Below are 60,948 nucleotides of genomic sequence, written 5' to 3' on the forward strand. Positions count from 1 at the left end.
AATGAGAGGCCTCGGGGCGGATCTCTGCCCTCCCGTCAACACCGACTGCGAGCGGTCCAGGAGGTAGGAGGAGAACCACTGTAAAACGGTGCCTCCCACTCCCAACCCCCTGAGACGCCGCAGCAGGATACCATGGTCGATGGTATCGAAAGCCGCTGAGAGATCTAATAGGACCAGGACAGAGGAGCAACCCCTGTCCCTAGCCCTCCAGAGATCATTCACCAGGGCGACCAATGCCGTCTCCTTGCTGTGTCCGGGTCTGAAACCCGATTGGTACGGGTCCAGATAATCAGTTTCCTCCAGGAACAGAGGAAGCTGATGCGCCACCACACTCTCAACAACCTTCGCCAAAAAGCGAAGGTTGGAGACTGGACGATAGTTATTTAAAACAGCCGGGTCCAAAGCAGGCTTCTTGAGGAGGGGTCTCACCACCGCCTCCTTCAAGGCGGCAGGGAAGACACCCTCCTTCAAAGAAGCAGTTATTACTGCATGGAACCAGCCTCGTGTCCCCTCCCGGGCCGCATAAGCTAGCCAGGAGGGGCACGGATCCAACAAACAGGTGGTGGTGCTCAGTCTCCCCATGATCCTGTCCACATCATCAGGGGAAACAGGGTCGAACTCAGTCCAGATAACGTGCTCAAGACCGCCCGATTCCTCCACATCAAACTCTGCCCAGTCAGAGTCCAGACCGGTCCGGATCTGAGCGATTTTGTCCCTCAGGTTGCAGCCTCCGATGTGTAATCAAAATATAATATTTTTGAGGAATGTGGTGAAGGGAGAGGTATGTAAAGCTCACATAATGTAGAGATTTTTTTTAATGTAAGTAGATTTACATTTTTGCATTAGCTTGACAGACAATAACCTGAGATAGTGTGTCTCTTTTTCTATGAAGTCTGCCTACACACTGATGATTTAATTTTCATGGCAAAATAAAACACTTTCAGATAATTTCTTGGGATATCTTTATAGCCAGGGTCACCTATCCTTCCAAATAATTAAAATTTGCACATAACTGTATTCAAATAGTCTTTGTTGTTTTGGTAGCTGTGCTATGGAGGCTGTGGTGGAATAAGAGGGTAAAGGTGGGGATCCTGTGGCCCTCCAGATGTTGCAAATCTAAATCCCTCAAAATACTAGCCAGCATGGTTGATGGTGAGAGAGTTGAGATATGCTGCTCAACAATATCTGGAGGGTCTCATTTTACTCATTCCTGATCTATAGAATATTTCTATATCCTGAGCGTTGCCTGGGGGAAAAAATGGAACAGTTGAAGACATTTGCAACCTGTTTGGAAGCATCCAGTTTCAGGTCCTTTCTCCAATCTGAGGGCATGATTTCCAGAGAACACCATTTTGATTGCACTCAACTCTGTCCTGAGTGAAATACCTTTGTCTGTCAGCATAGTTTTTAAAATGGCCTTTTCCTCCTTAAGCCAATGCTAAGTAGGCCCCAAGGGACATGGTGGCTCAGTGGGTTAGGACGCTGAGCTTGTCGATCAGATGGTCTGCAGTTTGGCGGGTCGAATCCAGATTGCCACTTAACAGAGTGAGCACCTGTTACTCTTCCCAGCTTCTGCCAACCTAGCAGTTCGAAAGCATGTAAAAATACAAGTAGAAAAATAGGGACCACTACGGTGGGAAGGTAACAGCGTTACGTGTGCCTTTGGCATCTAGTCATGCCGGCCACATAACCACGGAGACGTCCTCGGACAAGCGCTGGCTCTTCAGCTTTGAAACGAAGATGAGCACCGGCCCCTAGAGTTGGAAACAACTAGCACGCATGTGTGGGGGAACCTTCAACTTTACCTAAGTAGGCCCCAGACTTAAGGCCCTTTCTTCTTCTGGGATTTAACACATCTTCTCAGTAACTGTACCCACCTTGCAGAACAGCATACCCCCTTGATATCTGTGTGCACCAACCCTCCTTGTTAAATCCTGCTCCCACAACCCTGCTCTTTACCCATGACTTGTCAGCAGTTACTTCTGAACACAAATTTAGTATTCTTCTGAATGGGGTACATGTTGAAGCAGAATTTTATTTTAATAAAAGCTTCAGATTTTGTAAATGTCTTTAAGAAAGCCTATGATGTTGAACAGTGGTGATAGCAATAGCATTTAGACCTATATATTACTTCACAAAGGGACGTAGTGGCTCAGTGGGTTAGGATGCTGAGCTTGTCGATCAGAAGGTCAGCAGTTTGGCAGGTCGAATCCCGAGTGCCGCGTAGCAGAGTGAGCGCCTGTTACTCATCCCAGCTTCTGCCAACCTAGCAGTTCGAAAGCACATAAAAATGCAAGTAGAAAAATAGGGACCACTACGGTGGGAAGGTAACAGCGTTCTGTGCGCCTTTGGCGTCTAGTCATGCCGGCCATGACCACGGAGACGTCCTCGGACAAGCGCTGGCTCTTCAGCTTTGAAACGGAGATGAGCACCGGCCCCTAGAGTCGGAAACGACTAGCACGCATGTGCGGGGGAACCTTTACCTTTTTATTACTTCACAGTGCTTTTACAGCCTTCTCTAAGTGGTTTGCACAGTCAGCACATTGCCCCCAACCATCTGGGTCCTCATTTTACCAACTTCAGAAGGATGGAAGTCTGAGTCAACCTTGAGCTGGTGAGAATCAAACTGCTGGCAGCTGGCAGAATTAGCCTGCAATACTGCATTCTAACCACTGGCAGAACCAAGCTCTTTTTCCTGGTTTAAATCAACCTTCCGTACAGCACAAGACTTGTACTCTTTGAAGAGTCCTAATCCTGATTTTTAAATAGATGTCTCAATCTTAGTGCTAAACCTGTGTGTAAAAATCAAAAGTAGCATTCTTTCAAAAAAGCATTATATTTGTGTTTATAATGAATCCTTGGAAAACAATCTGACAGGTGCTTTGGAAAGAGCTGATCAAACTTTGCAAAGGGAGACTTCTTTATGGAAAGCCAGATAGATGTCCCATCTTGATGCCATGGAAGGAGAAGCAGCATGCTCAGAAAAGTTTATAGTGATAAATAGGAAGCGGTGTGTGTGTGTGTGTCTGTGTGTGTGTAAATCCCAATCTCTGACCAAGTCAGCAACCACATGGTCAGTGAACCATGTCAGATTGCACCCAAGGCCAACAGTGTGACAGGAAAAGAAAAGAAAAACGACTCAGGATGACTTTAAGCTGCCTCAGATACCAGCAGGGGATTAGATTAGTCAAAGCCAATGTTATGAGGCCAAGGAAGACAAAATGTTACTAAGGGAGGTTTGTTCTCCAGTTAAGGGAGAATTGAAGGATGAACACGTGGAGCTCGAATGCCTTATTAATTCGACATTTCTGACCTGCCACAGAGGCCAGCCATGCACTAAAACGCAGGATTACAATTCTAGAAAGATGGTCGGGCTCTTCTGCACAGCTGACCCGTGTATTTCTGGATTTTGGGGAGCCGTGGGGAGATTGCACGAGCTAGCTGGTCTGCAGGGCTGCTGGAAGACGTGGCTCGACATTTTTCAAATAATAAGTGACTCTCCACGATATTTTAATTTCCAAACGAGGGAAGTAGGGGGAGGGGGAGGCGGGAAAGAGATGAAGACCTTGAGCAACCCTTAACATTAACATTTTTTTTAAAAAAAGTTCATGCACCACGAAACAATCAGGGTGGTTTTGAATCAGCTGCGGCACCGAAGCCTGCTCTCGCCGCCTAGGGGCGTTTGCCTTCTGACGAGGAATTGAACAACACTCCCCGACCCGCTGCGTTTTCGCTTCTTCACGTTGGCGGGCCGAAGCGTGCTGACGAGGATCCTGACAATTGCGCGAACCCAGGAACGGAAACGCCGCCGCCGCCACTCACACGCTCCGAGATCCGACAAGCGCTCGCCTCGAGCTCTCGCCTCGCCGAAAAAAAACCAAAAAAAAAAAACCAAGGCGTCTGACGTCCCCGCCCGTACCTGCTCGCCTCTTTTTGCAGAAGCCACGCCCGGGGCAAGGAAGGTGCCCAATGGGAGACGGCGTTTTGAGAGGGACGGGGCGGGACTCTAAGCGAAATTGGGGAGGGTGGGTGGCGGCGGCGGCAGCGGCGTTAGCCAGTCCGGCAGGGCGTCGCGTGAAGGGAGGGAGGGAGAGAGGGAAGGCTGAGTTCAATGGACGGAGGGAGGATGCAGCGGCTCCCGACGCTGCTTCCCTTGTCCGCGGTTCCGAAGGCGCCCCGAGCCCGCTCCTCTCGCCGGCTATAGCCTCCGTCTCCCCGCCACGCCACGCCTCGCCTCGCCTCGCCTCAGCCGGTCTGTCGGGTAAGCAGAAACCCCAGTGGGAGCGTGGCTGAGGTTGGGTCGGGCGAGTTCGCGAACGCCTGACTGTCAAACGCGCCCCCCTCCTCCTCCCCCTCCCCCCTCCGCGGCTCTTTTCAGCGGCGCGCGGCTTCTCGGGCTCCCGAGTCGGGCGTCCGTCGCTTCTCGGATCGGGCGGGCGGGGGATCCGCTCTTGGAGAATCCTCCGTCTCTGGATTTCGGGGTTGTTTTTTTTTTTTTTTAACAATCCTCCCCCCCCCACACACACACACACAACGCCTTTTCCCGTGTTGAGGAAAGGGGGCGTATTCCCAGTTCCCTCTTTTCCGCTCCCCTCCCCTCTTGCCTGTTAAAACTACCTGATAACTTTCTTGCTCTTTCCCCTCCCCTCCTCTCCCCTCCCCCTGCCTGGCTTGTAGCCCCAGCGTCCCCTTTCGGTGGTATTTTAAATCCCTGAGCTTGAACCGCAGTGGGAGGAGAGGAAACGTGCCATTTGGCAGCTGACTTGCACTTGCACAGGCCGGGGAAGGGAGCCCTGGCTAGACGGCCCGCGGCGCCTGGGAAAAGGAAGAAAAAAAAAAAAGAAAGGGTGGGGGTGGGAGAGAATTGCGGAGAGCGTGTGTGTGTGTGTGTGTGTGTGTGTGTGTGTGTGTGCGCGCCCGTCCGTCCGCCCCGCGAGGAATGCCAGCTATTTCTTTGAAGGGGCGGGTGTAGCCAGGCGCCTCCTCCCTCGCTCGAACCGGGAGGTTTACTCCTCGTCCCTGCGTGTTATTTGTCAACACTTCTTTGGCCAGGTACTTTTAACTTGCCTGCCTCTCTTGCCCTTGGTAGTAATAATAATAATAATAATAATAATAATAATAATAATAATAATAATAATAATAATAATAATAATAATAATAGTAATAATAGTAATAATAGTAATAATAATAGTAATAATAATAGTAATAATAATAATAGTAATAATAATAATAATAATAATAATAATAATAATAATAATAATAATAATAATAATAATAATAATAATAATAATAATTTAAAAAAACAACAACCCCGGTGTCCGATTCTCCCCTCCTTGTCCCTTGTACGGAGCGGGCTGGTTGGTTTTTTTTTTTTTTTAGAAACCGCGTTTCCTTCGGCGATCTGCCGCAACTTCTGCTTTTCTCCAAAGTTACTGCGATTACGGGAATCGGGAAGTTAGCTTGTCGGGTTAAGATCTGTATGGCGAAGAGTCGTCCCATTGGGAGGACGCGAATTCGAAGCGAACGTACAGGATGGTGGGGGTCCTGTTAATTTGAGAAGACCTTATGTTGCTTTGGGAGGAATGGAGGCTTTCTTTCCCCCCCTCCCCCGAGGCAGTAGTTGCGTTTCCGGATGATGAAATATAAGTGGGATTCTCCCCCCCCCCCCATATACAGTACAGATTAGTGCCTAGGGCTAGGGGTAGGCAACCTCGGCTCTTTTATGACTCATGGACTTCAACTCCCAGAATTCCTGAGCCAGCTTGGCTGGCTCAGGAATTCTGGGAGGTGAAGTCCATGAGTCATAAAAGAGCCGAGGTTGCCTACCCCTGGCCTAGGGCCTTAAAAAGCTAAGGGAAGGGTTTATATTGTAAAAATAAAATTGTACTTTACTGTAGTTACTGTCCTTGCTTGGATAATTATGGAAAAGTTATCTAATATTATTAATGTGTAATGTAGGTATCAGCTGGACAGGAGATTCCAAGGCATGGCTTTTTTTGTGTGTGTATCTTGAAAGTTGTCTTTTATGATGTGAGTTGAGAGCACGTTCCAATTAAAGAGTGTGAGAGGAAGCATTTTAAATATTTTAACGTGAGCAGGATTCTAAATATGACCTGCGTATTTAGGATACAAAGCCACAGGAGCTGTCTGTGTGTAGCAAGTTTTGCTTGTCTCGCTAGTAGTCATTATGTTTTAAAAGAGGGAAATAGTTAAGTGGAAGGATAAGATTGCAGAATATTATTCTGGCTAGGAAGTTAAGAAATTTGCAGAGTTTTTGCACAATATAGTTTAAAGAAAGTTTCTCTCTACCATCATCTTTCTGTAAAGTTCAGTGCATCAGGATATGATGTTGACATGGCATTTTTTCATATATTAAGGTATATGCATATGATTAAGATTAAGTGCAAAAGACTTGACATTAAAAGGTTCTGGGGAATTTTTCTTTTTTTCAGATAATGCAAATACACATATTCAAGTATTAGCTGGAAAGTACTTGAAATTTCTATTTAAGCCTCTTTTTCTATATTATATATCACCTAAATATTTTAACTGAATTGTAATTTAAAATACTGCCTTCTTAAAATTGAGAGAGTGGCATATTGCATCATTATACTTACATTTAATATATTACTTTTTATAACCCAAACTGAATGCCTTCAAGTAAAATAAAATTTGTAAATAGTAAAAACAAAAAAATATTATTATAATGTGTCTTAAATTCTATTTATACACTTGAAGGTGTTCATAGGAGTGAATTGACTTGAATCACATTGGGAATGGGAGAAATCATGGTTTAAATATAACTTTCTCTTTCATGAAATCTACAATGTTGGGTTTTTGCAGGTGCTTCAAGTTACCACTTGACTGAGAATTTCTTAAACTTTGAGATATATTTTTTAAAATTGTAATTTTAGAAATATTTAAGCGTAGAGGTGAAAGCAAGTTTTAAATGACTTTATAAGAGTGTAGGTTGGATACCAACAATTTTGTCAAAATTTTAAATGGCACTGCTCCATTGTCTTAAACTGAAAAATATTTTAATATGAAAAGTTTACCAATAATCTAGCCTTTAATGTTCAAAATTGTTTTATTTGTATTTTGATTTTTCTAGCTGACGCAAGTTTCTTTCTGTTTTTTTTTTCTTCTCAGGTCTCTGTTGCTTGGCAGATGGACCCTAAGTACCACTGAATGTTAGCTCTGGAGATTTCAAAAGCTCTGCAGTGGCTGGGATGTTGCGCCAGAACGGTGGCAGCAACAAGCGTGGTTTAGGATTAACTAAACTGTCTACCTCCAATTTCTTCCCCATCTCTAATACAGGAACCTGGGGGATGGGGCGCAATACCAAAAGTAGTTCTCTGAGCAGCATTAGCTCAAACTCTGATGGCTATGGCAGCATTATTGTGGACCCAGAATATATCATGCAGCTGGTGAACGATGTCAGAAAATTTGCGGATGTTCTACTTGGTTTGAAAGAAGCCATTCTTTCAGAAGGTGTGTCAGATGCTTCTTGATAACTTTCTCATTTGATATGTGTACTTGTAGCGAATTATTTAGTAAAATATGACTCTAGGAATGTTAAGGTGGAACAGTGGTAAACTTCTCTTGGGTATGTTTTGTCATTTGCAGGAAATTGTGGCTTTTACTTTGCTGACTTCCTGTGTGAAACATTGCATAGGAACTGAAAGTCAGCAATGAAGGTTTTGATTTAAATGGATTTCTCATTGCTTCTTTAGCTTAGTAATACTTTCATGTATGAATGGCTTTCCCTTGTTATCAGAGTTTTGACAGTTTACTTGAACTTTCTTTCTTAAAATGAACTACCTTTTCAAATCAAAAATTGGGTGAGACATTTTTGCCACTTACTGCCAGCATATGGAAACAGCAAATGGCTTTCAGTTGTGTCTTCTTCTTAGGGGGAAGTAGCTTATTATTTTGCTAAGCAGAAAGGAAGGATTTCACATAACGCTAAGCTGTACTTTAGTAGTATTTACAGACTGTACTGTTAGGAAGATATCTTTTTTTAAAATTTTGAACAATATAAAATATTTATCACCAGTTATTTCTGTTCCACTTAGTCTTATGTAAGCTGTAATAATTTAGGTGTTAATGCATCTGTGGGATCTGAGATAAAACAGTAGTTTTCCTATCAAATGAGTGTAAGAAAGGTGGTTAGTTAAATTCAATCTTTATATGAAAAGATCAAAACAAGCTATTTAGGAATAAATCTGTCTCTCTTGCAATAGGTAAGGCTTCCAGATTGAAATACCTTATATTCTTTGCACAGTAGTTAATGAATCTTTTAAACTGAGCTGTAAGTATTTACTAAGAATATAACCACTTTGTGCAGCATGACCTAATAGGGTGGTTGTGGGAAAAATAGAGGCAAGATAATTAGGTCTGTTTGCTGCCTTGTGTTATATATAACAAGGTCAGATAAAAATATAATAGACCGTCTGTAGTTTTGAAAGAAAGAACTGTCAGTGACCTGTAGATTTCTTTTGAGCTCTTACAATTAAATCAACTATTGATACAATTGTCAATGGACCAATAGAAATACAGTCTCAAAATACAGATTAAGTTATAACCAGTAGCTTTTAAACCTCAGTGGATGAGTTCAAAGTAAAATCCACATTATGGCTTCAAATGACATGTGATTCGTATCACAGCATTTGATATAAATTCCATATTATAGTTCTTGCCTATTACACTGGATAAAGATTGATTACTTTTAAGTTAACATTTTAATTTGTACACCTTAAGCAACTTGATGACACTGCTTAAAATATTGCAGAGATTGTATATTAGTGAAACAATGGCCTCACTGAATACAGAATAATTACTATCAAAAGTTCTAATAAATTTTAACTATGCCTTATTTCTGTTTGGGCTTGTAACTGATAAGACACCTTGCAATTTGGGAAGCTGTTGTTTTTCAGAGTAAAAGTCTTCATGCTGAGGTGAGAATCATAAGTATGGATTTTCCCTAGAGAAAATTAAGAGCCTTTGGGGCAGGGGCCTTCAAACTTGGCCCTTTATAACCTGTAGACTTCAACTCCCAGAATTCCTCAGCCAAGCACGCTGGCTGAGGAATTCTGGGAGTTGAAGTCCACAAGTCACAAAAGGGCCAAGTTTGAAGACCATTTCTTTGGGCAAATCTGAATATTGCATAAATATTATGCAATATTTATGCTTATGTATTACTTTCCACGAAAGTTTGGATTTTGAGTAGTTTGATTATGATCTTATATACTCAGATCAATACAAATCTCTCCAAAAGATATATTACTATAAAAGGAATTATCTTCTGGGTCTACTAATGGTAAAAAGTCAATAATATAATGATACATAAAATAATTTGAAGTATATAAAAGGGCATTTTGTGCTAAAACTGATATAGTAAGATGAGATTCAGTTGCAATTAGCTATTTCTCCTTCATATTATGTAACTGCAAAAATAATTCAAATGATTCAGTTTGAATACTATTGAAAAATGACTATTGGAAATCTTGATATTTTGGTAGGCTTATTTCAGATAAACTACAATAAATATTAAGCATAATTTGGTGAGATGGATGCTATGAGACGTTATTAAGCAAAAATAGAAGCAAATGTTTCTGAGAATATAATGTTGAATAAGAAAATGGGAGTGTGCAAAGATAAGGAAAAGTGCCATCAAATTATTTTATAATTTAAAGATTTCTCCAGTTGGATCCCTCTGAATGTTTTAGACTACAGTACCATTGTTGTAGCCACCATGACAAATTTACTATAGTTGTAATAACAGTCTCTTTAACCTTATTCTGTAATGCCATTTTTTAAAATTAAAATGCAAAAATATTCCCTAAAAAGCTATGCTAAATATTCCCTAAAAAGCTATGAACTGAGAATTGCATTGTAAAATCCACTATTAATGAAAGTGTAGGAAAAACTACTTCGGTTGATTTACCTATTTTGTGCTTACATTCAAATATATATATGATGATACTAACATTTTATGTCTATTGTTTTGGTAACATCGTTTTGTTTGATGATGGCTGCCTTAAAAGTATAAAGACATTTAATGGAGCATTGAGTGCTTTTTAAATCACTAACCAACATGATAATATATTGAAATTAGAATTTACTATATAATGGAAAGGATTGCTTTTATAAAGCAAATAAAAAATGGTCAATTTGTGAAAGTGCTTTTTGGTGGGTTCATGAATAGTAGTATTTTTTCAGGCTCGAGAAAGTAATTTGGAATTTGGCTTTCCAGTTTTTTCTCAGGGAGCTCAAATAAGTTCTACAATTTGATGGTTTTATAAGGTATATTTAACATGGAATATAGTGACTTTATTTATCTGGGGCCACTTAGAAAAATTCATAAGTAAACTAAGAATTCAACATTGCTTTCATTTGTCCCAGTGGATACTTTGGGTGGTGCATATCAGGTTCGCATCCCACCAGGCTCAAGGTTGACTCAGCCTTCCATCCTTCCGAGGTAGGTAAAATGAGGACCCAGATTGTTGGGGGCAATTAAGCTGACTTTGTAATAATGCTGCTTGGGTGTGTGTGTGAAAGCCCTAATAAGCAGGCATATACATAGAATGAAGGCTACTGCTAAGCTTGTAAGCCGCCCTGAGTCTTCGGAGAAGGGCGGGATATAAATGGAATTTAAAAAAAATATATATCAGTGGTGCTGCATGTTAGGATCTTGATTGAGTTGATCAAATTTGATGCAGGTAGAAAAACAATGTTACAATGCCTTTAACTATTCAGTTTTAAATTAAAAAGCATCATTTTAATGTCACAAAATAAAATATTAGTATGCTTTTAATTTTAATACATGAAGCAAGTTAAAAATCTTAATCTTATACTGTATAAGCCGTTCAGATTGCCTCAAAGTATGAGATGAGTGACATATAAATTTTATAAATAATAAGTGATTTCTTGCCTATTACTGAACATACACAAATTAATCCAATGAATGTTTAGGATAACTAGCATATTTCTCCCAGTATTGTGTTTGTGTTTCGCTATATTAACCTCCTCTGCTAAAAAAGAAAAATATAAATGATATTTGATTTTTAATTTGGTTCAATATTACCATAATCAATTTTCATGGCACTAATGGATTTTGTTGGAGATGAGAATAGTTTAGGCTGGTGATAGCTGTGAGTAGGATTACTTTTCCCTACAATTCACTTACTCATGGAGAAGGGAAAAACATTCATCCCTCCATTAATCTGTTCTACAGATTGGAGGCTAAAGTACCGTAATCTGACATCTCTTGGAGAGATTATCACTATATGCTACCTTCTTCAGGAAACAAGCAGCCTTCTCAGCCTGCTGAATGGTAGACATACAGTAAATGTAACATTTGATGGCAGTTGCTGAGATGGCATCTTGAGTTCCACTCTATAGCCTGCAGTTTGCCCACCTGTATTGTAAGTAAAAAGTTTTCCAGCTTTTGGGGGCTACTAAGTACATTATTGTGAAATAAGCGATATGTGCATTTTCCCAAAATGCATTAAAATAACAAAAGGTACATACATACACAGCACATGCAGAAAATCTTTGCATACAATAATATCTCAACTATTGCTTTACAGCATGCCAAGTTTAAAGTCAAGTGAAGCAGGACATTAATTGGATGCCAAGAGGCAGGGCTTTTTTGTCATAGAACCCTCAGAATGGAGTTCCGGCACCTTTTTGGGATGGAACCTTGTAGGGCAGGCAAGGCGGGTTGTATGACATGTCTGAGTTCCAGCACCTTTTTCTTTTACAAAAAAAGCACTGGGCTTACCTATTAGCAATAATCTAAATGTGAATCCAGGGCCTTTTCTACAGTTGATCTTGACTGTCAGGAAATCTAAGACTAAGAAAACCTCAGTATATTAGCTTTTCTGTGTGTGTAATTCTGATTAGCGAGAATAAACAGCAAAGGAGTACTGATTCAAAATGGAATCAGTCTATATCTTGCAGTGGGATTCTGGTACTATAGTTTGAATCTCGTGATCATAAAATGTTGTCTCCTAACCCCAGCAAATTGTTTTGATTTTTGTGTGGGGTCTTATCTGTGCTATTACATTATTGCACAATTACATAAATCATTTTGTATAATCCATGTTCAGATATTTAAAAAACTATTACATAGTCTTATCACAAAATTGTAAAAAAAAACACCCTAATGTACAGTATTCCAGTGGGTCAGTAAATGTATATGAAAACAAAATCCTGTAAATTAAATGTAGTGTGTTTAATTTAGATAATAATCTGTACTTCTTTATGAAGTCTCCCAACTGATTTAAAATTATGACCACATCCCCTCCCCACCACATATTTTGCATTCCTTCAGAACAAATGTTCACTTGTTGCTATAGTGTCAAAGATCAACAGTTGGTTAGGGGTATGTTTCTTGAGCAAGTGAATAGAGCAGGGGTAGGCAACCTCGGCTTTTTTATTTTTATTTATTTTTTTATTTTTTTATTTTTATTCCATTTATATCCCGCCCTTCTCCGAAGACTCAGGGCGGCTTACAAGCTTAGCAGTAGCCTTCATTCTATGTATATGCCTGCTTATTAGGGCTTTCACACACCCCCAAGCGGCATTATTACAAAGTCAGCTTAATTGCCCCCAACAATCTGGGTCCTCATTTTACCTACCTCGGAAGGATGGAAGGCTGAGCCTGGTGGGATGCGAACCTGCACTAATTGCAGGCAGCTGGTGTTACTTAAGGAGGCATTAGCCCACTAATGCTGGCTCAGGAATTCTGGGAGTTGAAGTCCATGAGTCATAAAAGAGCCGAGGTTGCCTACCCCTGGTATAGAGACACTCAAATCAACTTCTGTGAAGGAACTTTAATTTTTGTTGAATTTGAAATAGTTTATCATAACAGTGCTTAGTTATTTTACTATGTTTTGATTCTTTGCCACAAATAGTGTTATCCTAATAGCCGCCTCTCTCTGGAGCACATGTTACAAACTGTCATCTTTCAGAAGTTTCTGAACTGCTAACAATCCCTTACCATTGGCTATGTTGGCTGGGCCTGCTAGAATACATTCAGCAATATTTTATTTATTTATATATCAAATTTGGAAATCACCCACCTCACTAACAGAGTGACTCTGGGTGGTATACAATTAAAACATAAAATTGAAGTTGTAGGAGGTAGATATAGCCTTCCAAATGATTATTCTGTATTGTCGTCTTTAGAAAGTGAATAAGACTTTTGAGACTTTGGATATACTGTATTCATAATTGACTGTCATGAAGTTCCTTCAAAATAAATACTAATATTAGAATGACCCTAATGCTGTGCAGTACCATTTCTCAAAAGTGTATTCTATGGATCCCCTGAGAGTCCCTGAGATCTTTTCAGAGGCTCCCTGAGGTCAAAACTATTTCCATAACAATAATACTATGTTGTTTGGCCTTTTCATTCTTATTGTCTTAAGTGTACAGTTTTCCAAAGGTTACATGATATATAAAGGTGTCACAACTCTTACAGCTAATGGGGCATGTATTTTTTGTATTCTTATGTTTCCTGCAATTTTCTGTGGTGGTAAAAAAATTAGGTTATAGGTACATGTATTTTCAGAAATCAATTCAGTTTGTTCTCAGTATTCCTACTATGCACTTATTAGCTACCTTCAGTTATACCTGCTATAATCTGTGCAACTTCATTATCATCCCAAAAATGATTCTTTAGTAATCCTAAAGTTTTCCTTGCATCTGAGCGGAAAAGCAGCAGGAAGTAAATATACCTTGTTCTCTTATTTTGCAATAATATTTTTAAAAAATTTTTATCTAAAATTTTTATAATTTATAATTTAATGTTTTATTCTGTCAAAAATCAAATTTATAATATATTTTCTTGTAGTTAGAATGGATCATTGACTTAAAAAAACAAGATTGCAAGATTCACTGTCTTGTAATGACACTGCACTGTAGCTGCACTGTCTTCATCTGAAAATACTGAAAAAGATGAACCTGACATATCTCTGACTCATGGAAGGAAGGAAGGAAGGAAGGAAGGAATCTACTCCAAAGAAACTGGGCGAAGCTGTAAATAAGAAACTAGTATAATGAAACCTATCTTTCCCTCATATTTATAGCTGCTGTTAATTTACCTTACTGTATCAGGCAAAAGAACATTTTTGAATAGTCTTAAGATGGGGTTAAATTGTTGTGTCATTATGAGACCATTCAGAGCTTAAGGAAAAAACAATTCAAATGTTTTAAACATAGACATGATGAGCTCTTTAAAAGCCAAACAATTCAAACTAAAAATTAAAGAGGCAATTAACCCTTCTCACAAAGTTACCGTGTGAGAAGTTGTCTGGTATCTGCATAAACTAATAATCAAAGAAGATCTTTCATGTGAATGCTTGTAACAAGCAAAATGATGCTCAAGTATTCTAAGACTTGAATCACTTTTTGTATCTCATCATTTGTCCTGGAAAAACTCAAGGCAGTGGCCCCAAACTGTAGTAGTAGTCATTGTATTTTTCATCAGCACACACTTGCAGGGGGGAAAAAACCAGTTTCATTTTTAAAAGGCTTTGATGAAGCGGTAAAAATTATTAATTTTATTAAATCTTGACCCTTGAGTATGTGTTTTCTTTTTAATATTCTATGCAATGGAATGGAAAGTACGTACCGAGTGCTTCTGCTGCATACCAAAAGTACAGTGCTTACCCTGAAGAAAAGCACTTGTGCATTTGCCTTGTGAGTTGAACTGGCATGTTCTGTCTTCATGAAACATTTTTAATTGAAAGAACAACTGACAAACTCTGGTTATTCAGACTTGGTATTTGGCAAACATTTTCTCAAAAGGGGCGTGTTACTTGAAAGAAAACAATAGAATTTACAAAAGCTTGTATCGGCCACTATGACAGCTGCCCAACATTTTAAGACTTTTCTGACCATATCAGTGGTGGTACTAATGAATGTTAATTTTTCGGTATGATTTGATGAAACAGGCCAACATTTGGAAGATCTGCATAACTCAATGAACCAATGTTTTTCAGATGACCAATGAATGTTACAGAATTGTGCATCGATAAAAGATCCATTTAAAGCACATGATAAACCAGTGGATTTTAATGCAACAGACTATGAAAAGTTCATTAATATGAGTTCATATTCACATTACAACTAACCTTTAAGAAACTACTACTAGATGACTTTTAGTGTAGTACCAGAGAACAATATTCAGATACCTTAAAAGTATCCAGTTACCTGTTAAAATAATCTTTTTTCCAACTATATATCTTGTGTAAGACCAGATTTTTTTCATATATTTCAACCAAAAGAACATAACAGACTGAATACTGAAGATATGAGAATCCAGCTGCTTTCTATTAAGCTAGACATTAAAGAGATTTGCAAAAATATAAAACAATGCCAGTCTTCTCACAATTTTGGGTGAAGAGTTATTTTGAATTAAAAATGATTTATGTTAACATGATTGAAATGATTGGTCCATTAGTGGGAGAAAGTGACAAGCAACAGGGAGAAAGCAGAACTACTTAACTTGTTTTTTGCATCTGTCTTTGCACAAAGGGAAAAACAGTCCAGCCTATCAAAAATATTACTGTAAAAAACAGATTAGAAACAAGAGTTAAGCAGGCAAGAAAATGGTAAATGAGCACCTGTCCACCTAGATGAGTTCAAATCACCAGGACCAGATGGTCTACATTCCAAAGTTCTGAAGGAACTGGCAGATGTGATCTCAGAATGCTGAACTATATCTTTTAAATATCCTGAAGCACTGAGGAACTATCAGAGGACTAGAAAAGAGCTGATGTAGTTCCCAAGAAAGGGGAAAAAATGGATCCTGGAAACTACAGACCTATCAGCCTGACCTCAATACCTGGGAAGATTCTAGAAAAGATAATCCAGCAACTAATCAGCAAACACCTAGAGGAAAACAAAATCATTACCAAAAGCGAACATGGGTTTGTCAAAAACAGATCATGCCAGGCAAATCTTATTGCATTCTTTGACCAGGTGACAAAATTAGTGGACCAGTGGAATGCTGTGGATATAATTTACTTGGACTTCAGTAAAGCATTTGATAAAGTAGACCACAACCTACTACTTGATAAGATAGAAAAATGTGGGTTAGACAGCATCACCACCAGATGGATTCGTGACCAGGCATACTCAGCGTTTGGTCCTCAATGGAACTGCATCTACATGGAGGGAAGTGTGCAGTGGGGTGCCCCAGGGCTCTCTAACATCTTCATCAATGACTTGGATGAGGGGATAGATGGGAGAACTCATTAAATTTGCAGATGACACCAAGCTGGCAGGAATAGCCAACACTCCACAAGATAGGCTTAAGGTACAGAAGGATCTTGACAGACTTGAACATTGGGCGCTATCTAACAAAATGAAATTCAGTGGTGAAAAAAGTAAGGTTCTACATTTAGGCAAGAAAAACCAAATGCACTTAGGTGGTACCTTGCTCAATAGCAGTAATTGTGAGAGGGATCTTGGAGTCCTAGCAGACAATCACTTAAATATGAGCCAGCAGTGTGCTGCATCTGCCAAAAAAACCAACACAGTGCTAGGCTGTATTAACAGAGGGATAGAATCAAGTTCACATGAAGTGTTAATACCACTTTACAATGCCTTGGTAAGGCCACACTTGGAATACTGCCTCCAGCTTTGGTCACCACGATGTAAAAAAGATGTTGAGACTCTAGAAAGAGTACAAAGAAGAGCAACAAAGATGATTAGGGGACTGGAGGCTAAAACATATAAGGAACAGTTGCTGGAATTGGGTATGGCTACTTTAATGAAGAGAAGGATGAGGGGTGACCTGATAGCAATGTTCCACAAAGAAGAGGGAGTCAAAGCACCTGAAGGCAGGAGAAGAAGGAACGGATGGAAACTAACCAAAGAGAAAAGCAACCTAGAACTAAGGAGAAATTTCCTGACAGAACAATTAAATCAGTGGAACAACCTGCCTCCAGAAGCTGTGAACGCTCCAACACTGGAAGTTTTTAAGGAGAGACTAAACAGTCATTTGTCTGAAATGGTATAGGGTTTCCTACCTGAGCAGGGGTTGGACTAGATGGTTTTCAAGGTCTCTTCCAACTTTATTATTGTTTGTTTTTTTTAATTCCATTTATATCCTGCCCTTCTCTGAAGACTCAGGGCGGCTTACAAGCTTAGCAGTAGCCTTCATTCTATGTATATGCCTGCTTATTAGGGCTTTCACACACACACCCAAGCGGCATTATTACAAAGTCAGCTTAATTGCCCCCAACAATCTGGGTCCTCATTTTACCTACCTCGGAAGGATGGAAGGCTGAGTCAACCTTGAGCCTGGTGGGACTCGAACCTGCACTAATTGCAGGCAGCTGGTGTTACTTGAGGCATTAGCCCACTGCTCCACCAAGGCTCATTGTTATATGCAATGAGTTAATTATTAATTTTAAATGAATAAATCTTGTAACAATTTCTCACTTTTGTTAGCCCCACTGTGCAGACTAGACCAAAAAAATCAACTCTGAGCCACTTTTGAATACCTTCTGCTTGTTTTAGACTTAAACCATGTTTCCCCCCCATTGTTTTGATTATGAAACTAGTATCTCTATCAAGGTCATCTTCCATACTCTCTATACATTTAATTTCTAATACAGTATATGGATAATGTATTCTATATGGATAGATGTAACCCACATAAAGATTATTTGCGCTCCTCAATAATTTGTAAGAACGTAAAGGGGCCCTGAGAGCAAAAAGTTTAAGAACCCCTGCTATATAATATTTCATTCAGGAACCAAAGTGAATCTTGCTTCATAAAGAACACTTTTGTGCTGTAATTCCTAACATAATAGTTGAAACACAATAATCAATTCCTGGTAATAGCGCTATTTTTAAATCTAGATTTTTAATGTCAAAACTGTGGATTATATTGCTCTCTTCCCAAATGTGGTTAGGCTGGATGAGATTGACTTGGGGAAAAATGATTGACATAATAAAGGATAGAGCTTGCTGATGTTTTCTTCTAATTTCTGGTAAAAAAATTGGCTAAAATGGGTTCATTTAACAATTGTCATGTTTGCTTAACAGCTGCCAGAAAAAAGGTCACCAAATTGTCATGGTCATGTAGTAACCTGCTTAATGACCACCATGACTTACAACCATAATTCTGGGCTCAATTATGGTAGTCATTTGAGGCTGGCCTGTTCTATTGTGGAGCTCCAAAGCTTTGCTCCAGATAATTTTTTCATTTTACTTTTTAATTTTATAGTTATGAAAAAGCAAAATCCCAGAGTCATCTTTCATTGGTATGCTTTTAGCAATGTAACAATTGCTTTTAGCGGTGTAACAATTTAAGTAATACATAAGACAAACATATTAAACAATTTATTACTGTTTCAACAAGTAATATCTTTAATGTTGTTTGTAAGCTTCCTTGAGTCTATCAGGCAACCCTATCAAACAAAACAAAAAATAATAATACAAAAAGGCCTGGAAATTTATATCATAGACAAAACAGCTAAAGGATATATGATTATATAGCATGGAAGTACTTTTCCTCACATTTTCGTGAAAGAAAGATTAATTCAAATCTTAAAAAAGAAACTATATCCACAATCCATTGTAAATCAAGTGTATTTTGTTATTTCTGTATTATATAATATTCTACTGATGCCCATTTCCTAAAAATCCATAATAGTGCGTGCTTGTTAAATTCTAACTAGTGAGATACAACTAAAATCTTTGAGAAAGATACGACTAAATTCATGTTAACTATATTTTACACCAAAAATATCATAGACAACTCAACACATGTCAGTTGATATTTTCCTAATTGTATCTCCTACAGCAAGGGTGTCAAACTGCTGGCCCACAGGCTGGATGCACGATCCGGAAGCCATATCCACCCCATTGCTGGCAATGGCAAAACAGTCCCGATACGTCTCACAACATAACGTGACGTCATGAGTTTGACATGTCTGTCCTACAGGATATTTTGAAAAGATCTTAAAATATTTAAAATAACAGTTTTGTAGTATTAACCATGTTTTGAGATCAGTTATCTCAGTTGATTGAAATAAATCAATTAACTGAGATAATCACAATTTCCAGAGGTTTTTAAACAGCTGAGTACTAGAAATAACAGTTTTGTTATTTCAAAGATATGCATTTTTGTAGCAGTTTAATTTGCTTCCTTCAAAATGGTATGAAGTTTCTTAGAAGTTAATTCTTTCTTAACAAATACAAGAATATCAGAAACAACACTGTAGAAGACAAAAGAACTTAGATAACAAGTGCTTAAACTGAGCTGTTCAGAAGCCTTTTTGAGGTAAATCCACAATCAATAACTATAGTTTGAAAGAAGGAAAACCTTTCTCATGCAGTGTACTTTAATTTGTCATCGTTTTCCATAGGAGGAATGCTTGCCTCACCAAAATTGATTTATTTTAAGCAAGAATTTTAAAAAGTTTGGCTACTAAACTTCATTACTACTGGCCTATATGCAAATGCTTACATGATTTCTGAAATATTCTTTTTCTTTGGAGAAATAAACATAGAATTTCTGGTCAGCTCCATTTCAAGTACCACATACAGTCTCTTGGATAGTTAATAGTATTTGATAGAGCAGGGGTCTTCAAACTTGGCCCTTTTATGACTTGTGGACTTCAACTCCCAGAATTCCTCACCAGCATGCCTGGCTGAGGAATTCTGGGAGTTGAAGTCCACAAGTCATAAAAGAGCCAAGTTTGAAGACCCCTATGATAGAGATACATAGCTAATTATTTCCTCCAGCTGAATGTACTAGTAGTATAGTTGAAAATATTAGCAATATTAGAATCATCTGCACCAGTGATATAACAGCAGAATATGAATAACCATTTTCATTATAAAATGTGTAAGGCTAAAAACGTTATTTTCATTCACTACTTAAGTAAATATTTCAGCAAACAACATTTAAAGCAAAGTAAAGGATTAGAGAAGCCAAGTTTCATAAACATTTCCTGCAAGATCAGTCCACTTCCTGAAGTTTTCTTTGTGACAATGACATGTTTGTTTAAGACTTAGGCTGTTGTGATGTTCTACACAATTGTGAAACAGTGCTTTCTCTCTCACTGTCTTTACAAATAGTGATTTAAGATGTCTCAGCAGATGGCAGCACTTGAGTGATCTTGTGTGGACAGTACTTGGATGGGAGACCACAAGTGAATCCAAGGGAGGATTGGGAGGTTGAAAAAGTCTCAGTATACAATACTTTTATATTATTGCCAACAAAATATATAGGTAACTTGCGACTGTAATGGAGCCTGCCCATTAGGATTGTAAGACATGACAATTGTAAAGCACTTCATGACACGACTGACTTGATTTTATGATCTTTTTTGGGGGGTTGTTAAGTGAATCTGTGGTCTTAACCAAAGTAAACTGCTTTTTCAGCAAAAATGGCATAAATTGAGTCACTTGAATGCAGGATGCTGCAAATGACTGTAAATGCAGGGTGGTTGCTAACTTTCTGAAATGTCATGTGACTTCAGGGGAGGGCAGCCATTGGAACTTTGGAAAGGTGTTGTAAGTCAGCAACCTATAGGACATATATAAAGTCACTAGGAGTTGAGCTTGATACATAGGTGCAGCTGGTGCAGAATGCAGCCGCGCGAGTCGTGATGGGGGTCTCCCGATACTCCCATGTAACACCTCTACTCCGCAAGCTGCATTGGCTTCCGGTTGCCCTTCGGGTGAGATTCAAGGTGCTGGTGATGACCTATAAAGCCCTAAATGGCGAGGGTCCGGGATATTTGAGGGAACACCTGCTGCCAGCATCAAGCTCCCTTCGTCCAGTGCGCTCCCACAGGGAGGGTCTTCTCAGGGTGCCGCCGGTTAAAGATTGCCGGTGGGTAACACCCAGGGGTAGGGCCTTCTCAGTGGGCGCGCCTGCCCTTTGGAACCAGCTGCCTGCGGAGCTTAGGACTGCCCCCGACCTCCGTTCATTCCGCCGGGGCCTGAAGACCTGGCTCTTCGAGCTCTCTGGCCCAGGCTGAGAATTTTTTAATTTTAACTGGGTTTTTATTTTTTCTCAGGGTTTCATTTAAACTTTTTTAATTTGTTTTAACTTTTGTATTGATTTTCTTTTAAATGCCCTGTAAACCGCCCTGAGTCCTTCGGGAAAGGGCGGTATATAAATCTAAATAAATAAATAAATAAATAAGTTTGCCTTACCAAATTAAGACTGTACATAATACAGAAGACTAAAGTTAAACCATCCCAGTATTTCATATTGTAAAGTTTAGTCATGAGTGTTCAGACTTCAGAATGCTTCCACAGAAAGTTTGGAAATTCAGCAACCTTTTGGAAATTTAGCAAATTTTCTAGAAATGGAGAACACAACCCTAAATTGTAATTGAAAGATTACTATGTGGAGCCGGCAGCAAAATGTTCACTCTGACAGTCCAGGTTTCAAAGCGATATGTTACAACTGGAAAAACTATATACTTAATAAATTCATAATACACATAATGTTTTTGTTCTTTGATATTTTGTCAAGTTTTGCTATAACCTTTTTTCCTAACTGGCAAGGATTTCTTTTCTTGGCTAATGTCACCAACATTTTGAGTCTAGAAAGGTAGAGTTAATTGCATCTCAAATTTGTATCTTTTACTGGGCTGATACTCAGTTTTATTTCAGGAAGAGGTTCCTTAAGTCTTCCTCATTTCCAGGGATCAAAGAGCTTATTGAAAATTCCCCCAGTGACCTTAATAAATTTCAAATAAAATTTTATTAATACAATAAAATTTCAATAGCACCAAAAATAGTAAAACGAAAAAATGTTTAGAAAAATTGGTCATTTAAAAAAGAGAAGACAAATTGGCTATATGAGTTTATAAGAACTGAGAATCCTTAAGAAATGATCATAAAATGGTTGCACATCTAAACAACATAATTGTTTCTTGCTTGCATTTACTTCGGTTCTTCCTCACATCTTGTTTACTTCTTAAGTTCCGTTCTTCATCCCGCTTCTGTTTTTCACTGATTTTTCTTCTTTCTTGAGCATTATAATTCCCTTTGGGTTATGTCTTTTCTCATTTTTTTCCAACATTTCTTTGTACATCTGGATATATTTCATACATTTCATTAGTCAGTACTTGCTCTTATACAGCATTTCCTTTGTTTTAAACACACACATTTGGCAACAGAAGGAGCAAGTGTGGGCTTAGATACCAAGTTATTACCAGAGCTTGTGACTAAACAGCTGAAATAATAAACATGAACATGATTTGTAACTATTTCTATATGTTATATATTAAATAATAACTAATATTTATCTAGTATTTTACAATATGGAAACAGTAGATTTAAATTACTTTTAGATTTTTATTTGAAGGAATTTTCTTAAAGTTTTTAATAAATAACTGATCTTGAAGCAATGGGAACAATTATTTTGTCTTTGGTCTTAGGAGCAGGATTTGTCCTTGAGGATAATAGAACCTGTAACTTTAGTGTAATTTCAGAAATGACTTAGTAAAATAATGAGATATTTCTCTCTACACTTCTGATATTTTTGTCTTTTTTCAACTCTTTCTTTTTTAACTATTCCATTTAATCTTTGTTGCAATTCTGGCTTTCTTCCTTAACCAGTTTATTGTGCTCACTGAATTTCTTCAGTTCTTAGATTGGTTTTGAAAGATGTTTCGTATATTACATTTTAATGTTCTAAATGCTCTTGTTTTATTACATAATTGTGTATACCTTCTTTTGAAGGTTAGAAATAAAGCAGAAGATAATACGCTTTGGAAATAGTAATGATTTTGATGTGTTGCAGTTTGTGTGTGTTGACCTGTCTAAGGCATTTTCATATTAGTATTTTTGAGCCTTTGCTTGATGCATTACATATTTAAAAATGGAAAAAGATTAATTTTTAAAACTGAAATTTGAACTGAAAAAAAGCATTTTACATAATTACATGCATTTTACATAAAATCTTATAGTATGTTTCAGGTGTGTGTCATGTATGTGTTTCACTTTGAGAGCGGGCAACTAAATTTCATTTTTGATGTCTGCCATTGTGCCCACAGTAAAAAAATGACAATAAAGATTATCTTATCTCTTATCTTCTTTTTTTTGCAACGTATCCTCTGTGTATAGGAGGGATGAAAAATGTCATTTGTAGCATTGGGATAAGCAGAAATGCAATATAATGAAATTGAGCACTGTAATAACAAATGAGGACTGATATAATTGTAGGCAAATTGAACTTTACTTTGCAGTAGACCAGGGGTTCCCAACCAGGGGTGTGAGAAACTTGTGTTTTTAAAATTATAGTGTGTATGCATAATTCGTTACTGTTATTTTGAACTTTTGTAAGGGCTGCGAAAATATATCAGAAGTATTCTAGGGGTGCGGGGTAAAGAAAAGGTTGGGAACCACTGCAGTAGATGAACACATCTGCTTATCCATGACTCATAGGAATGTTTTAATTTTGTGATGCTCATTAAATAATTTCAAAGCAAATAAGAATGTAGTGTACAGGTCATCGCTTGAGAAAGTAAGTCCTGGGCTGGAAATGTAAACAAAGGCCAGGTACTTACTACCATATATGGTGGGTATGCCCTAAAGCGAAAAAAGTTCTGGCTTAAGATACATACATGGTTGGAAAAGATGACTAAAATACAGATAGAATGTAGACCAGGACTGTTTTTGTTAGGAATATTAGGAGCGAAGTATGAGAAAGAGAATGAGTATCTAATATTGCATGTATTGACAGCAGCGAGAATAGTATTTGCCCAATCCTGGAAAAATGAAAACTTACCAACTGAAGAGATTTTAATCAAGAAAATTTTAGAGTGTGCAGAAATGGATAGATTAACCTTAGAGATTAAAGAGAAAGAGGATTCAATTTATTTTAAAACATGGGATAAATTTTACCAATGGTTAGGAAAACGAACTAGCGAGAAATGAATCTGATATATTATTTTGAATATATATTAGTAAGGAGAATGATATGTATTGACCAACTGATACCGTTTATAATTATTGTTTAGCATATATATTACATATATATTATTTACTGTTATACTAATTAGCGTTAACTGAACAGATGTACCTGGACAATAGTCTGTTTGCTAAAGCTTGAAAATGTTATTGGGGGGGCAACCCCAATGTTATTCCCAACCCCATCCCTACCCCAATCCCCATCCTAACCCCACCCTGAACCTTAATCCCTACCCTGGTTCTACCCCTTCCCCAACCCTATAAAACTCAATAAAAATTTTAATTAAAAAAAAGAAAGAAAGTCCTGGCATAAACATTTATGACATTGGAAACTTTTGATCTTCTATACTGTACACTTAATTTGGAATTTTATGGGAATTTTCCTTTTGATCTTGGCTTGAAATGATAAGCTCATGGCTTTTATTTGCTTCCATAATAATATTTTGAAAATGATAAGCTCATGGCTTATCATTTGCTTTCATAGTAATATTTTGCAATTATTCAGTTACGAATTTTGTTTCCCAAATAGCTAATTGTTGTAGTCCATTCTGATTTTTTTATATCTTCAAAATTTGAATGACTCAAAATACAATATGGATGAAGAGTAGAGTCAGTCAAATTCTGAATTAGAGTGAGTTTGTTTGTTTATTTGATTGCTTTAGACTGATTCTGTGGCTATATTAGATTAAGCAAGATACCTGTGAAATGATCCAATCTAAGTTCGTTATGAGTTTCCTTAAACAACTTGATGGGAATGAGTACTGCTACGATATAGCACTACTTTTTAATTTTGTTTCTTCAGTATGGGCAGAGAGAGGTCAGAGGCCATTCATTTTTAAACAGTCAGAAAGACTCATGCTTTCCAGCCTAATTCCAAATACCTGTATGTAATCTTTTATAATGTAATATATTTTTCACAAAAGGGTATTGTTGCACTGTCTGCAATTCTCATAACATTGATCGCTGAAAAACAGTAGGGAAGATTAATGAATCTTTTGAATCTTTTCAAAACTAAAACCAGTCACTACAAAACAGTGCTCCAGTCAATCGTGAGGCTGTATCACTCAATTTTGACTGAGGTTAGAACACCTTGCTCAAATTGCGGAATGGGATGCCTTAGAGGCTTAGTGTTTTAGCCTCAAAGTATTTTGTAATATATTTATCAATTCTTTGCGCTTGCTGTTGTGTTTCTGAGAAATTGCTAAGCTTGTAAGCCGCCCTGAGTCTTCAGAGAAGGGCGGGATATAAATGGAATTAAAATTAAAAAAAATTAGCATTCACAGTGAAAAATGAAGTAACCATGAAGCAACTGTTCAAAGCTGTTAAATGAAATTCCAATATACAGCATATTCAGATAGCATTAATGGGAGTAACATTTCTGGGAATTGTTGCATGGATTCTTGATAAGATAGATTTCAGTGTTGCAACTTGTTTGATACTGTTTAAAAATGGTTGGGAATTGAAAAAAAACTTCAGAATTTTTTTATATATATAAACAGTCTAAAATATAAACGACCTAGATGAGGCTCATAAACGACCTAGATGAGGGAATACAAGGGGAACTTAACAAATTTGTAGATGACACTAAGGTGGCTGGAATAGCCAACGCCCTAGATTATAGGCTCAAGATCCAGAGGGATCTTGACAGACCTGAACACTGGGCCCTGGCTAACAAAATGAAATTCAACACAGAGAAAAGTAAACTCTTAGGCAAGAAAACCCAAAAATACACATATAGATTGGGTGAAACCATGCTTAATAGCAGCAACTGTGAGAGTCTTAGTGGACAGTCAATTAAATATGAGCCAACAGTGTGCAGCAGCAGCCAAAAAAGCCAATGCAATCCTAAATTGCATTAACAGAGGGATTCAATCAAGATCACCACTCTATAAAGCCTTAGTAAGACCACACCTAGAATACTGGAACCAGTTTTGGTCCCCACACTATAAAAAAGATGTTGAGACTCCAGAAAAAGTACAGAGAAAAGCAACAAAGATGATTAGGGGACTGGAGGCCAAAACATATGAAGAACGGTTACAGGAACTGGGCATGGCTAATCTAGTGAAGAGAAGGACCAGGGGAGACATGATAGCAGTGTTCCAATATTTGAGGGGCTGTCACAGAGAGGAGGGGTCTCAACCTATTTTCCAAAGCACCTGAAGGCCAGATAAGAAATAATGGGTGGAAACTGATCAAGGAGAGATTCAAACTGGAAATAAGGAAAAATTTCCTGACAGAACAATCAACCAATGGAACAGACTGCCTTCAGATGTTGGTGCTTCCATTCAGAAATTATATGTTTAAAATTAAAAAATAGTTAAACTATGTTGTTCACAAAAAATAGAAGCAAAAGGAGAGCAAAGTCGACATTATGGAGGGAGCTAGAAAAAAATATTTCTTGACAGGTTTTTAATACAATCCACTGTCATTTGGTAATCCTTCTAAAATGAAGTTGAAATGTTTTCCTTCTAAAATACAGTTGAAAAGCCTTTAAATCAAAGATTGATACCTGAAACAATTCACTAAGACATGTGGTATTGATGACTGATCCTTTTAAATAGGAACAAATATGGTCTTTCAGAGTGGCATTATTATATCTGCCCTCCAGATTTATAGATAGTGTATCATTATGTCTATTGTGGAAAAACATATTTTTTGTGGAATAGACAGAAGATTAGTAAAGTAGCAGCCTAATATAAATAACCTTTTGAGAAGAGTATCCTTATAAAAGTATGGGCCAAAATTCTCTCTGCAGATTGGAATTGGGTGTATACTGCTTTATTCCAGTGATATTTTGTAGAATTAAACACGGAGCGAAAAACTATAGTAATTTAAAGCTTTCTCCGTGTTATTTTTGTCTGAGGACGTTAACTTGTCCACAAGCGGTAAGTATACAAGAAACATTTCCAGTATCTTAATTTATAAAGCCATATAGTGGCTCTATAAAAGGGAGGCCTGTTTTAAATTTGTGGAAATATTTAGAACACAAGTGAGGTAAAGCATCACTTACACAGTTTGTATGGGCAATGTCTAATGCTCTTAAGTCTTTATACAGACAGACTGGTGCACCATAAAGCATTAGGCTTAGGACCTTTGCCTTAAACAGTTTACTGGTGCAGGAGCTTGCAAATTAAGGTAATACGTTGGTGGATTTTGTATATACGTGATTTGTTAGTTTGTTTATTTACAGTCTCAGACCAATAATTAAAAATACATAAAACAGAACACACAAAAAACACCTTTAGAGAGAGTGTAAGTGAATGGGTCTGAAACAGTTATCGGAAGGGCCATTCAACAGTTTCTATTAGCTATTGATAAGACCAATTTTATGAAATAAAAATATCCATGAATAGGTAACACTCAAAATCTTTAAATGTGTTGGGTAATCCCCAAATATCACTAAACATTAAGAAAACCAAGATCATGGCATCCGGCCCTCTCAATTCCTGGCAAATAGATGAGGAAGAAATGGAGGTAGTGACAGATTTTATTTTCCTGGGCTCCAAGATCACCACAGTTGGGGACTGCAGCGAAGAAATTAAAAGATGCTTGCTCCTGGGGAGGAAAGCCATGGCAAATCTAGACAGCAGACTAAAAAGCAGAGACATCACCCTGTCAACAAAAGTGCTTATAGTCAAGGCTATGGTCTTCCCAGTTGCAATATATGGCAATGAAAGTTGGACCATAAGAAAGGCTGAGCGCCAAAGAATTGAGGCCTTTGAACTATGGTGCTGGAGAAGACTCCTGCGAGTCCCTTGGACTGCAAGGCGATCAAACCGGTCAGTCCTAGAGGAGATCAACCCTGACTGCTCTTTAGAAGGCCAGATCCTGAAGCTAAAACTCAAATACTTTGGCCACCTAATGAGAAGGAAGGACTCACTGGAGAAGAACCTAATGCTGGGAAAGGTTGAGGGCAAGAGAAGAAGGGGACGACAGAGAATGAGGTGGCTGGATGGAGTCACTGAAGCAGTAGGTGTGAGCCTAAATGGACTCCAGAAGATGGTAGAGGACAGGAAGGCCTGGAGGAACGTTGTCCATGGGGTCGTGATGGGTCGGACACAACATCGCAACTAACAACAACATAGCCAATGGCAAGGGATTAGAGGAGTTATATTTCAAAACATCTGGAAATAATGAGTTTCCTAGTTCTTAAAAGAGGCGTGCAATATGACTTGCTCCTAGCCTATTACACCAAAGAGGCTCAAAGAAACATGCATGTTCAGTGAAAGAAATCAGCCAATAAGAGAGGGTAAAACCTCTGCTTAACTGCAGAACTGCTACAAGTCATAATTTACAATACAGGTAGTCCTCGACTTATGACCACAATTGAACCCCAAAGTTCTGTTACTAAGTGAGACATTTAAGTGAATTTTGTCCCATTTTACGACCTTTCTTGCCACAGTTGTTAAGTGGATCATTACAGTTAAGTTAGAAACACAGTTGTTAAGTAAACCTAGCTTTCCCATTGACTTTGCTTGTCGCACATGACCTCAGGAGATTGCAACTGTCATAAATAGGAGTCAGTTGCCAAGCATCTGAATTTTGATCACGTGACCAAGGAGATGCTGCAATGGTCATAAGTTTGAAAAAATGTCCATAACTCATTTTTTCAGTTGTAATTTTGAACACTCATTAAATGAACTGTTGTAAGTTGAGGACTACCTGTACTAAGTTAGGCTAGGAGTCTCAGAATAAGGCAATATCAATGTCCCCATAAGATGAATAAAAAAGGAGTTAACGGTGGTTTATCACAAGTGTAAGGTTTGCTTGATAGCTCTTTTATGAATGAGGACACAGTTTCTTTAAGGAAAGCTGGTAGTACTGAAGAAATTGGTATTGGTTATAACTAAATTGGAACATAAATGTTGTAAGACTGTTACTCCAGTTGGTATTGCTGTGGTTCATAGTTCCTGTGAATTGACTTTTATAATTGATTGTTAACATTTGTTCTGGGGAATTATGATTAAAGCCTATAGCTTAATTAGTAATACTTTTTCCTCTTTAAAATCCCACAACACTTTAAAGCAGATTTTAAAGGAATTTAAAATACTCTGCATCAATTTTAATTGTTTGATGTGTTTATAATGCTGTTACTGGCTGTCATCCCATTCTGGTAAAAAAACAAAATCTTTGCTTTACTAGACAATGGAAGATTAAGTTCCCTTTTTTGAGACTGGGTTAGATAAGGCTACTTTAGAGTAGGTCAAGCTGGACTGGATCATTTAAAGAAATACAGTTCCTCCATGAAATAAATGATTGAGTAAAAAGTACTCAGTGATATTCCAGGAAAGATGGAAGTGTGTTAAAATAGGAAAAGATATCCATGAAATGAAGTGAGGATTAGGATATAGCATTAAACCAGGATTGCTACTGAAAATTTTTTGGTACCGGTTTGTACTGCTGCCGTGTCTTCAGATTAACACATAGGAGAGAGTTTAATTTGATAATTTCTGTAAAAACCCTTCAGTATTCAAGTGAACTGTTATTATATGAAATTAAGTACACATCTGTGTACTTAACTTTGCTTTACCCTATATGAAATTAAATAAACACATCTGAGCTCTTCCTGTTTAACATAGTGTGATCATCATTTTGATGCTACATTTTAGATATTTTGAATGTCTGTAAAATGTAGAAAACAATAAATGAGAATATATTTCAGCTTCTGCTACATTGATAGAAATAAAGTTTTAGTAAAACAGATCATGTCCTTTCCTGTCTTTTGTGACATATAAATTAGACACTGAATCACATTGGCTCCTGAGAAAAAAAATTTAGATACATAGTGGGGTTATATTCTGTCAGGATGTAGATTGTTTTATCTTTCATACATGGAGCTCTGATAAAGTTTAAATATTTTGTGACATAATATATGGACATAATTAAACAAACAAGATTTTAGTACTGAAAGATAACTTTCTGAAGTTACTTTTTCAGTGCTATGTATGTAGTTACATTCTCTGCACTATAAGAAATGGGTTAATATTTTATTCATTTTATGGGGACATTGATATTGCCTTATTCTGAGACTCCTAGCCTAACTTAGTACAGGTAGTCCTCAACTTACAACAGTTCATTTAGTGAGTGTTCAAAATTACAGCTGAAAAAAATGAGTTATGGCCATTTTTTCAAACTTATGACCATTGCAGCATCTCCTTGGTCACGTGATCAAAATTCAGATGCTTGGCAACTGACTCCTATTTATGACAGTTGTAGTGTGCTGAGGTCATGTGCGGCAAGCAAAGTCAATGGGAAAGCTAGGTTTACTTAACAACTGTGTTGTCTCCAGGGGGAGCGCATTCTCTGTGGGCGCGCCTGCCCTCTGGAATCAGCTCCCTGTTGAGCTCCGGATGGCTCCCGACCTTCGCTCTTTCCGCCGCGACCTGAAGACTTGGCTATTTGAACTTGCCGGCCTGGACTGAGGGACTGGGATTTTAAATTTTAAATTTTACATTTTAGAACGTGTTTTATTGTTTAGGGCTACTTGGTTTAATTTATTTTAATTTTTGTATTTTATGTGTTGTATATAGTGTTTTAATTGCCCTGTACACCGCCCCGAGTCCTTCGGGAGAGGGGCGGTATATAAATCCAAATAATAAATAATAATAATAATAATAAATAAATAACTGTAGCGATCCACTTAACAACTGTGGCAAGAAAGGTCGTAAAATGGGGCAAAATTCACTTAAATGTCTCAGTAACAAAACTTTTGGGTTCAATTGTGGTCATAAGTCGAGGACTATTTTAATCTGTATATTGTATTTCTTTTTTAATTTGCCCTGTAAACCGCCCTGAGTCCTTCGGGAAAAGGGCGGTATATAAATCAATCAATAAATATTGTAAATTATGACTTGTAGCAGTTCTGCAGTTAAGCAGAGGTTTTACCATCTCTTATTGGCTGATTTCTTTCACTGAAGATGCATAATGTTTCTTTGAGCCTCTTTGGTGTAATAGGCTAGGAGCAAGTCATATTGCATGCCTCTTCTAAGAACTAGCAAACTCATTATTTCCAGATGTTTTGAAATATAACTCCTCTAATCCCTTGCCATTGGCTATGCAGACTGTGATATTTGGGGATTACCCAAAACATTTAAAGATTTTGAGTGTTACCTATTCATGGATATTTTTATTTCATAAAATTGGTCTCTGAAATTGAATATAAAGTAGAATATTTGTGTCTATGATGATGTTTTAATAATTGGCTTCTGCCATTCTCATGGACAATTCTTGCTTGCCTGGAGTCATCTTGATATTTTGAATTTCATATAATTTTGCCCTTTGGCAATAATCCAGTTTTAATGTTTGCAAATGGATATATATCCATGTGCAAACACATTTCTTTAGTAAATACATGTACATTGTACTATAGGTGTAGAGTTGTAATAAAATCATGGGTGGACAACCCACAGACTGCATGTGATCCAAATTCTGTCCTTATTGCTTCTAAAGTAAGAAACAGTTTCATATGAAAATATTTGGAATACTATATAAGGTTTAATAAGCAAACTTTATAAATGTTTCAGAAAAATATGAAACTGACCTATTGTTAAATTGTACCATTTTCTTGTTAAATGTTCCACTTAATATTAAAGTAGTCCAAGCACTTAAATCAGGGGTGTCCTCAGTAAGCCACGCCCACCCCATTGCTGGCAATGGCAAAAAAGCTCTGATACGTTACGCAACGTCACGTGACGTTGCGAGTATGACATGTCTGACTAAATGAATTGTCCTGTATATTTCAATTTCAGAAAAAGCAAATTGGGCAATAGTTATATGAAAAGAGTAGTATTGTTTCTTCCCAGAGCTGTAAACCAGGCTTTAGGATCATTTAAAAGTACTTGATTGAACATTTCTGGAGAAAAAAATATTCTGCTTGTTCATACATTTATGTCATGAAATTTTAATTTATATTTTGGGTAGGGTGTTTTTATTGATTAACAGCTTGCTGATTTCTTTCTGGTCAAGCTCATATTTTGAGTGCAGCTTTTGGATCACAGAAGGTTGCCTATTGAAGAAATAAAGTAATCTAGGTGAAGAAATAGAAGTCTTTAATTCTCTTTGATTTAATGAGAATAAAATTGATTCCATTTGAATATCTTTTTTTGCCGAATGATTATAACTAAAAATGCCTTTAATTTGGAGAAGAGAGAAAATCCATAGTGGAACATGTGACATTTCCCAGAGTCTCAGTAACTATGACACACAGTGGATAGATAAGTAGTTTGAAGTTTTAACTACATCAAGATTAATATAGTTGGAAGGAATATTGTCTGCTCAAGGGGCAACATTTTAATGCTTCCATGGCTTCATCAGAATGCCTGTTTGTGCAGGCAATAGGCCTGTTCCATTGCCACATGGGGGCAAGGGTGGCTTTGTGAACATCCATTGCAAAGTACGGTCATGGTCTAATTATTTATTGATAGTTTTTCCTGGAAGTTTACTCTCAGTTATCGTAATACTTTCCTACCATACTTTCTTTGACAGTATGAACTAGTTTATACTCTTAAAATAGCTCCTGTAAGCCTTCCATGTGACTAAGCCCAGATAACAAGGGAAATCATATTTGCAGCACTTTATGTGGATACTGCTTATCTATTACACTATAAACTTATATATTATACTATAAAATGTTCTTTCCAGAAAACCAAGAATGTCTCCATCAAGTTGTCCATGAACGTTTGGGTGAGGTGCTTCGTGTATTAAAGGCAATAATTAACAAACACCCGAATCTTAATTCAGTTGATGTTCTAAGCGCTGCAGGTACAGTCATTGCAAAAGTCAAAGGTAAGAAAAATGATGCAATTATTTTATTGTGACTTTAAATTGGGATTGGAAAAGTTTCTTTTAAATATAGCATCAATTAACACACATTGAAATTCTTTTATCTATGTATCTTCCTCAATAGTTAAATGCTGATTTTTTAAAAAAATAATGGAATAATTTATTAACATTCTCTGTTGTGCACTTCTGAATTTATCAGATACTCATGTGGTTGTTTTCTTTCCACTTGATAATTCAGTAATTGGTGTATGTAGGGGTGGAAATAGCTAAAGTATTTAAGGTATAATATTTTTTCAGAAATTGAGTAACCATCCCATGACACAGAACAACATTATTTTCTATACTGCATATTTAAAACTGAAATTTAGGGAAAATAATCTTACAAAGATATATATTATAATATTCATATTTGAATTTACTTTTTAATCAGGATACCATAGCCATAGTTATCTGAGTGGGGGAGAGGGGAATGGCAGCTGATAAAGCCACCAGATTCTACAGATACCTTTCTTCGTGGCTCATGTTCTTAATTTTGTTGTAGTACTCCTGTATTATACTTGAATTGCAAAATACAGCTTGCTCAAGTTTTTGGGCAGCGGAGATTGCTGCCACTATTATTTGCGAAATTTATATCCTGTCTTTTTTCCCCCCCGTAAGCTCAAGGCAGCATATACAGCACTCCTTCTCAGATTTTCCCTTCACAGTAATAACACTATGGGATGAGAGATAATAGCTGACCCAAAATCACTGAATGAACTCTCGTGACTGAAAGTAGACTTGATGCTGAGTCTTAGTTCTGTTCCTGTATGTCAGGGGTTCCCAACCGGGGGTGCGAGATGATATTCCAGGGGGTGTGAAAACTTGGGTTTTCAAAATTATAGTGTATATGCATAATTTATTGCCGTTCTTTTAAACTTTTGTAAGGGGTGCGAGAATATATGGGACACGTTCTAGGGGAGCGGGGTATAGAGAAGGTTAAGAGCCGCTGCTGTATGTAATCATTATGCCATTGGAATAATTCTGGAGCTAAGTCTTTAATGGAACAACTAAACTTATGTTTTTCGCTACAATTTTTAATCAGCATTATATTAACTTGAAGTATGTCTTAACTGTATTTGATTCAATTGATATATTAGTAACTTAAATAATGATTTGAAGAATTAAATGAGAATTAAAAATTACAATTGCAACAATGCAAACTAAAAAAAAGAAGTAGGGTTCCATGGTTTAAGCAGGCAGTGGACATTTTCCATTGCTACATGTACAAGCTACTAAACTCTGATCTTTGTAATTCAGTACAATGCAGTCCTCACTTAACTATGGCAATTGGGACCAGAATTTCATTACTAAGTAATGATACCATGTGACTGTGCTGCTTAGTGATGGCAGTTCCAAGAGTCCCCAGTTACATTGTTGAATGAATTTTATTAAGTAAGAACCTTACATGACCGTGACTTCCTTCTGGCTTTCCCATTGACTTTGCTTGTGGGAAGCCAGCAGAGAAGTTCACAAATTGTGATCACAAGGGTACTGTAACAGCTGGAACTTTATGGATTTGTCCTTACCATTTGTTCGGTGCTGTCAAAAGTTTGAACAGTTGTTGTGTGAGTGGTTGTTAATCAAGAGCCATCTATATCAAATGCTTTACTATTTTTTATTTGCTCAAAACTTTAGTATACAGATTTTCCTCTCAACAAAGTCTTGACTCACCTTACTAAACTAAACTCCAGTCTTTTGGAGGCAAGCTTTCTGTTTATTACTTGTCTAATATATATTATAATAAACTGCTCAATATAGACTTCATTGCTTTCATATATTTCTCTGTGGCAGCAGAGAATCAATATATTCACAGATGAGCATTTGTTGTAGAGAACTATCCTTTTCATTTTATTTATTTATTACTACAAAATATATATGCCATTGCATTTCTAGTGACTGAGTAATTGTATTGGGTTTATTTATTAATATTTCTTTTAATTTTTATGTATTGTATTTTATTGTATTGCCCTGTACACCGCCCTGAGTCCTTCGGGAGAAGGGCGGTATAAAAATTAAATATTAATAATAATAATAATAATAATAATAATAATAATAATAATAATAATAATAATAATAATGTTATTATATTAATTATTATTAATTATATCAAATCAATCTTATGATCTTATAACATAAATTTGTGATAAAATGACTACATTGGGCATTTAATTTATCCCATATTTTCATTATTTTGCACTCCCTGCCATCATTAACATTTGCATGTATAAAATAGGTGAAGGAAAAAATAAATACCAGTAGATGACATGGAAGTGTTTCAGATTGGATTTCTAAGTGTACATTGGTATGCATGTTATTACTGCGTAAAATGGAGCATATCCTGGAAGAATTATTTAATGGTCAGGAACAAAAGTTTAATTCCTGAGAACATTTTCTTCCCATATTAGAAGGAAGTAAATATTTCGGCATTCTGGCATAAAATTTAAGGCTTAAAAAATCACAAAATTAAATTCCAGTGCCTTAACTTGAAGGCAAAGAGCCTTCAAGGAATAATATGAGGTTTGAGGTTTTAAAAACATATTCCTATATTCCTTTTTATTATTCTCTATCTCTGCCTGCTTTTTTCCCCAAACACATTGTGTTGTATGAATTTATTGGGGGAGACAGGAGGGAAAGTGTAATAATACCTAGAACTGCAAAATTTGCAGCTCTGAAAGTTGTAAAATAAGAGAAATAAGATGTAATAGTTAGCAGGTAGTAAAAATAAATCTTCAAAATATAAAATTTTAAATAAATATATATGTGTCATTCAAGTTACAATTATACTTTATTAGACTACTAATTTATGTTATTGTGAATCCAGGGATGATGGTTCCAGTTTTTAATAATAGTGCTTTTGGAACCAAATGTTTACATTAATTTTTCCCATCTCCATTATGTTGCATGCTGACTTGAAAGAGTAGCTGTATAGAAGCTGCCATTTCCAGACATGGAAACAGTATTACTAATTGTTGTCAGCGCTATTGTGTAGAGCCAGGATGTCCTGGGGAAAGACTGTTTAAAGCTGATGATAAGTAATATCAGTATGTAATGGTTGAAAGAAGGCTTTAGAGTTCTTGGGAAATAAGGTAGGAGAAATTAATTTATATTTAAATCACTTAAGTACTTATTTTCCAAATCATTACTATTTGGGCATAACAAGAAACAAAGACGTGCTTCTAAAACAGGAAAAGATTTTGTTTGGTATGGTTGATAGCATTTCCTTGGGGGAACATTCTTCAAAACAGTTCAAACTGTACATCTTTTTCCTGCTGCTATCTTTATTGTTTTCCTCCTTATTTCCTCTTTTAATTTCCAGTAATATCTTCAGTATACATATTAAAATATATATTTATGTTTTGCATGCTTAATTGACATTGTTACTATGTGCCATTAAATTGTTTTTCTCAAATTAACAGTACTGTCTCTTTTATGCCATACAGGATGACCTAACAGTTTGATTTAACTGAACTTTTAAACTACATAATAGTATCAACTTTTGCATTTCTAGTATTTTATTCTGGAAAGAAATTATATATGTAATTTATCTTACAAAACGTATTTAGTATGACTAAAATGCATTGTTAAATTTTAGAATATAGAATTGGTTTTAAATACTTCAACCATTTGTGAAGAGAGTTTTCAGAGCAGAGTGTATATGATGAAACTCCTAGCTTTACATTTAATTTACATCATGAGCAATGAAGTCTATATTGAGTAGTTTATTATTATATATATTATTAAATAGTTAATTTCTATCAGCCTACTAGAAACTTTCCTTGTCACAAAGGAAGTCTGATGGAATATCAGACTCAATTTATTGCTTTTGTTTAGATACTTGTCAATAAGATCACATGACATTCTTAATTTCTAAATGTAGCTGACTTCTAATTAAACTCATTTACATTTTTTGTAATTTGTTTTTTTTAAATGATTTAGGTTTCATTAGTTTCTTAATAAAATAATGTATTGTGTAAAAGATTTAAAAAGATTAAATGGAAGCTGTTTCTAAATACCTGTGAGATATGAAGATGGAGTAATGGGGAAGGCACTTTTGTGAAGGGAAATTATTGAAAGAGGCAATCTTTCAGTGACTGGAGCTGGTATAGCCTCCTGGTTTTCTAAATTTGTGAATATACTCTCCAAAGCTTTTCAGGAAAGAAAAATGGCATGACCTAATGCTAAGACTGCTGCAGTTAACTTCCTGCTGCTCTGATTGAAGAGGATTTAAATTTTTCTATTCTTCATTTTGCTTATCTTTTGCAGGTTCAGCTTTTCTACAATCCAAGATAACGTATGCCAATGTTTAGGTTAAAATGTAGTAAACGCTGTTTTCTGCTTATCCAAGAAACAAAAATTTTGGATTATATTACAAACTAATTCAGACAATAAAGAGCAATGATACCCCTGGGACTAGTTTTTACTCTTTTTGCCAGCGACCTAAGTCTGGTTTCCAGAATCCTGAGTACCAATAAAAGTTGGCAAAATGATTTTTCAAGGAGTCACTAAAAACCTATTGTTTCTCTTTCTGTCTAGTATGATCACTCTGAATGATCACATTAGACAGGGAAACATTAATTAAACTTAGCAAAAAATGCTTGTATAGATGCCAGTGAATAATCACTGTCATGAGCAAGATTTTTCTCAGGGAAGTTGCTAGCCTTCGCTTCTCAGACATCCCAAATTCCACATGCACATAGCATTATGTAAGATACCGTAGTTTTCTGGGGTCTGGGGAATAGGGAAGTGCTTAGCTTCCCTCCTTGTCAAAAATAAATATATATTAATATTTTCCCATGTGCCTATTTTTGATGTATTCATTCAATTACCATCTATATATATTTGTATACTATACCAAATTACATGAAATTACAGATCTGTGGATGAATTTCTTGGCTTTAAAAAAATCAACTCAGGACTTGCTTTCTTTGACTGAGGATTTAAATTTTTCTTTCACAAAAAATTATATACTTTTCCACTTCTAACTTCTAGGCAAAATTCTATCTGTAGGAGTTTATTACTTCATCAGGAAAATAGGACAAAAATTAATCTTCAGCACCAGATTCACACATATCCCAACACACACACACACACACTTCAAGATTTAAATATGCTGAAAAATTACTCACAAATTTTTATATTATATAATTTGGCCCTAATCAATTTGATATGCTTGGATGGCTTAGTCCTTCATATGGTTATAGGTTATTTTACTTTAAAAAAAAAGATTGTCTAGCATAAACTGAATGAAATACGCCCTAGCCCTATTTCTTTAGTTTAAATACAACATAGTGCTCGCTTTATGGCCTGATATGAGAGCATTACTTAACTATGAAACTTCAGTCTGCTAATTTATAGAGCCTCTTTGTTTTCTCTTTTAGCTGTGAACTTTAAGGAAGTTAATGAAGAAAACAAGCGAGAAGTATTAAGTGAAATATTCTCTTCTATTGACTTACTGGCATTCACTTTTGGCAACATGTAAGTTTTTAAAAGATATAATTGTGTTTTTCAGACTTTAGACTCTACGTATCTGAACCACTCATAATGTCTGTTTCTTCAACCATGTTGTTCATTTAGTTTGTAATTTTCCTTTCCTAATGCTACTTCTTTTTTACGTCTCCCTAACACAGCCAGCTTTCCTTGCAACTGAAAAGAAAGAGTAAATTTTTATACTCTCATACTTTGAAGGTCTTTGCTTCAGTGTTTGCAGTCTTTTCTTGCAGCTGTTCTCCATTAACATTTCTGATTTCTGAAGCAATCCTGGAGTTCTGCCTGTTTTCTCTAGCAATGCCTTCTGTGTCCTGCTTTCTAACAATTGAGAACGGAGCAGACTGTATCTAGGCTTCTACCCAAATTTTGAATTTACCTGATGTTCACCAATTTCATAGCAGTTTTCAGCAGTTAAACATTGTATATTTTTTTAAAATGCTACCTTTTATTTATTTATTTATTTATTTATTTATTTATTTATTTATTTATTTATTTATTTATTTTTGGGACTTATATGCCGTCCTATCTCCCGAAGGACTCAGGGCGACTATACTGCGACTATCTTAAAATAGATGCTGATTGTTGCCATATGATATTTGGACTGAATATTTGTTAGACATTTGCGCCTGTATGGTATGCCAAAGCATAATTTAATTTTTATTCTGACTCCCATGACAGAGTTTCAGACTTCCTTATGGGAGATGTGGACAGTGGCTCAGGACTGGGTCTTCACATATCTCGGCAAAGTCAAGTATGTTGAAAATGTTCTTGAAAGTTTTAGCTTTGTGCAGTGATTGATAACACAGATTTCCTTGCTTACTAAGAACAATCTAAAACTTAAAAACTGCCGAGGAACCTAACTTTTTGTAGAAACTATGGCAGTTAATTTATAAAAAGCTGGAACTAGTTAGTTCTAAAATATAAATATAAATGGGGGTTCTTTTGTTCTTTTTTTTGAGATATTGTATTCAACTACAGTAGTTAAGGTATTGGACTTCTAGTAAGAAGTTGCAATGAGTTGTCACATCAACTTTGTGATGGATAGAAATCTTTATAGAAAGATGAATGTTCACTTCCATCCATGTTCATCAAGTAGCATACAATGTGTTCAATTTTTTTAGCTGATATTAATAAGCTATATTTTTTGTATGGCAGTCTTTTGAAAATCTTTGTGCGGATTCTGGAATATCATTGAATGAAGGTGTTCAATCAACAGGTGAGCATTTTTAAATGTATGATGACTGTGTATCCCATTTTTTGTAGGTAAATCATAGTAGAGGCAGTAAAAAAAAGTTACAAACAGATCTTCTACATAAATAAGAATACTAATATAAACATTTAGAGGAAAATCATTGGTGTTTTAAAATACTCATTTAATTATGAATGAAATTCCCTCCCAAATTCAAATGGTTGTGAGCCTACTGGTATTTTGAAGGACTTTAAAAATCTGGCTCTTCACACAGGCCTTTGGAGAGGATGACTGATGCCCCTTTCTATCTTTCTTCTCCCCCACCACCACCCATGATTTTCATCATCATTGCTCTTTTTTTCTTGTGCTGTTTTGCATTTTTTCTATTGTTCCTTGTTTTTAAATGTTTTAACAATCATTCACAGATGAACATATTATTAGGATTGATTGCACTAAGTTTAGACCAGATTTGGCATTTTTATCCACCTATTGAGTCCTTCCCAAGGACCTGGGATAGACAGATGTTGTTTGATAGTGTTAAAGCTATCATCATAGGATGTAAGTTGTTCCAAGTAAAGCTGCCTTTTGCAGTGGACTGATTATTATTATATTTCTCATCCCAATCTTAAAAATGTTTGTTACTATTAGAATGAATCTAAGCTGCTCATATTATTTTTCTCCTGTTAGGCCATTACAAAGATTCCATAATTTTTGCTAAGATACAATTCTATGAACTTTTAATGTTTTCTAAAAGCTCTGTCAGATCCATTTAGGGCCAACTAGCATTAAAAAGGTTACAGCTGATTTACTGTTCACACCTAATGTCTCAAACGTGGTGTTTTGTATTTGATGCTTTATTTGCAGGGCACCTTAATGCTGAAGAGATTGATAGTGCTCTCCTAAGAAATGATAATGGAATCAAATCTGCTCTGTCCTATGCTAAAGCATGGTCAAAGTATGCAAAGGATGTTGTTGTATGGGTAGAGAAAAAGATTAATTTGGGTGAGTACTTTTTTCTGGCACCTGAAGACATTGAGAGTCAGGCAGCATGAACATTTTATATTGTCAGAATTTTGCTACCCATTGCCAGTATTTGTGACTTCTAAATTAATAACTGTTTGTTAAAATGAATGGAACAATTGCTTGTTCCTGTCCCTGGAATATTGTAATAAAATAGTATCTAAGATTACAGAAAAGTCTTTTTTAAAAATTATATCTCGTACTTCTTTCTACAGAAATGGAGTGTGCTAAAAACCTGGCAAAAATAGCAGAAACCACTAAGACTATTATTGTATCTCAGGTATGTATTCAGTTAAAAAAAGAATATTAAATGTATTATGTTAGTCATTATGGTACTGTTTTGATATTCAAAATTAATTGAATTACAATTTAACTTTATAAGTTCCTAATTATTTGGTAGTTTGTAACTTATCTTCTGTCTCAAAATTTGAATAATTTGTTATAATAAAGTATACCATAATTCAATTATGGTAATATACAGATATTTAAAGGTGCAGATATTTAAACAGTCATTTAAGCAGTATTTTTTTTAAAAAAATAAGCATTTTAAAACAAGTGTTAGGTAACAGTTTAATTTGACATTAAAGCTGTTTATACAACTTCATTTTTATAATTGGAAATCTAAATCTTAACACTAGTTTGAAAAAATACTGGTATTACATTATGTGTTTTTGCTTATAGGACTACATGCCATTCCAGTCAATATTCATAAATGCATTTCAAAATGATATAGAGAATAGTCTACTTTGGCAGCAGACAGCATTAGCCCTCCAAACTAATAAATTTTTACAGGTAAATAAAAGTTCTTCTGTAAGAAGTATTACTATATGAATAGTTCACTGTTATGTCAACTACTAAGACATAACTAGTACTTCTTTACTCAGTTCATTTTTCTTATTTAGCCACTGCTTGGAAGAAAAAACGAATTGGATAAACAAAGAAAGGAGATCAAGGAACTCTGGCAACGAGAACAGAAAAAAATGGTGGGTATCATTGTTTATGGTTTGAATTTCTGAATTTCCTTCTGAGCTTAAATTGTGACATCGTGTTAAAAAGAAAAGTCTCGTGCAGAGTCCCCATGGACATGTGATTGTGATTTGGGCACTTGGCAACTGTTGTGCATTTACAACAGTTGTTGTGTCCTTTGGTCATATGATCACCTTCCCAGCTGGCTTCCAACAAGCATAATCAATGAAGAAGCCAGGCAAGAAATGTTGCTAGTCGTGGTCAATTGATGTCTTGATTAATAATTAGTGTGATAATGCTTAAGGACCAATAAAGGTTGTAAAATTGGATGGGATTGTGTGATATGATTGGTGATGACCTATAAAGCCCTAAATGGCTTGGGTCCGGGATATTTGAGGGAACACCTGCTGCCAGCATCAAGCTCCCTTCGTCCAGTGCGCTCACACAGGGAGGGTCTTCTCATGGTGCCGCCGGTAAAAGATTGCCGGCGGATAACACCCAGGGGGAGGGCCTTCTCTGTGGGTGCGCCTGCCCTCTGGAACCAGCTGCCCGTGGAGCTGAGGACCGCCCCTGACCTTCGTTCATTCCGCCGGGACCTGAAGACCTGGCTCTTTGAGCTTTCCGGCCCAGGCTGAGAATTTTTTAACCGGGGTTTTTAGTTTAAGGGATAATTTAATCTTTTTTAATTGTTTTTTTAACTTTTGTATTTGTATTGCTGATTTTAAATACCCTGTAAACCGCCCTGAGTCCTTCGGGAAAGGGCGGTATATAAATCTAATAAAATTAAATTAAAATTAAAATATGGTTGCAAGACGAGGATTACAGTACCTGTAAGCAATTGCTTACACATCTCTTTTTCCCTTCACGATATAAGGATCGTATTTTCCTTTATCATAATCATTATGTTTTAATAAGTAGAAATGTGCTTGGAAATTACAAAATCATATTGATTTAACATATTAGTATTCTAGTATAAGATGTACTTCTTAGTGTAAAAGATATATATATATATATTTTGGAATGAACAGCAAGAACTGGAATCCAGTGTCAGAAAAGCAAAACTATTATATCTTCAACGGCAAGATGAGTATGAGAGAGCAAGATCAACCACTGTTCGTGCTGAGGAGGAGTATATGACCTTCAATGGGGGCATTACAAAAGATCCCAGCAAACTAGAAAAGAAACGTAAACTGGAAGAGGAAGCTCTCCAAAAAGTAAAGTATCTTCTTTAAATATGTCTTGTGCAAATATTTGACAAATAGGCTAACATTGGCTTTTATCTATTATTTGAATCACATGGCCTTTTTATTATGGGTTATTTATGGAAGGGGATTAGAGTTAACTGGATTTTTTCTCTCTCAGTTCTTATTTCTTTATCCTTCATTTGTTATAGGCTGAAGAAGCCAATGAACATTTCAAAGCCAGCATGGCTGAAGTTGAAGAAAAGAGAAATGATCTAGAAAATTTCAAAAGTGACGTTGTAACACAGCTACGGGAACAAATTTACCAATGTGATCTCACACTAAAAGCTGTAAGAATATATGATTTAATGTATCTTAAATCCGAAAACCTTTAGTGAATTTAAAAATGGCAACATTAGATACTTTGCCACAATGTGAAAATGATTTTACACTTTCCTTATTATTTTAATTATCATGAAACCCATTCGTATAAGACAATTATTGTGTTTTCAAATAGTTTTCCTGGTACAAAAAAATGGCATTTAGTTAAAATAGCAATAGCATTTAGACTTATATACCAGTTCACAGTGTTTTACAGCCCTCTCCAAGTGGTTTACAGAGTCAGCCTATTGCCTATTGACAATCTGGGTCCTCATTATATCAACCTTGGAAGGCTGAAAGGCTGAGTCAACCTTGAGCCAGTCAGAATTGAACTGTCAGTGGACAGAGTTAGCCTACAACATTACATTACAATACTTCATTCTAACTACTGCTCCACCACAGGTAAAATTTTAAAGTGTAAACTTCATATCTCCTCCTAGTATTTGAATAGGAAATACTGATTTCTGATGGTTGTTCTGTTTGTTGAACTCCAGATATCAAATGACAAAAAAGCACACGCTCATGAAATAATTAAATTCACAGTTAATTCAGTTAAACCAGTCATGTCCAACCTGCAGCCCATGGGCCACATGTGCTCCTGACAGCTAGTAATGTGGCCCCACAAGATTGTAATAAAAATATAAACAATAAAGGAAGTTAGTTATTTATATATTTTATATGCGGGCCCCATACAATTCCTTTTCACTTAGTACAACCCAAAAGATTGGCCACACCTGAGTTAAACTCAGACTTGAAACACCTGATTGAAGAGAAGTTGTACATCTTTCATTAGCTCAAAAGCCATACCATGCTTTCCATGGTAAGTTGAGAGCCCTACTAAATCTATGGGGGCTCTGAATGCTGCAAAAAGGGCGTTGGTGAGCTATATTTTTACGTTCCTTTTATAGAGAACATTCTGCAAATGAAAAAAGCTCCCAGTTCCAGAGCCTCATTTCCTGTAAGATTATATCAGATTATCTTTGCCATATTTACTTCTTTGTGTAATGGTGTAGCTTCTGTCATAATATTTGATGAGAGTGCCAATGCTTGGTTGTTTTGTTTTTTGTTTTTTTGTATACACTGGTACTAAGCAAAGGGTGCCATGTTTATCTTTCCTTTAAAACAACCTTGAGAATTTGAAGGTCAACAAGTGGGTGGGCGGGGTGGGTTTTTTAAAAAAAATTCTATACTGTGTTTTTATTGTTTGTAAACCACCTAGAGTCCCTGTGGAGTGAGTACGCGGTGATATACCGTAAATTTTCTAAATAGAAAAAAATATTAAAAGTGTGAAAAATGCAGCTGTGGTTTAAACTTTGGTTTAAAGCTGCTTTGTTTTTTTAATAGGTTAATTGTAAAGAGAATGTAAGCCTACTGTAGAGCTATTTCTAGAGTTTGGATTTTACTTTAATTAAAATACATGTATCTAACATTTTGTAGTTTCTTTGTATTTTGCTGTTTCTAAAAAGTACTGTGAAAACTTGAAAAACTTTATCTTCCACATAGGCAACAGTTAACCTGTTCCAGATGCAGCATGCCCAAGTTGTCTCCCTACCAGTCAACTGTCAGTCCCTCTGTGAGAGTGCCAAGCTCTATGATCCAGGAAAAAAGTTCTCTGAATATGTGAAGAATTTGCCAAAATACGATGTTCCTACTGAGCCTGTTTGCTTTGAAACTCAGAGTTCCCAGGCTGGAGGGTGAGACATTAGATATATTCTTCCGTGTTTGTCCGTAAATATGAACCAAAAGTTCAGATAAAGAAATAAAATGTAGATAAAGAAATAAAAGCTTTGAATTGTTGGATTACTATTGAATGATGGGAAAGCAAATTGGAATGGGGCTTAAAAGCAGGTGAGAAGCATTCTTACGTAAGTTGATGTTTTGAATTTAGCAAAATTGTGCATTTGTCAGCTGTAATAGTCAAAGTTTACCAGTATACCTGAGAGTTCTTTCCCATATTTAATTACTATCACTGAAGAATAAGTCTTATTCATTGATTTTATAATGTTGTAGGGAAATGGTCATCATATAAATGATTTATATAAAAGCCTTGGAATATTTGGATTTCTTGGTCATATACAGCATTCTTTACTGTTCTGTTTCTTTATTGTAGTTGTTTTAAATCATGTTTGTCTTTATTTTCTGCTGTTAGAGGAGTCTTCGTTCCCTACTCGTCCATGACCAAAGTGGCTCAGACAATTACTACTTTTTTTCTCAGATGTGGGGAGGGGGATAAGTTCATAATTCTCGTCAGTGTTAAATACAGAGCCAGTGTCTGCCAAAAATTTCAAAACCATAATCACTTTAAAAACAAAAGTAGCAATGGAAGATTTAGTATGCTCATTTTAGTCGCAGAATATTGAACTTCGAGTGGCAGAGAAACATAAAATGGGTGAATCAAGATCAAGTGAAGTACTAATACCACTTTACAATGCCTTGGTAAGGCCACACCTGGAATACTGCATCCATTTTTGGTCACCACGATGTAAAAAAGATGTCAAGACTCTAGAAAGAGTACAGAGAAGAGCAGCAAAGATGATTGGGGGACTGGAGGCTAAAACATATAGGAAACGGTTGCTGGAATTGGGTATGTGTAGTTTAATGAAGAGAAGGGTGAGGGGTGACATAATAGCAGTGTTCCAATATCTCAGGGGCTGCCACAAAGAAGAGGGAGTCAAGCTATTCTCCAAAGCACCTGAAAGCAGGACAAGAAGCAACGGATGGAAACTAGTCAAGGAGAGAAGCAACCTAGAACTGAGGAGAAACTTCCTGACAGTTAGAACAATTAACCAGTGGAACAACCTGCCTCCAGAGGTGGTGAATGCTCCAACACTGGAGGCTTTTAAGAAGAGACTGGACAGCCATTTGCCTGAAATGGTATAGGGTTTCCTGCCTGAGCAGGGGGTTGGACTAGATGACCTCCAAGGTCCCTTCCAACTTTATATTATTTTTTATTATTATTATTATTATTATTATTATTATTATTATTATTATTATTATTATTATTATTATTATTATTATTATTATTATTATTATTATTATTATTATTATATAGGATCGTAGGTTTTTGGAGAAAAATCCACGTTATAAACAGGGGTACTTCTTAGAGTTGGGTTACACCACACTTTTATTGTAAATCTTTTATTGATCTGTCTGCCTGCCTGCCTATTTGATTTTGAAACCACCCATCTGCCTCACATTTTTATTGATAAGCATTTTTTATCGAGAGTCCACTAAAGCTTGGAGGATTGTTCTTCTGTTTATTCTGATCTTTGCATATGAATCAGCAACCCCAGGGAAGATGAGTGTATGTCATCAAGATAGGTTAAGTTAATTAAATGCATTTAAATTTATTTAACAAACTTTAATTAACAAAAGAGTCGGGGAAGTGAATTCATAGTGAGTGATTTGATTTTGGGGAGGGAATTAAAAGGCAGAGAGCATAGTGGAGTGCTCCCCTGGGAATGCAGGTTTGTGGGAGGCCTGCATTTAACACACCTCAGTAAATGGGTGAATAGCTGCCCAGGAGGATTGTTTAAAGTTACCTAGAACCAGTGGTGGGATTTCGCATCACTTTGGCAGAGCCAGAGAACCAGTTGTTCACATATTTGAATCCCACCATTGCCTAGAACCCATTGGAGAATGCCGGGCTGAAAGAGTGCCTGCCAGCCATTACGACGAGTTCTTATAGCGTCACTCACTACAAGTTGGAAGTTGTTTAAATCAATTTAGATGAGATGCCAGAGACTTATCTTAGGATCAGTTTGAAGCTATTGATGCTGAGGAATTGAGCGGAATTTGTTGCTGGGTTAGTCTTATAATCTGTGGATTGAATCTCTGCTTTGCCAGGTTGTTGAAAGCCATCAAGAAAATTTCAATATTTACGGCTATGGCTCTGTACTCAAAAGTACTTAAAATCTTGAAGAGAAGTGTAAAATGTTGATGTATTGGGAAAACAGTGCAATTCCAAATAATAGTTTGTTCCCTTTCACAGAGTTTTCAGTAAACAGTCAGACCATGTTCATGCATCCCAAGGAAGCATATCTCAGTGCTCAGGCGATTATCCTATTCAGTTACTAGACGATATTACAAGCCCAGCCTATCTTTGCTCTCAAAAGATTGGAGACAAAAGATCTTCGAGCAGTACAGATGTCTCTGGTAATACTTCAGATGATCATTTACGTAGTTAAGTAAACAACTTTAAGATATGATTATGATCTGGCCACCCCCAATGTTCTAATGTATTATTTTTATTGTATATTGTGTTTTTGTTGCCTCCAACAAAATATCTTTACATAAATCAATTATATCAATGGAAAGGAAACCTAATTAAGACTCATAATTTAATTAAGGAAGTGAGAATTTTAAACTTTTCAATTAATATTAATAAGCCAACAAACCAGAGTGAAATACAAATAGAAATTGAACAGTACAATTCCTCTCCAAGGAAATGAAACAAAGGCCAAACAGTAAAAATGTTGAAATATGTGAAAGTTAATAACATTTTAATATAATATTAAATATGTAATTAATTCATTTCAGTTTGTTTATTGAGGATAAGTGTGTCTGTATAACATAGAGGCACCATTCTTCTAATGATTAGTCGTTCAAGAATTCGTAGCTCATGTTTTCAAGGCCTTTTATGGGTTTGTAGCAGGTATGTAATTGGGGTCTACCTGAATGTAGATGTTAGACTTGATGTCAATTAATGTCAACTTTCTTGTCAGCAAAATTTATACAACTAAATTTCTGATTTAGTGCTCTGTTTTTGCATTCAAGTGCTTCTTGGACTACTTTGTTCTTCCATAATTATGATTCAGGCTATCCCACTGGGTGAATACAGCAAAACTGCCACTTGCAGAGCATGCACAACCAAAACAGTGGCGTGTGCAGACATAGAGAGGATGTATAGTTCTTACTGTAGTACAGTGAAGGGTGCCTCTAGTTTTGATTTTAAAAATTACATATAGGCTGTGAGAAGCAGGATAAAATTTGTTTTATATCTGAAGAACCAGAAGTCATTAAAACCTATTTCTCCTTCTCCTTTAAAGCTGTGCGAGGCCCACCACCTTTTAGATCCTGGTCAGTTGGTAACCAAAGTGGGGGAATGTGCAGCGATTCTGAAAGCGCAGGAGGAAGCAGTGAGTCACGATCTGTGGATTCTCCATCTGCTAGCCCTGGTACAGATGCTACCCTTCAATGCTTGTATTATTGCTGAGATTTAATGAAGCAAAAGAAATGCAACAGAATGGCTTAAATTGTCCGTTTTTTTGGCTGTTTAGTAGGTGACTTTAAAAGAAGGCTTCCTCGTACACCATCCACTGGGACCATGTCATCTGCAGATGATCTTGATGAGAGAGAGCCACATTCACCTTCCGACTGTGGTAATATAATCTTAAGCTGAGTTCATCATTTGTTCTAAGTACACTTTTCACTCCCAATTTTCTTTGATTCTTAAACTTCGTTAGAAACAGAAGGGTAGATAGTGGACATGTTTATTTGTTCTGAGCCAAAAAATACATTTATTGAGCTGAAAGCACATTTCAGTTACGTACAAGGATTCTGCAAAAATGAAGCTTTAGCCGTTCTGCTTAAAAGGGTAATACATCTGCTAGACATGTGTTCGATAGAAGCTGGAATTAAATAAGCAGGGAGTTATTGTTTGGGGAGTTTTTTTGGCTTGGGTGATATGCTAGTGGATATTTCAAAACCAATAAATAATTGTTCAGTGAATATACAGAAATGTATGACTTTTTCAAAAGTAGAAATATGAAATGGTGAGCAATTCCCCCCCATCACACGATAAAATGATGGGACAACTATCTTCCACAGAATTGCCTAGAATTAGGATCTCATACCCTAAGAGTTAAGAGTCAGACGCAGTTTATTTCTCTCTTTTTCTTCATGTCCCAGGCTTAATCATGTTTTTGTAACTCTGGCAACATAGTTTTCTGCAAGGTCATTTCTGTTGCTCACTACAATACTACAGTATGATTAAATGGTGGTAGTATATCACTCCACAGAGAGAAAACATTTGTGGGCTACTGTTTTCCTGACATGCTTGTTTCCTCTATGTAGTGGGGATTTTAGTTTCTGATACTTCATGATTTCTTTATTTAATTTTAGTTCACTCTTCTAAATCACCAAACTCCCTCAAAGAGAGACTCTGGTGGTGTACAATAAAACATAGAAATATAAAATCAGTATATAAAAAATTAAAACGTTAAGAGTTTTATAATTTAAAAATTATAAAAATTTTAAGGAGGCAAGAATAATTAAGCCTGTTAAAAGCGAGGGTTCTTAATGATCCCATTATACGGTCTTTGAACAGTTTCCAGAAGTATAATAGTATTAATCTCTTGAAGCAAAATAATAATGGTCTTGTGGTTAACCTTAAAAGTTAAGCATACGTTTCATGCATATGTCCATGAGATTTATAAAGTACATCTGCAATTTGGTTAACAGTTGTTACCTCTAATAATATGGTCTCTGCCTAAACGTATGTCATAATTGTTTTGCAATTTAAATTACTGCACAATTGCTTTTTCCTAAAAGCTAAATGCTATATCATCTTTTTGAACAGATAATTTACATATGTCTGCAAAAGCAAAAATATATGGGTAGATGTACTTCAGTGAACATACATGCATTATTATTACGATACCATTTCATAGGATAAATAACTGAATATATTAGTGTACATTCCTTGCACCCTGAAAAACTAACAATAGTCCTTCTTATTCTAAGGTTTAAATGACCTGGCAGCTGAAATTGCCAGTTCTCCTGGACCTTTTCGAAACACTCTCCTATCTAAGGCAGCACAAACACACAAACTTCGGAAACTGAGGTCTCCATCCAGATGCAGGGAATGTGATAGTCTGGTGGTATTCCATGGAGCAGAATGTGAAGAGGTTGGAAATCCAAACACATTTTTGGCTTCCTTATAATGTCTTGTGGGCGATACAACTTACTGCATTCACATCATATCATTTCAAAACCCTCTGGTGCACTGGAGATGTGAAGTTACTATGGGGAGGCTGAAGTGCCAGAGAGGATGGTGCCAATTTATCCTACCAAGCTTGGCAATATATTTGCCAAGACAATATAAATGGCTCTCCTTCTCCAGTGATTTATTACACTTGGCAGAAAGGTTTGCTGGAGAAGTATTCATTATGCTTCATGTTTAAGGGCTATATTGGATCCAGCATATTGGAATGGCTGCCTTTGTATTGTATATACAGGGCATATACGTTTATTTTTGCTATTTATAGTCTGCCTTTTTGCTCGTAGAACACTCAAGCAGCTGTTAATTATTAAAAAGCTTTTAGACTAGTACCAAATCATCGTGAACTGGTTTAAAGAGGCTAAATGCTTTAAATAAGCATGAAATTATATGATGAGCTGAACAGTATATGCCCTTGCCCTTGTTTTTTAATATATCATTTCTTTGCTGCTTCTTTTAGTGCTCCCTTTCCTGTCACAAAAAATGTTTGGAGACTTTAGCTATCCAGTGTGGGCATAAAAAGCTTCATGGAAAACTTCATTTGTTTGGGATAGAATTTACCCAAGTTTCTAAAAATAGCCCAGATGGTATCCCCTTCATCATAAAAAAGTGTGCCTCTGAAATTGAAAGCAGAGCCTTAAATGTCAAGGTAAAGATTCATACTGCTTTTCAAATGCTTTCATTCAAAAACATTAAAATTTCGCTCTCACAATTATTTATGTTTGTTTCGTATTTAAGGGGATATACCGTGTGAATGGAGCAAAATCCAGAGTTGAAAAACTTTGTCAAGCATTTGAAAATGGGAAAGATTTGGTAGAATTATCTGAACTCTATGCGCATGATATAAGTAATGTCCTTAAATTATTTCTTCGTCAGGTAAATAAACATTGTTGTCTTCTTTACTCTCATTTGTATATTGGAAGATTTATTAAGGTGGATGTTTCTTGTGTAGAGTTTTGTGAAAATTCCAGTATTGAGGTGATTGCAGGGAGATTTACCCTTTGGCTCTCTTGCTTGTATTGGAAGGATAGAAAACAATCAAATTATTGTCCTTAAAATTAGTTTGCTACTGGTTTTTCATTGTCGCTTTTTGTCAGGTTAATTAAAATTAACTATTTTAAGTATAAGTGGATAGGAGAAATAAGCTGGGGGAAAAATGGGGAAAAATTAAGAAAATGAAATGGAAAAAATATTTGAACAATGACTTGACTTGTGATGTACGAAAAAAAATTCTCTAATCACGCATTAAATAAATGGCTCAAAAACGTGAAACCTAACCTGTGAGAATATTGAACTGGGGCCTAGGCTAATGCTGACAGCGTATTCTTAAAAAAGAATTGCCATTTTTAATAATACAGCAATTCTATAAATGTGAGAGTTATAATACTAAAATACTATAAAAATCCATTTTGAAATAATACAGCTGGCAGTAGTGTCTGATTACATCCTAGCATCAGTATTGAATGTAACAGTTGGAAAGGGTTTTTTTTAGCACAAACTGGGAAATATTAAGTATTTGTTTTGATTGAACAGTTGTGATTGTGCACTGTGGCACATGTTTACCCTAGTAAACAGCTGATAGGTTCAAATTTATCATACCAACACAGGCTGAGAGTCTGAATGGGCAATTCATTGGTGTCCATATTTCATACACCATACTCCTTCCTTAAATTAACAGTCTTTTTAGCTCTTGAATTACAGGCTCTCACTTGCCCTTTCCTCTTACTCAGATTGAAACACATGATATCTGAGTTCACCTGTATAATACTTTATTTTCTTCTGGGAAACAGAGATTATTGTTTGTCAGATCAGAGTTTAAGTCATGTGCTTTAATGTAATGTATGAATCCAATCACAAATACCTGGTCCCTCTATTCAAGATATTGCAATCGTTCTCTTGTTCTGTAATAAAGCAGATTAATAACTATCTCATCTATCCAAGTTTTTTATTTTTAGAAACTTTTTACAAATAAATAAAACAAAATTGGTCATTTAAACAAAGCAAAACTTAAAAGTACCCACAGAAGTGTTATTAAAATCTGAAGTTATAACAAGTGGAATTCATCAATAGTACTACGTGAATTTCTTGCAGTACGCTAATTATGCCGAGAGAAAAAATTCAGAACCTTTCCAGAAAAGGATTGGACAAATGAAAAGAAGGACATAAACTTTTAGATGAATTTCTTTCTGATGTTCTTTCCCTCAGCTCCCTGAACCTTTGATTTTGTTTCGACTTTATAATGAATTCATTGGACTAGCAAAAGAAAGTCAGAATATTAATGAGGAACTTGATACGAAGCAGATGAGTCCCAAATCAAAAAAACGGCAGTCAGTTTGCATTGAATTGAATAGGATCATACTTAAAATCAAAGATCTGCTGAAATTACTACCTACAGCAAATCATAACACTCTGCAATTTCTTTTAGCTCATCTCTGCAGGTAAGAGCATTCCAAGTCAACCAGCAACTAGATTTTTCTATATATTTTCCTGTATGTTTTTCTAGAAATAACCTGTAACGCTCAGGGTGGCTTAAAGAATAAAAACATTTAAAAAAACCATAACCAACAAAACATGGACTAAAACAATCATCATAAAAACAGACACTCACAACAACAGATTAATCACAGACCTGAGACCAAAGCTAGGTGTTGAGGTATTTTCAGAACTCCAGGACAGAAGGCACTATCAGTTTTTTGGGGGGATGGACAGGGGTTGCCATACCAAAAGACAGGGAATGGTGGTAGCAGAGAAAGCATACTTCTTTCCTGGAACATACTGGGAAGCCAGAAACAATTGGAGATAGATGGTCCCTCTATCTAGACCAGGGCTTTTCAACCAGTGGTATGGGTACCACCTGTGGTACATTGGCACCTGACAGGTGGTACGCGACCATCCTAGAAAAGTGGTAGCAGGGGAGGGGAATGAGCTGAAGCAGTGGCAGCACCGCACAAGCCTGAGCGAGAGATGGCTGGAGCTGCAAGGCTGTCAGGGCTCAGAGGTAGCACCAGGATCAGCGCCAGGCTCCAGCTGGAGCTCGGCACTGATCCTGGTGTTTCTGAGCCTAGAAGAAGTGCCGATCAGCTGGAATGTTGCAGCATCTCCAGGGTCTTGTGATTTACATTCAGATGCTTGGCAGCTGATTCATATTTATGATGGTCACAGTGTCCCAGGGCCATGTGAAGTGACCAAAACCTGCTGCAACCACCCAGCAGATGGGGTGGGATAAAAACCAAACACACCCCACCCCACCCCCACTGCCAATCCTCAACAGAAATGCTCACAACAATGAAAACCTCAGACAGGAGGAAGAGCGCCGCCGGGCGGGTAGGCAGGTGTCTTGCTCAGCTGTGGCTTGGGGGGCACTTTTTTCAGTGCCATTGTAACTTTGAGCAGTCACTAAGTGAACTGTTGTAAGTCAAGAACTACCTATATTTCATCACTTTTTTCCTTTTGACACCTTGCTAGGCGACTGGTTGTACTCGGATGTTGCCATATCCTAAAAGTGGTACAATGGGTGAAAAGGTTGAAAAGCCCTGATCTAGACCAGGGGTTCCCAACCAGGGGTGCTTGCACCCCCTGGGGGTATGAGACAATATTCCAGGGGGTGTAAAAACTTGGGTTTTCAAAATTATAGTGCATATGCATAATTCATTGCCCTTATTTTGAACTTTTGTAAGGGGTGCAAGAATATGTCAGAAGTGTTTTAGGGGTTCGGGGTATAGAAAAGGTTGGGAGCCGCTGATCTAGACATTGCGTTTTGATTAATGTTAGTTGGCAATTAAAAGTATATTTATCTTTACAAATATTTGTTGGTAACACTCAAAACTTTAATGCATTTTCTGTTCTTTTATACAGAGTTAGTGAACAGTCTCATGAAAATAAAATGTCTGCCAGCAATCTTGGCATTATATTTGGTCCAACTTTGATCAGACCACGTCAGACAGATGCCACACTTTCATTATCTTCACTTGTGGATTATCCATATCAAGCCCGGATGGTAGAACTTCTCATCACTCACTATGAGAAGATCTTCGACGAACATTCATCAGCTGTGTCTGAATCTGATGAAAATTCTTTTTCTACTAAAAGTATTTTATCAGTAGAAGATAAAGAAGCAACTCAACAAAGGAAAGGAGGATTCTTTGTGCCTATGAAGCAAGTGAGTTTCTGTTGAGGAACAATATCTATAATATTCTATTTGTATTATTTCATTTAGGGGGGAAAAATTCTACTCTTATTTAAAATTTTGTTATTGTTGATAGAATGTCCAAAGGAACAATTCTAAAAGAAGCATATCTCTTGAAGAACCAGATGGTAGCAAAAGTTCCCCCTCCCAGTCTGATTCTTTAGGGAAAGGTAAGTGTTTATATGTTACAATAGATAGCAATAGCACTTAAACTTATATACTGCTTTATAATTCTTTATAGCCCTCTAAGCGGATTACAGAGTCAAGATACTGCCCCCAACAATCTGGGTTTTCATTTTACCAATGGATACACCAGTGAGCCAGAACTGTCTCTTAATTGGTGGGGATAAATATAGATGCCCCCTGTGAAATTGAAAGAACAGTATTAAAATATTTTAGGCTGTAATTAATCTTATTTATTTATCAAGTTTATATCCCACTGCAATCATAAATAGATTCTCAATGGCTAACAAAGACAACGTAACAATAAAAATGCTGCATATAAGCCTTCAAAACAATATTTATTTTTACATTTACTTTTATTCCATCTTTATTATTGTTTTTAATAACTCAGGATGGTAAATGTGCCTAACACTCTTTCCCCTTCTATTTTCTCCACAACAACAACCCTATGAGGTTAGTTGGGCAGAGAGAGAGAGAGACTTTTGATGCTTAAGGCAGGATTAGAACTCATAATCTCCTGATTTCTAGTCTAATCCCTAACCACTAGACTAAATTGGTTACCTGGAATCAATACCAAAAGACTATATGGAAAAGCTCCATCTTCAGCCCTTCTGGAAGATGAATTATGTTGGAACCACTTGTAATATGGAAGGCCATTCCAGAAGATAGTCCCATGTAGTTAAGGTTACTGTTAGTCTAGATGAGTGGTGATGAGGGTATGACTCACTGTAATCAGGTCACTTCACCCGAAGTAAGGCCACCACTGGCACACCAGCCAAAGCTGGGCAAAGGCATCTCTGGCCATAGTCTACCTGCTGGTCCAGCTGTAACTGCAAGTCCAGAAGGAACCCAATTTGTGGACCTCTTCTTTCAGGGGCAGTGCAACTCCTAGAGGCAACACGAGGTACCCCAGTGTCCATCTGTAGCTCAGTCTTGCAGTGGTTCAGCTTGAACCTGTTTTCTACCATCCAGATTCTAACAATCTCCACGGTTGACTTCCACGTTATATTAGATTTTTGGGTGCAAATATATAGTAAATGATTGCATTGTTGTTTTCTTTCTTAGAATCTACCTGTGATCTTGAAACAAAACTCAGTCTTAGCAAGCAAAATTCTCTCTCAGAATCTCCTCCTGTCTCGGTTTTGGAAAATGTACCTATAAAAGAATCAGGTTAGTTTTGTAAACTTTGGAGCTTTTATAGAGTTATTCTAAGTTTAAAAGCCAAAGCAATTGTGCCAGGTATTGATGAAAAAATGTCAAAAGGTGGGATACATACATACATAAAGGTAAAGGTAAAGGTTCCCCCGCACATGCGTGCTAGTCGTTTCCGACTCTAGGGGCCGGTGCTCACCTCCGTTTCAAAGCCGAAGAGCCAGCGCTTGTCCGAGGACGTCTCCGTGGTCATGTGGCCGGCATGACTAGACGCCAAAGGCGCACGGAGCACTGTTACCTTCCCACCGTAGTGGTCCCTATTTTTCTACTTGCATTTTTTACGTGCTTTCGAACTGCTAGGTTGGCAGAAGCTGGGACAAGTAACAGGCGCTCACTCTGCTACGCGGCACTCGGGATTCGACCCACCAAACTGCCGACCTTCTGATCGACAAGCTCAGCATCCTAACCCACTGAGCCACCGCGTCCCTCACATACATACATACATACAATTTCCAGGAATCAGTGGTTATAAAATCAGTAGTGTCCTCCTTGGGTGCTCAGTGGCAGTGCTAAGATTTGCTTGCAGCATTACAGTAGTTGATGATTTATTCTATCTGCTGCCTGTTTTTTTCATTTCACCTTATGCTTCTCTTCACACTTTTTATCTGGACCATTTTTAAACATGGATTTAAGTCTTCCTTCAAAGCTCACTTGACGGTCATAAGTGTGGAGGAAAGGTTGCATCAAATAAAAGCATAGTGAAAACTTTTTTTCCCCACTCATGTCTCTCAACCCCCCCCTCCCCGGCCCCTTAGCACTTGTCTTCTGTTAGCTGGGCAACTTAACAGGTGTATAAATCCATCATTCAAAGTGCCACCATCCAATTCTGTCCTTCCCTACAACATTTTAAGGAAAGCTATTGGTTCTCCTATTGGCATCTGATACTTGGTGAAAAGAAGAGAAAGCCAGGCAGATCACTTTCTACATCTGCCCCAGATTAAATCTGTAAGGGAAGCACTATTCACTGGTCTTGTTTCTCAAGCAGAAAAAGGATCGGCTGTGCAGACAGCACAGTGTATGCAGGCTCACAGGCTGCTAGATAGTGCTTAAACATGGTATCTGGCAGACTCTGAGAGTTCCCTAAGTCTGTAAACACTATCTCTTTACTTGTCTTTTCCAAAAGACAATCTGATTTTTTTGCCAGTTTAGTTATCATATTCAATTTTTCATAAATGATGAAATAGGAAAAAGTATTTAAATATTGTAGTTCTCTAATATTGTAGGTTATTGTAGGCCATTCCTATCCAATATAGCAATAAATCTGAACAATGAAAACATCTTTATGTAGGGCCTAGTTGTAACAATCCTTCATTTGAATTGTTTTACCATGTTAATTCTGCAATTATTTAGCCTGACTTTCATCTAATGAGCTGTCTGTCCAGATATGTTAGGAATTCAACCACTTGAAATTCCCAACAAGTGATTCCATCTGGAGAATGCAAAGTTGGAAAAGCTTAAGTTAAAAAAAAACAAATATAAAATGTTTGTGTTCATTCTACTAACAAAAACAAACCGGGGGATGAAATTCCACTGTGGATAGCTTCTTGCAAAACAGTTGTAGGAGAGTTCCTTCCTTCTTAAATTATGTTGAGGAAGATGAATCTTAATAAATACAAGAAATAGAATGGGATTCTGGAGTTGGCTGATCTGTCTTTCAGGCATAATTGTTATAAAACAACAGAGTGTAAGAAGAGACATAAATAAGAAATGTGATTCTCTGAAATGTGTATCTTTTTTAGTCAGTATTCAATATTCATACTTTTTGATGACACTCGAAACATTTCTTTCCTCCCTAGAAAATAAAGCAACTCCAGTTTCAGATCAAGACAATGGGAAGCATGACCTTGAAACTGAGGATGGTGTTAAAAGCAATCGGTTAATAAAACCTAATCGTCAAATAACCAAAGTTCAGTTGCGCCCTCAAAAGGCAAAGCCATTCCTTCGTCCTGTGAGTTTACCCTTAGGATCAATGCTTCCTTCTTGTATTTTAAACGAACGAAACTCCCAAAATGCAAGCCTGAGCCCAGACAAGCTTGGGAAAAGTCCTATTATTGAAGAGATTTCTGAGACACAATCACTTCCCTCTCTTAATGCTGGCTGTAGACTCTCTTGTTATGACCCTCAAACTCAGAAAAAGACTTGGGACAAGCAATATAAACAATATGATATAACATCAAAGACAGCAAAGATTATGACCAATATATCCCAGGAAAACCTAATACAAGAGACTGTAAATATATGTGCCTTAAATGCATCTAGCAACCTTGTTAGCAATTCAGTGAATGCCATACTTCCTGGTAAGCCATATACAGGACCAGTCAGGGTTGCAAAGACTGCAGGAGAAACTCATTCCACAGCCTCTAGTCCTATTGCTACTTTGAGAATGCCAAGAAGCTTACAACCACCAGCAGGAACATTTTATAGACCACCATCCAGCAATAAGGCCAAACCAAATGATGAGAGTTCTGCATCCAAACCCTGTACAGCAATAATCCAAGAGGAGGTGCCAGAACTGGGTGTGAATCCTGCCCTTGATCATGGCTCTTTGGATTCTTCTAGCCAACATGAAAAGCAACAAAAACCTAGTTCTGAAACCCTGTCCCCTGCAGACTTGAAGCCCGCTTATCAGAGATTAAGGCCAAAGCGGATGCAAGAACTGGAACACAGGGAAGCTCATTTTGTATAGGGCACTCAAAACTTCTGGAACTGTTTTTTTTTCTTGAGGATTTCACCTTTGTGCCATATTGAAATTATTTTTATAAATATCTGTACAGACATTTTAAAACATGGAATGAAAAAAGCTGTGAAGAATATTGAAGTTAATTTTTTATTATTATTATTATTTCATTTTTCTCAAGAGTATTTAAATGCATTCCAAATGTAAAAGCAGCTAATATGAAGTGCACTCAAAAAACCTTATAATCTACTTCATTTGTTCAATTGTATTTTTTTTTCTCATGGAAGCCTACTTATGTCAGAGTGCAACAGTGAAAAGAGTCCATATCCAAGTATAAATGGTTTATTAAGACTGCAGAGTATGAAATATAGATACTTAATTTAAGAATAAACCAAAGCTTGAAGCATTGCTGTAAGTGTCTGTATTTAGTTTTTTCTCTACTCTGGACAAATAAATGCTCTCCAGTTCACTGTAACAAGTCACAAACAGTAGTACTGGATATGAAAGCATAATTTGACACTAATAGTCAACTTGGCTGAGAAAGTATTCAGCGAGCCGGAATAATAAGTGTCACTTTCCGGTTTATCTGTTTCTTGTATGATGTTCTTTTCTGAAGTAGATTAAGAATCTCAGTGTTCACAATGAATTGACAAAGTTTCACCTATGCTGGTTGTGTTCTTTTACTCCATTTTGTTTCATTTATCTTTTATTCCTGTGTTTTATGTTACCATATGTAATGCTGGCCAGTGACTGAAATAAAGTATTTTGACAAAGTTATGCAATATCCTCTTGGTTGTTTATGCATTAATAGATCAAGGAAGACTTGTGCTAACATTTGATGTGTTTTAGCTGCAGACATAAATGTATAATACTTTTTCATGTACGTAGATAATGCTGCATTTTTGCATGGCAACCTAAATAATACAAATATTAAATATACAACTAATACAGCAAGGAATATGAAATTGAAAATTAATGTATCAAGCACCAATAGAGTTGTGTCTGGAAGGGAAAATGGAATCAATGGTTAATAGTTATATATAAATGGTCATATACAAACAGCTAAAAGAACGAGCAACTGTGTGTGGACCTTCTAAAATGTTTGACTAAAGATGAGTAAATGTGGAATTTTTAAAACTTGCAAGTGATGGTAGAAAGGCAGTAGATAGTATGGGGTCTGCTGCAAGAAATGAATGTTTATAAAAAGAAGCAATCACTATGGATCAGAGAGTGCTTCTGCCCAGTTTGTTACAGGGAAGTGAAAGTTATGTCAGGAGAAACACACTAAGTTGAATGCCATGGGAATGAGATCCTTAAGAATTTGGGTGTAGTAAAACAAGACGGGGTTAAGAATGAACGGGGTTGAATGAATGTAAAACTGAGTGACCATTACAAAATAAGTACATTGATGTTTGGTTATATAGAAGGAAGGAATGAAGATCAAACTGTAAAATGAATATATGAAGGAAGATGAAAGAGTAAACCAAGAATACTGTAACTGGATGATGTTGATGAGATCCTCATAAAGGTAGGAGTGAGAAGCTTAAAAGAACAAAAGGCAATGGATGGAGAGGTATATGTGTGTTGCAATGACAGAAAGGTCTGGAGAGGTATAGTGACTTGTAGACTATATTTGGCAATGTTTTCTTATTTCTTCTATGTTTTTATTTTCCTTGGATTATAATTTCTTTTCTTTTTGCCTCTATACCTACTAGTAGCTATAGTTATCTGGTGGCTTTGTCAAAATATATATGCAAACTTAAACAAAATCAAGATCTTAACTGATCAGCCATTTAAATTTTGTTATAAGACTGTTTACTACAGGAATAAGGGTGTGTACAGTATTTGTATTTATATACTTTGTCCAGTACTGCTGGCATGATAAAATACAGCTGGTCAGATTGGTATGGTAAGTACATTCAAAGCAATAGACTGACTTAGATGAGGGAAACTCATCAAATTTGCAAATGACAATAAGCTGGCAGGAATAGCCAACACCGCAAAAGATAGCTCAGGATCCAAATGGATGTTGACAGACTCAAATACTGGGTCCTGTCCAACAAAATGAAATGTAATATAGAGAAAAGTAAGGTTTTACACTTAGGCAAAAAACAAACAAACATACAAGTACAGACTAGATGAAACTTGGCTCAAAAGTAGTAACTGTAAAAAGGGTCTTGGTGTCCCAGTGGACAATCATTTAACTATAAGCCAGCAGTGCCGCAGTAGCCAAAAAAGCAAATGTAATCCTTGGTTGCATAAAGAGTGGGATTGAGTCAAGATCACACTTTATAAAGCCTTAGTAAGACCATATCAGAAATAATGTATCTAGTTTTCATCATCATATTATAAAAAAAAGATGTTGAGACTTTGGAAAGAGTTCAGAGAAGAGCGGCAACGATGATTAGGGGCCTAGAGACTAAAACATGAAGAATGGTTGTAGGAATTGGGTATGACTATTCTAGAGAAAAGAAGGTCTAGGAGTGACATGATAATAGTGTTCCAATATTTGAGGGACTGCCACAAAGAGGGAATCAACCTTATTTTCCAAAGCACCAGAAGGCAAGACAAGAAACAATGGATGGAAACTAATCAAGGAGAGAAGGAACTTAGAACTAAGGAGAAATTTCCTAACAGACAATAAGTGAAATGGCTTGTCTTCAGAAATTGTGGGTGCTTCAT

The 60,948-nt window shown here is 36.6% G+C and overlaps 1 protein-coding gene across 4 annotated transcripts; it reads left to right on the plus strand.

Moving 5' to 3' along the window:
- The first annotated feature begins 3,945 nt into the window (after positions 1 to 3,945).
- On the plus strand, positions 3,946 to 59,043 carry ARHGAP29 (Rho GTPase activating protein 29). Of its 4 annotated transcripts, none has more exons than XM_081326123.1 (24): positions 3,946 to 4,261; positions 7,150 to 7,491; positions 32,605 to 32,748; positions 38,163 to 38,259; positions 38,950 to 39,022; positions 39,427 to 39,487; positions 40,325 to 40,462; positions 40,696 to 40,760; positions 41,162 to 41,272; positions 41,383 to 41,463; positions 42,475 to 42,660; positions 42,840 to 42,977; positions 44,512 to 44,702; positions 47,000 to 47,190; positions 48,057 to 48,185; positions 48,291 to 48,389; positions 49,753 to 49,916; positions 50,469 to 50,657; positions 50,747 to 50,884; positions 52,214 to 52,446; positions 53,864 to 54,167; positions 54,271 to 54,364; positions 55,443 to 55,547; positions 57,386 to 59,043. In XM_081326123.1, the coding sequence occupies exons 2-24, from the start codon at positions 7,230 to 7,232 to the stop codon at positions 58,273 to 58,275; spliced, it is 4,083 nt and encodes a 1,360-aa protein (XP_081182249.1). In that variant the 5' UTR covers positions 3,946 to 4,261; positions 7,150 to 7,229; the 3' UTR covers positions 58,276 to 59,043. The 4 variants fall into 4 exon arrangements, with proteins under 4 accessions (XP_081182249.1, XP_081182248.1, XP_081182250.1 ...); XM_081326122.1 differs by having other exon boundaries at positions 3,947 to 4,261; positions 48,288 to 48,389; XM_081326124.1 differs by having other exon boundaries at positions 3,947 to 4,261; positions 47,000 to 47,163; positions 48,288 to 48,389.
- Positions 59,044 to 60,948: the final 1,905 nt, after the last annotated feature.

Source organism: Vipera berus (assembly GCF_964194415.1).
Source record: "Vipera berus genome assembly, chromosome: 3".
NCBI lineage: Eukaryota > Metazoa > Chordata > Lepidosauria > Squamata > Viperidae > Vipera > Vipera berus.

Excerpts from the sequence above, each read along its gene's own strand:
- ARHGAP29 (XM_081326122.1), top strand. The coding sequence starts at position 7,230 with ATGTTGCGCCAGAACGGTGGCAGCAACAAGCGTGGTTTAGGATTAACT. Across the intron at positions 41,464-42,474 it reads AACGAGAACAGAAAAAAATG|CAAGAACTGGAATCCAGTGT; the intron begins GTGGGTATCATT and ends TGGAATGAACAG. Across the intron at positions 52,447-53,863 it reads CTTTTAGCTCATCTCTGCAG|AGTTAGTGAACAGTCTCATG; the intron begins GTAAGAGCATTC and ends TCTTTTATACAG.